Source organism: Pieris rapae, chromosome 10, assembly GCF_905147795.1.
Source record: "Pieris rapae chromosome 10, ilPieRapa1.1, whole genome shotgun sequence".
NCBI lineage: Eukaryota > Metazoa > Arthropoda > Insecta > Lepidoptera > Pieridae > Pieris > Pieris rapae.
Window position 1 is genome coordinate 1549931 of NC_059518.1, and position 72089 is coordinate 1622019.

At 32.3% G+C, this 72089-nt stretch overlaps 1 protein-coding gene across 1 annotated transcript; it reads left to right on the forward strand.

The window, feature by feature from the left end:
- The first annotated feature begins 6079 nt into the window (after positions 1–6079).
- On the forward strand, positions 6080–58083 carry LOC110999069. The gene is made up of 9 exons (XM_022267956.2): positions 6080–6214; positions 28232–28427; positions 34935–35143; positions 39187–39322; positions 48176–48309; positions 49939–50208; positions 54604–54727; positions 55839–55899; positions 57877–58083. The coding sequence occupies exons 2-9, from the start codon at positions 28385–28387 to the stop codon at positions 57887–57889; spliced, it is 990 nt and encodes a 329-aa protein (XP_022123648.2). The 5' UTR covers positions 6080–6214; positions 28232–28384; the 3' UTR covers positions 57890–58083.
- The last annotated feature ends 14006 nt before the right edge of the window (positions 58084–72089 follow it).

A 72089-nucleotide genomic window follows, 5' to 3' on the forward strand; every position in this document is an offset into this window, starting at 1 on the left:
AATTAAAACTTAATACACAGAAAATCAAAAACATATCCCTACTATACATAGCAAATTCTGACGTAGATACTTTAAAAAAAACACTCCGATTAAACAGTAACATTGTGAAACTTTTTTTGAAGTGAAACTTCTTTTGGCGCATGACGGTAAATTAAGATTTAGTTAAAAAAAATGAAACGTCAAAATAATAATATTAGCGTCACAAAGATGTGCTGCGGTTTTGTCGAAGAAAAGGGAGAAAACAATTGAGACCGATTTAGAGAGAGAGTGAGAAAGATGATATTCCATTTTTAAAATTAAAATTTCGTAAAGAGAATGAAATATTAGTACAAAATTACATCTATATATATAAAAGAAAGTCGTGTTAGTTACACCACTTATAACTCAAGAACGAAAGAACAGATTTGAGTGAAAATTGGTATGGAGGTAGCTTAGAGCCAGGAGACGGACATAGGATACTTTTTATCCCGTTCGACAGCGTTCCTGTGGGACTTGACATGAAACGTCAGTCACTATAAAAAGTGGTATAACAAATAAGAATCAGACTTGGAATAATAAAACGCAAATGATAGCTATGTAATTGACGTATAATGACAGCTATGTAATGACGTATATATGACAATTTGATATTTGTAAGAAATCAATATTCAAAATATTTCTATTAAATAAATACGTTTAATTATTTTTACAATTTACAATTTAATTATAATGATAGAGCTATTGCCCATTCGTATAAACAGTGAAGAGAACTATAAAACTCGGTATTGTCGTATGTATACAGTTCATCCAAAGAATGATGAATGTTTCTATTTGTTGTTGTTGTCGAATGACGCATTTAATCGAGTATTGGAACGGGAACGTGAATATGATCACCAGGAATTAGATTTAGTAGTTCAAACGAATGTACCCCTGTTGAAATACCAACAAAAGGAAGTTTATGATACTTTAATGAAGGCAAACGATGATGAAAATGGTGGTTTATATTTCCTAGATGCCCTTGGTGGAACTGGCAAGACATTCCTCATGTCATTAGTTTTAGCAACTGTTCGGGCGAGATCCAACATAGCGGTTGCAGTTGCTTCTTCTGAAATAGCAGCCACATTGTTAGAAAGATGCCGTACGGCTCATTCAGAATTAAAATTACCGTTAAATCTTCAAACTATTGGAGAACCAACGTGTAATATTGCAAAACACTCAGCAATGGCCAAAGTTTTAGCGGCATCGAAAATCATCATCTGGGACGAATGCACAATGGCGCATAAACGTGCATTGGAAGCACTTAACCGAACATTAAAAGATTTACGCAATGAATCGAGATGTTTTGGAGGAGCAATGATTTTACTGTCTGGCGATTTCCGCCAAATACTGCCAGTAATTCCAAGATCTACGGCTGTCGACGAAATAAACGCTTGCCTCAAATCGTCAAATCTATGGCGCTATGTGACGAAACTGCAGCTGACAACAAACATGAGAGTTACATTGCTTACTGATAAAAAAGAAGAAAAAGAATAAAGATGTAGATGACCTGAACTACATAATGGTATGCGTTTGGTGGTTAGAAAATTGAAAAACAATGTAATTTACGCTACGATAATGATAGGAAAATTCAAAGGTGAGGAAGTTCTTATTCCGAGGATCCCGATGATCCCAACCGATATGCCGTTTGAATTTAAAAGACTTCAATTTCCGATACGTCTTGCATTTGCCATGACCATCAACAAATCACAAGGCCAATCCTTAAAAGTTTGTGGTTTAAATCTAGAACATTCATGTTTTTCCCATGGTCAATTATACGTGGCATGTTCACGGGTCGGAAGACCATCAGCGTTGTTTGTTTTTGCGCCTGATAATAAAACAAAAAATGAAAAAATGTGTATCACAAGGTACTTAAGTGAAGAGCAACCTATGTACTAAAATACAGAAATAATAATGAATGATTAATGTAGGTATTTAATTTTTTTGTATTTTTTCCAATAAAAAAACCCAAACTGCTTATTTATTGCCATTAAGGCGGAACAAAGTTCGCCGGGTCAGCTAGTTATTCATACAAATACATATATTATTACAAAATATTTTATTGAAATCTCAAATAAACAATTGTAAATTAAAATACCATGTGTTTTTATAATCTGAGAAATAAATTTAAAAAAAGTAAACATGTCAGAGGTGAAATGTCTGTAGCAAATAAATTTTTAAGTCTTGTTAACATTAATAATTGTTATGAATTTAACTGTCAATTTTTTTCCTGTAAACCCATATGTATATATATCAAATAGTTCTTGTAATCAACGTTTGAAATTGCCAAATGTGTGCTGATATGAAAACAGGAAAACCTGTAAATACTGGCGCAGGGGTAACCATGTGCAGCAGCCCATTCCAATTACAGACAGGAAGTCATTATTTCCGGAGTGCAGAGCTTCCTACACCATTCGGCGCTGCTTCGCTGACCTCTGAAATTCATAAAAGGGACCACTTATAATGCAAACCCGGCCCCGTATCAGCCTTTGTAATTGAAGGGCGTATTCGTGTTTGAAATTGCTTATTATTGAAAACTACGGGTTTGTCTCCGCCCTTATCAATTTCTCGTAAAGAATTTCCTAATTTTATTTGTTGTCTCGAATGAACGAATGAACCAATTTGCTTGTTCATTAATTTTGTCTGGTGCTATTGATACATAAATATTGCATATAATTAATTGATTGCTAAATCAATTAAACACGCCATTTAATTTAATTTGCATTGTAATCGACACTTATATAGTACTTGTAAAATATTTGAGTTTTTTTGGCAAAAATGCGTCTGACTTGTAATGTTTATTCTGTCATATATTTTTTAGTTATCTAAATAGCGAACAACTTTGGCGATATATTAAATTGTGAATTTTAAAAAAGGAACACAATTTTTACGAAACTCCTTATATTTTATGATTTAGGTTTGAAAAAGGGAAATGGAAAAATATGGAGGAGGCTTTCACCCTAAAAGGGCTATACAAAAACTAGGCTAATAAAAAAATCCAACTTATTTATTTTAACTTATACTAACTTAACTAACACTAATATAAAAAATGTGACCTAACCAATTGTTCTATGGATTAATAAAGCTTTAATAACAACAATAATTTAGGTTTTTATTTGGTTGCCATACATAATGCTAAATTATAAACAAAAATAATACATGTTACATACAAGGCAAGTAATGAAACAAATTATTCGCTAATATGCGTTATTAATTAATAAATTCATTGTCATAATAATTAGCAATTACGCACCTTACATCATAATACAATTGTACAATGAAATATTAATTATGACCATTCTCTGCCATATCATTAAATAACAATGGCTATTTGACCACCAGGAGATACATATGCCTAGTTTTTATAATGACACCAACAATAGAGCAACCGCTCGCGCCTGTATTCTGTATTGTTTCTCTTTACAGAATTCGATGCTCATTAAAACTGGGTATTCGAAACTGAAATGCATATATTTTCTGCCCGAGTATCCAGTATTTTGCCTGCAGCGTTAATAAAACTCAAAGTTCAGTGAGGTATAGGTACAGTGATTATTTTATTAACGAGATTTTTGTGCATGTAAATGAAAAACTTTATATTTGGAATAAATTGATTATTTTGTTGTTGCAAGCAATAAAAATACTCCAGTAGTGGCTTTGGCGGATGAATCTCATCCCTGAAGTGATAGGTTCGGTCCCCGGCTGCACCAATAGACTGTTTATCTGTGCATCTAACACTTGCTCTTACGGTGAAGGAAAACAAGTCGATGACGTGTCAGACACAGAAGGCTGATCACATTGCCTATATCATTGCCAAATAATCTTGAAACAGAAACAGAAAATCTGAGGCCCAGAACTACAAAGGCTGTAGCGCCACTAATTTATTTAAAAACGTCATTTGAGAACTGACTATATTTAATTAATTGGTCTGTTGGGATAGGGTTTGGTCCATAGGGATTCGGGGATCAAAAATTGCCAGGCGATGACTCATCAATTCAGTAGGCCTTGAAACAGGAGTAGTTATTATTATTTTTCATATCACACTTATATACGGTAGAAAATTAGACAAGCCACCAGCTTTTTCTTAACTTATTTTTAGTTTATATAATTAACTGACTGTTTGTTTAGAAATTAGTTTACCACCCGCTAAAGCGAGCAATCGTCTGATTGTAATTTTCATTGATTTTTCTAGAAAATTGTAGATTAACGATAATCTTTTGTATGGTCCCACCGTTCCACTCTTCTATGGAAAACCCTTCAAACTAACCGCTAGTATCAACGCCTAGTGCTCACATTTTCTTATCATACAAAACTTAAGAGCGTTTTAAACCGTGTAGCATTTAATGCACTTCATCTCAAACATAGTGCTAAACAACGAATTCTCTTTGTACTTTTACACGTAGCTCGTTAAATATTTTAACTCCAGTGAACAGCTTTTAGTAAAACCACGGGTAATATTCTCAGCAGTTGTATCATTATCTCTGTATAAAAAATTAAATATCTTTTAAATTATAATATTCGAAAAGTTTTCTATTATTCCTGAAATGTGATAACGGAGTAATGGCGTTAAAGATTAAGCCTTATATTGCTATAGAAACAATTACAACTTAAAACACAAAAATAATTTATAAATGTATCGGAAAATCTAAATTGGTAAATTTTTATTTTGTTCTTTAGTTGTTTTAAAATGTTTGTGAGACGTGTTTCTTTTCTACCAATTTTTTTTAAAACCGGAAGCCGGAAGACCGACGGACGGCAAGTTAAAATGTTGTAATATATTATAGTATAGGTGTATTAGTAAGTGTAAACCTCTGTATAACGACTTAATGATTTAGTGACTTAATGTCCTATAACCCCTAGATGGGGCAAACGCCCACTGTGCCTTGACCCTCGTATTGAACCTTGTTCCAAGTCTTACCTTATCTGCAAGTGTACGCTAGGTCTGGCGGCCATGCTTCCACTATCATTGCGGATTCCAATCAAGCTGTCTAATGTAGTGGTAATTAAAAAGGCGTCAAGTATAAGTCGTCATTATCCGCTTTTAATTCTAAACAGCTGTTGCTAACAAATATCTGTGTATAATATTTTGTAAGAAAAATTAATATTCTTAGATTTGCAACTCGAGAGTTAATTACTCACTTTAAATACTAAAACAAAATTGTAGTGTAATTTATGAAAGACGTAAGTCGCATTTCAATTAAGCATTCATTTATTAATTTAAAATGATGATTTAGTTAAAAATATAAAACTGCAAATGTTAATTGGAAGGAAAAAAGTAATTATACAAGTAGTATGTATTTGTTGAATTGCAGGTCATTGCAATGAGCTACGTCTATAATTAATATAAAAATTAATGAAAAGACATTACTTAATAAGGGTAAACTCCACACAAAATGAATGAAGATTATCAAAGAGCCCAGGAAACGTTGATGAGGGCGAGACGCGAGTTCAGCGTGCAGCTATGCTCAGATTATCTTTTTCATCTTCCTGGCATTTCGTTACCTTTAATGAAATCCACTCAAAGGAAAGAAAGAATTTAATTTAAGACGAATCAGAAATTCAGCTGCCGCTCGCTAGTTATAAATCATTTGAATGCTAATAAATTCCACTATAAGCCCAGGTGCGAACAGAATTTTTTCAGGCTCCGTCATTGTTTTAATAAAATGTGTAAATTACAATATAATGTTTACGTTATTATGAACTCTTTTAATCAAGTTTTAAGGTTTAAATTATTTCGCATTAAATTTTTGGCGATTTGTATTTAAGGTTTGCCTTAGTTTATATTATTAAGCTAACTAAGGGCAATGATAAGATGATTAAATATATAACATTACATAATTTCTACTTATAAAAACTCAAATATATCAATTGAACTTCGGAGTCTATGTTAAGGTAATATTAGACTTGATTACTCTAAACTAAGATAATAGTGGCTTTATATTAAGTTAATGTTACAAGATGTACAATACTAGAGCGTAAAGGAAATCCGAAGAGTAAAGTGGTATGCATCGTGCCTGTATGGTTGCAGCGCAGCCTCTGTATCGAGGGCCTTAGTTCATCGCGACATCTCGACGCGACTGCCCGCGTAGCACACTGCGTAGCGGTTGCGTAGATGCCGCGTAGCATCTGCTTAAGAAATTTTGCTAGTTACAAGAAATCAGTGAAGTGTTTTTGTATCTGATCGGATGCGACCTTATATTTGGTAAGTTAGATTTTTCGTTAGAAAAATAAAACGACGCATTTATTAACAAAGTTTACGAATGCATAAATGACATACATCTCGTGAATATTTTTAAGTATCTCTATTCATAAATGTATTCTTTAATATGCAAATAAATGCAAGTTATGAAATACTTTACAAATTCGCTTAATTAATAGGTCAGTTGTGGTTACTATTTCCTTGTCCTATCATGCAATAAAAATGTATTTATAAAAAAATAAATTAATTTCAATTTAATATCAATTAATTACAGGGTCATTTTTATAAAAAAATAAATACTTACTGAAAAAGGAAGTTATAAAAATAGTCTTGTTCGCATAAATCTACGAACTTGCTTCTAATTTAATAATAAATATAATTTTTATAATTACAATTAATCAACAATTATTGACCGAAATTGATAATAAAAATAATTAAAAATTTGAAAAAAAAAGTAGTATTCCTGTGGCAGGGTACCTTTAATGCTGGCATTATCCGCGCGATACTTATTAGTTGAGCAAGAAAAGGTCTGGGGTGACAGGTACTATCTATCAGGCGCCAACTAAATCTTCAATTAGCACCATTTCACCTGAACCCCACTGCCCCAGAGTCTTTATTCCAAAGGAAACAAATTTTGGAGCAAAGACTCTTACATTTGAGCCGTTTATTATTTTCCGGCAGCCGCACCAGATTTTTTTCTTATTCCAGAGAGGTGAGACGGTGTTATATCCACTTAAGTAGCACCCTATACCAAAGCCCACCCCATCTTCCACGGAATCCTGTCCGGCCCATTAGCATCGTACTTGCAAACTTAATTCTATGCAAGGATTGCTGTGAAGCGATTAATCTGAGGATTAGTTCAAAGAAAGTAGGACAAGACGTGTCATTTGTCCTTGATATTTGTTTTTTTAAGGTTTAATAGTTGGACTAAAACATATCAGAAAAAACAAAGTACTGTAATGTAGGCTAAAATATTTATCGTTAAGTTTTTTTTAATAAATGCTGTGAGCACTGAATGAAGCTACTTAACTACTTAGTATTTATTTCTTGTAATCATTTTTCTTTATTTAAAAATACACTATAAGAAAACACGTTATGTATCAGCCTACCCGAACAGTTTTTCTTTATAGTAATCAAATACAGAATATCTTAGTCAAATAATGAGTGTAGTGTAATAAGGCTCCTAAATATTCTTTTGTCATACTTTTTAAGTCCAAAAGCTCATCATAACAAGATCAGTCACTTCTTTTGAAAGAAGTTATAAGTTTGCAACTTGAAGTATTTTTCTATAAAAGAAATGATAGCTTGATCAAAGCGCTTTGTGTTTGACATACGCTATATCGAAACATTTTTTCATTCATTCATCTATATATATTTGCTGTGTAGGCAAATTTGAAAATGACATTTGTAGGGTCCGTTATTCAAGTAAGAAGTGGTTTCAAAAATTACTTTTTAAGTCTCGTCAAATTAATGCTATATATATAAATCTGACATTAAAAAGTTTTGTCAGCAATACGTTGGGAGAATCAGTTATTTATGATAAATTGTTAATATTACTAACTCTATTTGATGTGCAATTTAATTACTATATTAAATTGTATAATTTTCTTCAAGTTCTCCAGAACGCTATTTAATTAAAATAAATGAGGAAACAAAATCGTCGAAAAAATACATCCCATAATATTGACACAAGTCGCCTGACATCTTAGCATCTTGTTAAATTCGAATATGGAACACGTTGGCGTAGCAAATTATATTCGTTGTGATATTTAAAAAAATAGAAATACTTTCTTAAGGAGTGTTTTAGATTTTAAAGATAAAATTATATATTAGTCTCTTTTTAAATTGGTATTCTAAATTTAATGTATTATTCTGTATTGATAAAGTAAAGTAAAACACGAAACGATTGTACGTTATTCGGTCCACATAATCCAATCCAATATGCGTTGAGAAGCAACACTATTTTATAACGGCTATTCGACCAATCACAATCGAAGACAACGTTTCGTCTTGCGTCCGTAATTTTACATGCTCACTTCGATTACTCATGAAAGAAAGATGTGCACTAGGCCCCGTGCTATCCATGGTAGGTCTGATCGGTGTACGTGGAGAGACCTTTGTATGAAAATGAGAGTTCAAATCTTCTTCTTAAAATTTTAATTTACACCGGTTTTTAATAATTAAAATAATTTATAAAAAAATAATTAAAGAGCTATTTGATTTGTGTTTTAAACATAGACATGTTTATTTTAATATTATTTGTACGGATTTATTTACTTTATTTGGTTTATATTAATTATGAAATATGAGTGTAAAAATGTAGACATTCTATATGTCGCCAAAAATGGATTGTCTTTGTAGGGTTTGGTTATTGGGATGCAGGTAGGAGATTGATCGACTATCATGGTTTGATCTCAGATTTTTTTAAATTGTAGACTAATTATTGGGTTAATAATTCAATAGCATTGTCTACATGGAATAACAAATTATGTGGTATGATAATTTTACTACAGATACACAATGACAGTTTCGATTTGACCATAAGGTTTAGAAGCAATGTGAAGTAAATAAAGCATTACCAATAAAAATGTCACATCCTGTAACAGTATTAAAATCTTCACATTTCTATCTTTACTCTAATAAGATAAGGCTGACTTATTTCGGTGTCTGTCATTTCAAGACAAATATTCTAGCCTTCTTTCAATCCAAGGAATAGTTAAATAAAACCTAGGACTGCAAGATGTATCACTTGTAAACTACTGAGCCGCGGCACTTGACATATAATTATTACCCACCATAATGTACTGCTTTGTAAATATATGAAAAAGAGAAATTCATTTCGTCTAAAAGAAAAAGATTTCATATTTGTTTTCGCAAATAACAACAGTGTGTTTATATTAAGCTCATTGATTTTCCTTTTACTTTGTGGAAATACATACGAAATTACTTTCCTCAATTTTTGTGTATTAATATTACGCACAATGAAAGAGTGCATGAGTGAAATTACTAGTATATTTCAATTTACTGTAATATTCCGTAACATTCGATTAATTTCTGCTTGTATGGTACAAAAGCCTTTTTATTTTTTAAATATATAAAAGAAGGGGGGCAAACGGGCCTGCTAGTCGCAGCCTATAGACACCCATTTTTAGTGAGTGCCTTTGATGGAGGAGTACACTCGAATTTTGAACAGTTGGAGATCGTATCTCTCAGGGAAGACCCTACTGGGAGTCGATTCCACAGTTCACTAGACAAGAAAAAACCTTGTGAAACGGGCTGTTATTTTGTGCCTTACATATCGCTAATATTCATTGATTTAAATACTCAATAAAGTGACTTGTCACGCTGTTTTAATTAATGGCCTCATTGCAGTATAAACACAATTAGACAATGTTTTTAGTGGCTGCTATCACGCATACTTCCTAACACGAAAATAAAATTAACATAATAAAAAATATAAATCAAGGAAACTAAAGTTAAACCTCTGTCACCTCGGCATTGTCAAATAGAGCATATTCGTTACAGATGATCATCTGTAACAAAATCAAAAATGATCATCCTTTTCTATACAAGCATTAAACAATTCGCGGATCTGAAAATATACCTAACCCATTGTTAATTCTCCTAGCAATTACAAAGCTTATTTTAAAGTCAAACTAAACTTTATGCAAACCGTGAAACACTGCGGGTTAAGAAAGTTCTTCTGAAATATTACAAATGACTTTAATTAGTCACGGTAGTTAAAATGATTGAAGAAAAACCTAAGGAAAAATCATTTAATCGTGCATAATAACTTGGAAAGCAGCACTGCTTCCAATATTAAGATGGAGATTTTTCATCAGATGTTAAACGAGCCGTGGACTCTCACATTGTCATAGGGCTCGAGTGCCGTTTTTTTAAAAATTGATACGATCCAATTGAGTTCTAAATCTAACGAATTGGTTAGTACTTCAATGGGTAGCTGGTTCCACATATTGGTGGTACGTACTAAAAACTGCCTTAAAAATTTTAGTTGTGGAACGACGCAGGTCGAGGTGATACGGATGGAATTTGGTGATGAAACTCAGGTATTAATCCGTACAACTCCTCTGGACAGTAACAGATTCCAGTATTTACATGAGAATGAAATACAAATATCTTTCTTCCTTTGTCAACGAATATATTGTCATACAAATATAATATCAAGGAACAATAATCAAACTAATCGACGATCACATTAAACATAAGATTTATTCGTCATGCTTTAGTTAATATTTTGATAAATATGTAATGTGGTATATACTACTTTAGTTTGTTAATTGCACGTGTTTGAAGTGGCTTCATTCATAGAACATTGGGCAAAGATTGTATGAAACATGTATTCTACATTCATTTTATGTTGGCTCACTTGAAGAACACAAGTTCATGTTTTTAATTAGCTTGAATCTTTTCATTATAAAAAAAGGTTTAGGCTGCTACTATCTATATTTCTATCTCTTTTCAACCTACACCACACCGAACACCAAAGAGAAGGCTGATATGATATGAAGTTTATTCAAATTCAAAATCATTTATTAATTTAGGTAACACTATCTACACTTACGAACGTCTATAAATAAATACATATTGAATGCTTCTTATTTTACAATTACTGCCAGTTCTCAAAACAGACGAGAAGAACTGGCAATAAACTCTCCAATACTTTTTTAAGTTTTTGTTTTACAAAGTGCTTATATCGAGCTGCAACCATTACACCATGTACCAGATGACACCTTTGAGGACATAATAGTTAAATTATAATAATAAAAAACAAAGCTTTGTCCTCTAGGAGCAGGAAGCATGGTGAAATAGGAACACGAACTTACATTCTCGTGAGAACAACACTCAGATACAAAGTCGAAATAACTAACATCGCCACATACACGTACTCAAGTCCGACCAGTCACCACAAGGATCACCCGTTCACGAGTATGACGCATGAACAGCTATCCACATAGACCTTAACCTATCAAATAGTTTTGGAAATCATTAAGTTAACAAAACTTAATAAATGTATGTAAAATGTATAAATGTATGTATAAGTATCAAGTGAAATATACTTTTAAACCCGTTACATAAAATTTATTTATTTATAAAAACACTTCTGCCTGAATATGTGACCCTAAATTGACGCGACTGAATTGAAAACATACCTTGCCATGTAGCAACTTTATTAAGTACATCACAAACGCGAATTCTCGGCGTACTCTTAGCTCGTTGTTGCCTGCAAAACCAGGAATAAATAATAGTGGATAAAAAGGATACACACCGTTATACCTAAAATGTAATTTACACTCAGTATCAGCAATGATATGCTAACTCTTGGTGAACTAAGCTCATAATCAGTTAAACCATTGTGCAAATAGGTCACTTACAGTTACAGGTACGCTATAAGCAATAAAATTGAGGGTTGGCGCTAATGTGACGCTTGATATCCCATCGTTACCATTATTGGATATTGCGCTAATTACCATTTCATCAATATTCAAGTATTAATAGTGTATTCGACGCTTGCGGCGATCAATATAACTGTTTTCACGTTAGCATTTAATAGATTCGATTGTACATGATGTCACACGAGTTTGTCCGTTTAAAATTCTGTTTTATTAACATCTAGAAGGTTTGAGAATTGACTCATTGATTTTAGGTATTTTATGTTACGGACAACGAACAACGCAACTTAGAAAGCTGGTAAACGAAGCTGCCAGCCAGATGTAATTCTATGAAACGGTCGGCGACTGCGCAGGTATCAGAAGGGATGGTCGGCCCCCTTTACCAGCGTGTAGTTTTAAGGCTTAGCTTTAAGTTATTATTTGTATACATTTTAGATAGATTTACGCAGCCGTGCTGGACGGACGTTAGTCATGAGCTTGCTTCGCTTTATAATTGTGTTTGACCATCACTAACGTTCGACCAATATACGGAGCAATTACTAATCTTTCGATGCACTTTAAATGTGGTGCTCGAGGCAGATGCTTAGGATTCCCCGGGACAGCTAAGGAAATTCAGAAAACTAACTCTACTGGCAGAGTGGAGGGCGCCAGATGTTGAGGTCGATCTCTTACTCACTCACGACTTACCATCATCCAGGCGCTGAACCGAAGACAGGGGGCGTGGAGGAAATTTTGTAGTGCCACTAATAGGACCTTCAGAAATGATGAGTTTGGTAAATAAAAAGAGTGGCGAAGAGTTTATTGCCAGTTCTTCTCGTCCGTTCTACGCTCATGATTTGAGTAATGTAGGTTTCCAAAATCTGTTTTCATCATCCACTAACGAAATGATACTTTATGTTAGCGTATTTATTTATCGATAAATGCTACTTCTGAAAAAGTTACAGCAGTGCATGTTAAACAATTTAATACTAACACAATATTTATAAACAATCGCTTGTATCGAGTAACCTTTAAAAGTTATACAGTATTTTGAACTGAATTTTTAAAGTGTAGAATGTGGAAATATATTTTGGAGAGTTCAGATCAAATTGATTTAAATAAAGTACTATTTGCAACATATGCGTAGTTTAAAAGATGTTTCAATTTTTTATCTAACAAACTAAAGTTGATTGACGACTATTAGAAGTGTTTATAATGTTTTGACCTTTAACGTGTTTCTTGGAGAATTCAATCGTCCATTTGTAAGTCTAAGACGCCGGTTTACTTACGATGTTTTTCTCAAGCAATCATTTATAGCACGCATGTTTATTCATACAATTCTAAGGCTTAAACCTGACATTAGAATTGAAAATCGCACGCAGTTTAACGGTTTCATGAAAAAAATGTAAGGTTATAATATATTTAAAGCCTCAATCACTTAGGGTGAGATTCCAAGACACAGCACAGACACACATTTTTATTCTTAGGGTCTTTCAGAAATGAGACTATTTCTGATACATGTAATATGTCAAAAACACCTCGACGTCTAACGTTCCCCAAGTAAGCGGTTTTAAGGCAGTTTTTGCCGCTATGTGAAGCTAGGTGCCCACTGAAGTATATCTGAACCAATTCGACTGAGAGATCTTCAAGAAAAGAGTGTACCATTACTTTGCTAGCAATGGACTTGCGAGTCTTCCACCGTTGAGTGTGTGCATGGGCACTAAAATTTTCTTTAATATATTGATGCTCTTTTCTCGGATCCGAGTGGAGCGCGGCCATAGTAGCTCACTCAAATCCTGTTCATTTTTTATAGCATTGCCATTCTTAGCTCTCAAATTCGAGTACTCGACATGCCGACCACTCGTACCCGAAAAATGAGTTTTTTAATAAAAATATTAATATACATATTTTCACATATCAACATCAAAATTCGCCAAAAAATGTTTTAGTTTCCGGCTAGTGCTCTGTATCTATTGAATGTGTTAACATCAAATATTGCTCGTATCAGTTTACGTTTGATCTACAAAAAATCTTATAGGCTTTTGCAAAATTAATATACCCAATATATAGACCCTTGAAAAATCATCCTAGGCAGTAATTGTCTGCAAATAATACAGTATTGTCACTCGTACGTAAATTAAACATAATTCTTAATCAGTATTATATATATAATAATAAATATATTATATCTACACAAAGGACTTGCTTTTCGAACAATACGGTAGGTAGGTTGCAATAAGGTGCCACAAATGATTTTAATGATTGTGATTGTTTTAATCATGGTAATCTATATAATCATGAATATAGATATAGATATTATTAGATTCAATATAGTTATTTTTCTGTATTTAAAAAACTATATTGAATCTTATTAAGTATTTCCTATTGGATTGTTTATGTATCATCTCATGTATAGTGTGGAATTATTTAATCAATTACCGTCTAAAATTCGCAATATTTGCGCGTTAACAAACTCAAAAAGGCATTAAAGATGCATGTTAGAATGAACATAGTAGACTAAAATTGGGACGGCTAACGTGCATCTCGCTCGTATATACGAGCTATACTTAATTAATTCATAAGTTTTTCAAAGTAATTAAAATCCATCTTTGTAATGAGCAATAAAGTTCTTTAAACATTATCCCTATAAAGTATGACTCTAATTTGAAATACTCTTTGCATCTTACCAACATGTAAAAACACATTTTTTTATGAAATAAATAAAAATCAAGAAAGTAATAACATAAAATATACGATTACCCAAGTATGGAAAATTATATGAAGCACTTATGTGGTAATATATTCTTAATATTCATGAGAAATGATTATTACGCAGGTGTAAGCACGTGAGAATCCCTCGAGCCGAGTGATACATATCATTTGTTTATGTTAAGTGATCAATTGTTTTATTCTTCTATGCAATCTCTAAAAATAATTTGTTTTTTTCTTTCATTTTTGATACATTTGCACCTGTATTGATGAGTTTTTGGTTCAATGTGAATGTATACATATACTAAAACATATAGAATTTCTGGTTTGTATTGATTGGTCGTGTAATATTTTAATCCATAAAACATTTAAAGAAAATACTTTTTTACGGGAGTGAAGCTATGTATTATTATAAACTTATTTAAGATATTTTTTTTTGACATTCATCAACTTTTGTCTTTAGTCACCGTAACCACGCACGGTGTAACACGCGAAACGGCGGAAATATTTAAAATTATGTTAAATAATTATAAGTTTACATAGCTTCAATCCGGTAAAAAAGTGTTTTCTTTAAATGCGTAAAAGCTATGTTAATAAAAGACACAAGACAAAGACATACAGCATAAACATTTATTATTAAAAAAAAAACTAAATTCTTACTCTTTATTACTACTGTAGGTTATAGTTGTGAAGTCTGATATATTTCAAATAATTTCATTTTTACAATTCGTTTTCATTCAAAAATCTATTCATGTATCTATATAAAACAAACCCGACTTAGTGTCACTATTTCTACGATACTTCGGTATGGTGATAGTTTTTAGTCTGTCTACACAATTATTGTTGAAGTAAATATTAAAGCACAAAAATCAAATTATCTTCAACATTTTAATATTCCCAACGTCTTAAACTTTATAAGTATTTACTTCATAGACATTTTATATTAATTAAGTAAAGAGCTAATCTTAAAATTCTTCAATTATACACGAAGCTCGCGTTTAAATACTTTACTCATAAATTGATAATAATTAAATAATTCTGCACTTAAACATACATAATAAACTAACAGAATAAAAAGCGTTTTGTGTTTTTTGTAACGCTATTTGCAATTCAAACGAATGTGTGTGTGGTTAGGTGAGTGAATTTACTTTTATATAAATCTAAATAATAAACATGATATGTAAATAATGCATTAAAACTTCCCTACACTCTTTTTTATACTTTCTTCCCCGGCTCATAGTTATAGCCCTCTCATATCCGGGGTACAAACTAGAACATTCCATTGTGCTGCGGGCGGGAGTTTGCGTGTATGAGAATATTTTTGTATTATCCTAAATAGTGGAATCTATTAACGGCTACCTCCTGAAATAAGTAGAATTCAACCAGCTAATTAGCGATCGTCAATACGGTTTTTTTTGTGGACAGCTGGAGACATTATCGTTAAGTGTGGTTTTTGTTCGACGAGTCTGGACATGGACTACGGGCTTCAAGAATAATTATGCGACTGAATCTCTCCAGCTTTCTGGGCGATAGCAGCACGTTTCAACCTTAAACCCGTGGGGCTCCATGAGGATTTCTACCTCCGACCTCGTTTCTTCTGCATATTAACAACGCAACTTAGCAACATCTTTGCTTTTCGGAAACTCTTTACCACGCCGTGAAATTATTTCTCTGGACTCGAGTATTATGTCGAAACTCTGCCACATCCAACATAGGATACCGGGCGTAGGAACATATCGAATAACGTTTAGTTTTGCGGTCATTTGGATGGGATGACACGTACAACGGACCAAATGTCCGGCTTAGTGCGAAAACTCACGTCAACTTTTTTTTTAAATATTAATATTTATTTTTTAATTAATGAACCTATTTACTAATTGTAGACCTATAACTGCGATAGGTTTGTAGTAGATTGTGGCTCACGGGCCCTGGGATAAATGCCTAGCTAAAGTTTTTCTAATAACTGAATACGCCACGCATTACAAGTACGGAAATGTAGTTTAAAAGGTATGCGTTCGATTAAACTGAAAAACACTTCATAAAAGCTTATAAAAGCTCAATTGATGGTAAGCCTCGGTAAATTAGCTCAATAAATCCCCCTATATATTAACAATAAATATGTACCTACTCTGTCGTTAACGAGTGAATACACATTTAGATTAATCGACTCGCTAAACGTTATTAATATTCATTGAGTTTACTAACCCACTTCTCTAAATTGGAAGTTCTTTTGACGCAATCGGGTTACAAGGGTGAAAACTATTTTTCCATAATTGACAGCACGATGCAGTTGGCATCGATAATCGCGCGTCAGATATTTTTTTGCTACTATAACTACAAAGAATTCACCTATATAAATGTTATTAATAAAAATAAATCAATGGCGCTGCAACTGTTTTCATAATCATATCGCACTCCCCTAACAATACTGAATAAAGTCAAAAAATCCCAAAATCGACTTATTTATTTAGTACAATGGGCATACTACAATTAATAGTCCATTGGTGAACAGTCGGGAATCGATCCCGTCGTAGGTTTGATGAGATGGGATGAATTCGCATGCTAAAGCCTCTATGCTACAACTGCTCATATAAATAATTATAATGTAATACCCAATTGATTTCAATTAATTGTGATATAATTTACTATCTATAGTTTATGAACCTTGCTCTCAGTCTACATTACGATATGTTTTTTTTTAATTATTATCTTTATTTAATAAATTACCGTCTAAAATTCGCAATATTAAGGGCATGTTTCATTCACAATGTATGGATAAAGTCTTAAATAGCTATGCAACACATAAATTATTCGAAAGATAAAAGTTTCAAATAAGATACTTCGAATTTCATGCCGTATAGCGCTATCTGACAGTCGTGTAACGCAAAAATACTATTTATCCTACAAATAAGTAATAAATAGCTTATTTGGAACTTATCCGGACATTGTGAAACAGGCCCTTATTTTACTATCTGCGTATGTAACTTTAATGACGTTATGGTTTATGACATTTTCCTTTGAATAATTGTAATGTAGAGGAAGGGTTAAAACTTGCTGAGTTTCTTGCCCGTTCTTCTCAGAACAAGGCCTTCTGGTAGTTTTGCGAATAGATGGCGTAGTCTTGCTTTTTAGCGAATTTTGTTAACAATCTTGACATTCATAAGCATGCCCTAAGACGCATCTAAACTGAATAAAAGAATTATGATTTGATTTGAGAAAAGATTTTTTATACAGAAATATCCATCTTAAATTTTTGTTTTGATTGTAATTTGTTCATAAGGCAATTTGAATAAATTTATTTTAATATCGGTTTTGGCAGCGGCGTTTTTTTATTAGATTACTAGCTGCCCCCGCGAACTTCGTTTCTCCTCCGCCTTCCTTTTAGTATATACCAACATGGAACATTTTGCTATGCTACTCCAGAGACTGATTGGTTTTCCGGAATTAAAACTTTATAGGTTTTCTGTGATTTAAAAAAAAAATTGTTTAAAAAAAATTATTCTTATTCTTGTCTATGTCTTATCACTTAGGGAATCAAAATATAATTAATATATAGTAGCCGATTCTCATACCTAGTAAATATTCATAATAAATTTCATAAGAACCTGTCGAGCCTTTTTGGAGGAGTATTATAACTAACGTTGTGACAAGAGAATTTTATATATAGAGAGATAATATTTGTTTCCGCTAAAGAATAATCTAATTTATTTTTCATTTGCAGTAATTACAGTAAGTAAATAAAGGTACTGAGAGACCCGTTTTTATCCCTGAGGCTAGTGTGGGCTTTAACGAGCTCTGCTAGTTCCTGTTACTTTAACAACGTTCTCAATTATAAAACTACAAGCTGTAAGATGGATGCTCCTTATATAACCTAGATACTTGCCTCTCTATTCCTATAAAACATATACATAGAGAATAACATCTATATATTTTTACAGGAATTTGTTAAAAAACTTCGTAATGTATAAAAAAATATATATTCATAATCCTATAGCTAACATTTATTATACATAATAATTAACGTCCGTTTTATCAGTAAATTCAACTTTTAATCGTGTTTTATTTTTATCATCCTTTATTTGTAGTACCGATTTGAAACATAGTGAGTATTTATTGCCATCAAAACAATTAATTAAACAGAAACATTTAAAAAAAATTCATTAAAAAATGCTTAGTAAAACCTTGTGTTCAGCATCCACTGTGGTTTTTGCATCAATCTATCACAGTAGGTACAAGTGGTGGACCGTCGATGACAAGTCAAATCTCTATATATATATAAAGTTCTCGTATCACAATGTTAGTTCCTATACTTCTCTGAAACAGCTCGATCGATTCTTATGAAACTTATTATGCATATTCAGTAGGTCTGAGAAACGGCTACGAACCCCTAAGCGATAAGAGGTGTTCAGCGCAATACATTTTTTTATATTTTTCAGACAATTTTTTTAGTTTTTATTTTTTTATGATACGGCATCCAAAAATACAAACAACCCTTAATTTTTACCCCTCTACAATTAACCCCTAAATTTTGTTTGTTAATTAAAAGCCTATTACATGAACTCTGAGGTTCATATAGAGAAAATTAACAGAACAAACTTAAAAGTTTTCATTCCGGGAAACCAAACAGTCGCTGGGGTAGCATAGCAGAATGTGCCATGTTGGTATGTACTAAAAAGTAGGCTAGGCATTAAGTAGTAACAGAGTTCGCGGGAGCAGCTACTTATACATAAAAAATAATAAATTGTACCACAACTGGCGTTTCAAATATAGTAACTAAGAAAATACACTGAAACAACAGTCGCAAATGTTGCTCCACTTTTACGGAACTTTTTTACTATTATTTCCATTCCAAGATAATGTACGAAATAATTTAAACGTATTGCAAAATTGAATTTGGTATTCGATTCTCGCTGTGAATCGCACTTTAGTGGAAAGTAAAAGAATTGAACTACATTTTGTGCACTAAATTTATTTCAACAATTTAACTTCGCGCACTGAATCTAGATTAATGTTCTGAAGTTTCGTAAGAGTTAATATAAGGATGTAATGTCAAAATGAAATTTCGATAAGCTCAATTATATAATTAATAACTTTGGATTGGTGTTTTAATTCTAGTACCTAAAAATAAATTTAGACAATACAATAACATCGCGTATTCGCAAAAGCCCTCTAAATGAAATCAATAGAAATTGTTTTGCTTGACTTCCGAATATTAGACTTACAGAATCATACCACTCTCATATTTATGGTCTTCTACGTGAGGTAGATACCCGTTTTTGTTTTTAATACAGTCCAAATTACAGTTGTTTTATTTATATATTTATTGCATTGTAGGAAGATTAACAGTACTTTAACAGAATGTAAATTATGATTACAATAAAATAAAAACAATATTAATTTCAAATATCCACCTATAGATAAACCTTAGATAAATAAACACAAATCTGAGTTATTTAAAAATTAAAAGTTTTCTTTATTATCTTTTGCATTTCACAGCTCATTTGTAGTTGGTTTAGAGACCGTTATTTGTTGTTTATAGATAGAAAAACTCATTAACAAGAATATCTTTGAATTTATCAGTACGCAAGCTCCTATTGGTTATGAAGCATTTATTGTTATATTTCCTTATGGGCAATAAGCAAGTTTTAATTCCTGACGCTAATTGCTTATCGCATTGCATAATCTAAGGGAATGACACAAATGTCTTTGTATAATTTCCTTCATCAAACTTAATTTTTTAAGCGTAAAACCCGTTAAATTCGCGTATCGTGAGAGTGATCATCAATAACTGTAATCTCGAAACAATTAGTCACACGTTTCTTACTTTTGTTACGATGAAAAATGTGAAGAATTTTACTCGCTAACATAAAAATCTTTAATGTTCTACGATATTTAACTTAATATTATATTTTTTTAAATTATCACATGTAACTTAATAGCTGACTTAAAATATGGTGACATTTTTGTCTTTTTGCAGAAATAAAGTCTTTAAACCTAAACCTTACTTTTAAAATCTAAGTAAGACAAGAAAACACAATTAAATAACTAGTATTAGTAGTACTATTTATGACTATATTTAAGTTAAGTAGTTAAATCAGAGAGTTTATCGAATCTCTAGACAGTTACTTACGGATCGAAATTCGATCAAGTCGCCAGCATTTTGATTTATATAAAACAGCTTCGAAAACATTTAACTATATATCTGAGCGAAAGCCAGCGTGTTGATTAATAATGTCAAACAAGATGGCGGTCACAACAACTGCTTTAGTCTTTCTTTTGGCAAACATTGGTTTGTTGTGTGTGGTTTTTTTGTTTAAAATTGTGGTCTTTGGTGAAATTGTAAACATGTTGTCGACTCCGCCATGATTATTTCAGTGCGATCGCGAAGAACTGAGAGCTTGGAAATTCCATGTTCTGTTTTATTGTAAATGGTTAGGTTAAGTTAGTCTTGTTGCCAAAGAATGTTTAGGAAACTCGCCTAACGTTTCGTTCAGTCTTTTGTCTGACGGAACGTTAGCGACTTTATTGATTATCGATCTTTAATTAACTGTCTAGACATTCAATTAACTCTTTTATTTAACTACTTTACTACGACATATACGAAAATCATCATTCGAAAATAAAAGAAGCTGACTGATAACAATATTAAAGCTAATTTTCATCCTTTATACGCGGGTAATGCCAGCAAGTAATAAATAAAGACAAGTGGCAGTAAAACTACGTAGTGTAAAACGGAAAACTTTCGTTATAACGAATGATTGTTAGAAACAACAGTGTATAACAAAGTTACAAACGAGATAATTACGTTTTCTGCTGTACATTACCTGTATTAAGTAAAACTTTAATTAATAAAAGATTAAGCAGGCTAGCATTAAAGATAATGAAGTTTCAAATGATATTTTTATTTTTACATACACATTAATTTTGATTTCTTTTAAGATTTGTCTTGTACAATTCTAGTGTTATTTAACTGTATATTAGCTATTTTTAAAGGGTTGGTCCCTGCATCAATGTATCGTTAACGCTGATAACATTTCCTTTCTGTATTCATTGAGGGAAGAAAGCACTAGGTACTATCTACCAGGCGTCAACTTTAATCTTTAATGAAAGCCCATGCATTTAAACACCCCGACCCAAGAATCTCTACTTCAGTAGCAACAAAATTGACATTGGAGGAAAGACTCTTATATTTGAGTCATTTATTACTTTCTCTGCGGCCTAGCTTTTTTGCCTATCCGTTGGGGATGAGACGAGGTAAATGTGTAGCATCCCATACCAAATCACGTCTCATCGAAGGAATCAACAACATCCCATCCCTCCCACTGCTTTTTCTATAATCGTAAACATCAATCCATCATGTCAAGCCTTCTTTCAAATAAAACATAATTATATTATTACTACTACTATTTCACTCTGTGTCAATTATCAATGAGAAATATAAAATACCTTCAAATGTATATAAATTACCTCTTTACCTAGAGCTTCAGATTTCTGAATCATGATCTTTTTTATCATTATGATATAATGATAATCTAATAGGTTATCTGCCTCCTGTGCCTGAGTCATGCTGTCGACTTTTTGGGTTTAAGACATGTCGGTTTCTTCACGATGTTTTCCTTCATCGTTCCAGCGAATGATAAATGCGATCATAGACAGAAACTCCATTGGTACACAGTTGGATATCGAACCTGCGACCTCAGGGATGAGCCACTAGGCCAACACTGCTCTGAAAGATAATAAATTCATCGAAAATAATTTATTTCATATTTTTTTGCATTTACCTAGTTAACTTTTTTATAGCTAGGGAAGGAGGCTTATCTAGTGTTTAACTGCCGCCCATGGGCACTCTCAATGCGCCCTCTGGGCTCTCTGGGCTCCCTGGGCTCGCGAGCTCGTTGTAAGGCTTACAAGAATTGATACGCTCTTTTCTTGATGCTTTGATCATAACGTAATTATAAATAATATAACCTTAATTTAAACCAAATATTTTTTATTGCTACTCACAAATTAAAATGTATGATTTAAAGTGAGGTTATTAAGAGAATCTAATTTCAAATGACTACTTCCCAAAGGATTGGAACATTATTTCAGTCTGTTTCGACGTATTTCTAGAAAAATAAAAGATCATTAAAACAGTCGGGAAGTGTATTAGCGTTGCCTCTCGGGACTCTCTTTGTAGATTGAGAATCGTTATTGCATTTTTCTATGTAACATTAATAGAAGATTATAATGGTAATAATACCTAAACAATTAAGCTCTCTATATAAGTATATATTTTTTTTATTGAACAGTGATACCTCCGCCCATGGACACTCAATGCCAGAAGGCTCGCGAGTGCATTGCCGGCCTTGTGAGAATTGGTACGCCTCTTTTTTTGAAAGATCCTAAGTCAAATCAGTTCGGAAATACTTCAGTGGGCAGCTGGTTGCACAAAGTGGTGGTGCGTGGCTAGAACTGCCTTGAAAATGCTCAGTTGTGGAACGGCGGATGTCGAGGTAATACGGGTGGAATTTCGTATTTTGCCTTGACGTCCGATGATGAATCTTAGCTGCAGGTATAAACAGTTGGTTTACAATATAACGAGTTATTCTTATTTTCTGTCGTCTCCTGTGCACAGGCAACTCGCAGTCACAATACCCTGCCATTCCCTAATGTTGCGAAGCCATGATACAAATTTACCCAAAACGCAAAAAACCTAATATATCTCGATTTCCGTTCCACAAAAAAACTTGCTACGAAATATGGTGAATGTCTCTTATTTTATATGAACAAATACTAACACACCTATAGATTTTGTTACAGATATGGTTCTTTCATATCTTCATAGTTTAGTAGTTGAACACGTAGCCTATTCGTAATGATTAATCTATGGACAAACGTTTCAAATCAAGTAGTTCATCTACCGCTGGCGTTCAACCTTTAAAGCTAAGTTAAGTCAAAGTCAAAACCACTTTTATTCATATAGTTATCGTCAGAAAAGAAGTTAAATTAATTCTAAATTTACATTTATAAGTTCGCAATTCAAGTGCGTAGAGCGGGCATGAAGAACTGTCAAGAAACTTTCCGCCACTCTTTTTAATCACTAAGTTTAGAGTCGTACATATAGTTCGATCTGTAGCAAATAAATCCCAAGGATTAGAATCATTTAAATATTCATCAGATTCATTAAATTAGTTCTATTTCACGTATTACATTGGTGAAAGTCACCATTTGTTCTAAAATCGTTTATATTTAGGCCTCACATTTCTATTCGGTCAAACACATGCCGCGTTATCTCTTTCTATTAAGATATCAGTGTATTCATATACAACTTTTTTTATGTATATTGTTGCGAATGCCTGCTTATTTTTAAAATACTCATGTAGATATTTGTTTTACAAATAAAGCTGCATCGTCAAAAAGGACTTTTTTATTCTGTTTAGAGCTTCTCATTAGCCGTTTGAAGCTTTTAGCACGAGTTGATTTAAAATATTACATTTAAATTTAAAAACATAATGTTCATTTAAATTTAAAAATATTATACTGTAAATCAAAGGGATCTTAATCAAAAGCACTTTTATAAAACTCCTTTTTAAAAGTGTTTGAAAGTTCCATCGCCTTTAAGTAGATTGCAAAGGCACAAAGGAATCGCTTAAATCTCATAAAAGATTGAAATACTGATTATTTATTTAAATCCAGCATTTAACTGGAATTGGAAAAACACGACGGACGGATAGATTAGGCAAAGGGCATTTTGGGGCGCGAAAACCATTCGATATTCAAAGTTAAGGTTGGGTTCTCAATACACACCTAAAAAACTATATATCAACTAGCGGATCCGACAGACGTTGTCCTGTCTACTCGTCTTTAATTTCAAAATTTCAATTTTTAATAAGCCATTTTAATGAAAATTATTATTCAAATGTATTCGTAACTAATAAATTGAAAATTAATTAAAAAAAACATTGTCCAGCGGACAAAATTGTGAATCTAAACCATTCCCAGATCCCCTTGAACACACACAAAAAATTTCGTCTAAATCGGTCCAGTCGTTTAGGAGGAGTTCAGTCACATACACACGCACACAAGAAATATATATATTAAGATATGCGTAATAAAACTGCATGTGTATTTTAAGTTCATCATATCATAGCTAAATGCTTACAAATTTACATTTACCGGCGTTTTAAGGGCATTTTAAGGGCGTAGAAGGGACGGGAAAAACTGGCAATAAACTCTTCGCCATTTTTTTCTAGACCTTAACCGGGGGTCGATTGCACAATTCGCTAGTTCGTAAAAAATGCCTTGTGAAGCGGATTGAATATGACTTTCAGTGCGAATGTAATCTGGAAGTATATATATATACTGGATTTACTACTAAAACTAGTTTCACCCCATTATATTGAACCATGGTACATAATTTACATTAAGTTATACTACTATTATAGTTCGCAATATAGCCTCACAAAAAATCCTATAAAAATACTTAAAAATCTTTGTCAATTGTCATCAAAGCAAAAAAAATCAGTAGATATCTCCGAACGTTTCATTGAGGCTTAATGTTAACTTATCTACACTAAGCCAGTCTCCGAAAGTGTCGCTTTCGCTGAAACATTGCTGGGGTGCTATTCAATTGGTGAATGTATTTTATTCGGATCCAATCGATCTCTAGACAACAAAACGCACGGCGTGAATAGAACCTCCCGAGACGATAAATCACTCGAAGGCTGTATTTCTTAATGAAAGTACTTTCGTTTTTCAACTTTGGGAACAAGTTCATAGGTCCTTTGATATTTTAAATTATTGTAAATTATATATATTCAAGAAGTGGACTTCATAGCATTCTACCAGGAGTTCCGATGTGCACCAGCACCAATTATTAAACGGTACTTCTTCTTTAGTCAGGTTCTTCATTTATGCAGGACGTTTTATTGGCACAACTTCCTTCACTACCCCAGTCTTCAGCAAGTCTCTCCACCTGTGTGATAGTATGACCTGTAAGGTAATTGATCGGACCAGCAAATAGGATATTAGCCTCAAGGCCTGGGGCCCTGCATTTTGCCAGTGACAATCAGTTTTTCTAAATATTCTGGATCTCTGCGTGTCATCAGACAATAAAGTGTCGATAGATGATGTTTTTATTTGTAACTGTAGTCTTGCCCATGGACAACTACAAATCCTACCACCAATCTGGTAGGATTGCTAGCAGCTGCAGAGGCTTGCTTACCTAGACTGTCTAAGGAACCCTAAGCCTGCAGTATAAATTTCAGATTATTTTTTTTTAAATTCAGATATTTGTATTGAACCGGATTTAGCTCTATAATGGAAAATCGGATATACAAGTATCGTTTTTTATAACTTTTTTATTAAATAAAACATTTTAATAAAAATGTAGAAAAAGGGGTTTCTACATAAGCTTGAATCAAAAGTACATATTTCAATATATTTAATAACCGTTTCCTATATAAATCCTCTATTATTACACTTAGTTAAATGATTAAAGCGGCGGTGAAACTGGTCTCGCTTTAAATAATACTAGGGCACTATAAATCTAAGAAGCTTAAGACAAACTTAACGTATCATTTAACACATACACCGTGTATAGGAAAAGGAATATTCTGTGGTAGTGTGGCGCCAACCTCTAAGCCGGATCGAAATGTATATTTCTTTGTAAATTTCAAACACATGCTTAGTTTGCATTCCGGGTGAGGAATTATAAATATTATACACTAGCTGACCTGGCGAACTTTGTTCCGCCTTAATGGCAATAAATAAGCAGTTTGGGTTTTTTTATTGGAAAAAATACAAAAAAATTAAATACCTACATTAATCATTCATTATTATTTCTGTATTTTAGTACATAGGTTGCTCTTCACTTAAGTACCTTGTGATACACGTTTTTTCATTTTTTGTTTTATTATCAGGCGCAAAAACAAACAACGCTGATGGTCTTCCGACCCGTGAACATGCCACGTATAATTGACCATGGGAAAAACATGAATGTTCTAGATTTAAACCACAAACTTTTAAGGATTGGCCTTGTGATTTGTTGATGGTCATGGCAAATGCAAGACGTATCGGAAATTGAAGTCTTTTAAATTCAAACGGCATATCGGTTGGGATCATCGGGATCCTCGGAATAAGAACTTCCTCACCTTTGAATTTTCCTATCATTATCGTAGCGTAAATTACATTGTTCTTCAATTTTCTAACCACCAAACGCATACCATTATGTAGTTCAGGTCATCTACATCTTTATTCTTTTTCTTCTTTTTTATCAGTAAGCAATGTAACTCTCATGTTTGTTGTCAGCTGCAGTTTCGTCACATAGCGCCATAGATTTGACGATTTGAGGCAAGCGTTTATTTCGTCGACAGCCGTAGATCTTGGAATTACTGGCAGTATTTGGCGGAAATCGCCAGACAGTAAAATCATTGCTCCTCCAAAACATCTCGATTCATTGCGTAAATCTTTTAATGTTCGGTTAAGTGCTTCCAATGCACGTTTATGCGCCATTGTGCATTCGTCCCAGATGATGATTTTCGATGCCGCTAAAACTTTGGCCATTGCTGAGTGTTTTGCAATATTACACGTTGGTTCTCCAATAGTTTGAAGATTTAACGGTAATTTTAATTCTGAATGAGCCGTACGGCATCCTTCTTACAATGTGGCTGCTATTTCAGAAGAAGCAACTGCAACCGCTATGTTGGATCTCGCCCGAACAGTTGCTAAAACTAATGACATGAGGAATGTCTTGCCAGTTCCACCAAGGGCATCTAGGAAATATAAACCACCATTTTCATCATCGTTTGCCTTCATTAAAGTATCATAAACTTCCTTTTGTTGGTATTTCAACAGGGGTACATTCGTTTGAACTACTAAATCTAATTCCTGGTGATCATATTCACGTTCCCGTTCCAATACTCGATTAAATGCGTCATTCGAAAACAACAACAAATAGAAACATTCATCATTCTTTGGATGAACTGTATACATACGACAATACCGAGTTTTATAGTTCTCTTCACTGTTTATACGAATGGGCAATAGCACTATCATTATAATTAAATTGTAAATTGTAAAAATAATTAAACGTATTTATTTAATAGAAATATTTTGAATATTGATTTCTTACAAATATCAAATTGTCATATATACGTCATTACATAGCTGTCATTATACGTCAATTACATAGCTATCATTTGCGTTTTATTATTCCAAGTCTGATTCTTATTTGTTATACCACTTTTTATAGTGACTGACGTTTCATGTCAAGTCCCACGGGAACGCTGTCGAACGGGATAAAAAGTATCCTATGTCCGTCTCCTGGCTCTAAGCTACCTCCATACCAATTTTCACTCAAATCTGTTCTTTCGTTCTTGAGTTATAAGTGGTGTAACTAACACGACTTTCTTTTATATATATAGATGATATTGTATAAATTCAAACATGTTTTTTTATAGAACAGGGGGCAAACGGCAGGAAGCTCTCCTGATGTTAAGTGATACCGCCGCCCATGGACAGTCTCATTGCAAGAGGGATCGCGAGTGCGTTGCCGGCCTTTTAAGAATTGGGACGAAGATTGTGTTACACTACTGTTTCAAAATCTCCGCAGTGTTGCGAATCAAATATTCTCCTACTTTTTGTGTTCTACTAACATTTTTTTTATAGAACAGGCGCAAATGAGGATGACTCTCATCTAATGCTAAGTGATACCGCTGCCCATGGATACTCTGAATACTAAGGTTTTATCAGAATTGGTTCTCTTTTTCTTGAATAACCCAACATAGCTTTTGAGAACTTATACAGTAGTCAAAAGACTGGCTTAGTCAAACACATAATATTTAACTGCGGTATATGACTTTCCAATAGACCAGTATTTCAATGTTGAGAAACACTTAATATTATGTATTACATGTATGAACATATTGTATTGTTACAGATTGATATGCAAGATCACGAATACAATAGCTGAATACCTATGTCATTGAAGAATATTTGAATGACGGGTTTGAACATTATGGAGATAAGAAGGGCCTGCGGGAGCCGACACGCGCCCGCCACTTGACGTGTCGAATTGTCGAACGTAAACATAATGGCTTCGCAATTTACAGCCATTTTACTATGGCTCGTTGGAAGTAAGTATTTATTCTTTTTTTTTATAGAACAGGGGGCAAACGGGCAGGAGGCTCACCTGATGTTAAGTGATACGGCCGCCCATGGACACTCTCAATGCCAGAGGGCTCGCGAGTGCGTTACTGGATATATATATATATATATATATATGGATATATTCAAATTAGTCTTACAGTTTTTTTATAAGGCACTTTTGGTCCTATGAACGTTGTTGATTTGAAATATATATCGTAATGCGAGAATGAAATCGTATACCGCAAGTTTGTATTCCTCCTTTTTTTAATACTTGAATAAATTTAAGAATATCTGATCACTATAATTCTTCTAAAAATTAAGAACATTAATGAATGGCTTCATTCCTGAAGTCGAACTTTCGTTATATGTACGCAATAATTGCTCAAACAGTGAAGGAAAACATCTTAAGGAAACCGGCTTTTCTTAGACCCAAAAAGACGACGGCGTGAGTCAGGCAGAAGACTGATCACCTATTTGATTGACAAATGATAAAACAGATACAGATACAGAGCCCCAAAAATTATATATTTTTCATAATTTGAACATTTGATTTGGCTATAAAAATATATTTGATCGTCAAAAACCTCCCAAGAGTGCGAGAGTAAGTCAATTTCAATCTACGTCTAATAAAATATTTTACGAAAGCAATCCTGAACTAATTAAACTAACATTGAACTAAATTAAACAAGTGAATAAATTGTGAGCCTAATTTATGAATCTTTTAGGAATTATATTTCGAACTTTCTATAATATCTCACCAGTGCCAAGTGGTTTCACTCTAAGGTCATGCATTCGAATGAGGACTGGCCACAGAAACTTAAAAAAAAAAACATTTTTCTTTTGATGTGCGGATTTAACACTCGCTTGTATGAGAATATTATGAGGAAACTGGTGCTATTAAGAAAACAATAAATTCTGAAACAGACTCATATATGAAACTGAAAAATGAGCTAAAAGCAATTCTTATTCATACAATCAATGTTCTGAGATACTAGAGAAAGAATGTATGTATTTAAAATACAGATCTTATAAAATCTGAGGATGTTACCGATTATTATCGATGAGAGTGTTAGGAGGAGACAGAATAAGAAATTTCAATCGTATCACCTCGGCGTCCGTTGTTCCACAACTGAGCGATTTTTAAGCAGTTTTTGCCGTGCGTGCATATGTGGAACCAGCTGCCCGCTGATGTATTTCCGAACCAATTTGACAGAGGGTTTTTCAAGAGCGTGCCGAATCTCAAAAGGCCAGCAACACACTTGCGTGCCCTCTATCAAAGTGTCTATGGTGGTACCATTTAACATCATGTGAGCAGCCTGTCCGTTTGTTACATAATTTTTTTTTATAAGACTCGCTCACAAATGTTTATCCATTTTCCTGACACCATTAATATGGTGAAAACTCTTGAAGGAAGAAATCTTAATTCATCTCAAAAACAAAATGGCGTCGTCTTAATAATTGCTCAATTTGAAGACAGCAGCTAAAGAAATATGCAACAGCAATATTTTATTATAAAAAATACAAATAAATAACTTAGAAAATTATCTTTAGCAATTTATTATTTCAGCTTTGGTTGCAGGTTATTTTTTGCCGTGAAGGCTGTCGTCAAAGCCACATATGTTATAGGTGACAGTTTTATAAATTCCTTGCTTATACACAGAACAGCTGATGTTTTTGGCTAGCATTAGATTAAATAATATTTGCCTACAATTTTTTCACGTAAACACTTTTTTTGTTACACAAGCCATGTATTACATAGCTTGCTTCTTTTTATATCATATTTTTTTAAATATATCATATGGCAAACGTTCTTTCGCAATATTCATACAATACAGCAGCTAATGGACACCCATGTTAGCTATTGCGTTGCTGGCCTTTAAGAGTATATTACTAGTTATTTATTAGCCCAGATCTGTTGACTACTTGTTGTTTTGTGATGCCCCCGCGAACATCATTTCTCCTTAATGTGATTTTACTTGTTTAGTACATGAAACATTATGCTATGCTACCCTAAAGACTGTTCGGTTTTCCGCAATGAAAACTATTTACCGTCATCTAAATTCGTCATCAAAATCTAAATTAACAAATAAAAAATGAGGGTTAATCGTAGAGGGAGGAAAATTCAGAGTTGTATGTATTTTTGTACCAAAAAAAGGATTTGACAGATTATATATTAGATTAATTTTAAGTGTGTGTATATTTTTTATACTTTAGATTTTTTTTATAACCTTGACACTTCCCGTCTATCTCTTGCATTAACAGTTAGTATATTCGTATCATGTACTTTAGCTCAAAGTTGATGAATTATTAAAATCACTCGAGATACAATTGAATTTCGAACCCAATCCCTTAAGTAAAGCTGATTATCGAAATTCTCGGAGCGCTACGAAATCTCGAAACGTCTGTAAAGTGCCAATCTCAAGTCATTCAAACCTGGGTAACTTTTTGGGAAGCACGCATGTTACGGGAAACATCAAATGTATCCACGACTGAGTATGATAAAGATCCATTTCTAACTCTAAAAGTTACTTAAAATAATTTTCCAACACTTTAGACTTTATTTACACAACTCAGTGACCAATCTCATGTCTTGGTCATATACTCGTACAAATTCAGAAAGACGAAATCGTTTTCTCTGTTTTAAAAATAATTTAATTATTACATTGTCAAATAAATGTTCTTTATTTATCGTATTTAATTATTTATTTATGCCCCTCAGAACTACTCACTCACTATAAAAGTTATACAAACTAACCTGTGTGGTATAAAAACAAGTGCAGAGGGCGTGCACAAACATTAAGGGTTTACTATAATAATGTATTTAATTAAAAAGTTTACAAACATACAACACAAAACTAAAAAATAAAGAGAAAGTATCCTAAGATGGTGATCGCAGAAAAACATCAACATTGTTACGGCCCTGCAGCGGATTGCACATTCTAGCCATTCTGTGTACCATCTTTACTTAGTATATAAAGGTCGCGTCCTTCGGTCTGCCTCTTAAACTATGGATTTTAAAATATACCACAGACAGGAACAATTAGGTTCTCGAAGTCTCAAGTTTACACTAAGTGCTATCCAGAAGGCAATTCAAATCAACACATACTATTCAAACTTTGTAATCAAAATACGACGTTGCGTTCTGTTGTCGATAAAGATTATCGGTTAGAACGAAATCGTATGAGAAAAAGCAATACATAAATAAAAATTAACTTATGTTCACGATGTCAACATTGCTTTGAGGTTGATTTTATTCTCTTCTTTCCTTTAACTTATAATGTACCGTATCTATTGTTAAATATGAACCTTGACTCAAAGCCTTATATTACTAAAGCTCAAGACGCTAAGTTATTTAGCTTGTCTCAGGCGAGTAAAGCTCAGTGTAATTGATAATTCAGTTTATATCTTGGTCACATGATAGTAGCTTATTAAATATATTGAACTGAATTATAACTGCTGCGTTCCCGAGTGTTGAAATATATAACAATAATATAATAAAAGCTTTTTACATAACTTTTAGAAACCAGAAAGTTTTGAACTTATTATGACAGTGGAAGGTACCAGATAATTAAAGGTCCTCACAGTTTATACCATCACTGAAGTTAGGACCACTAACACAACCTTCACAAATAAAGAGTGCGACTGAAAGAAAGCTGTTTATTAATAAAATATACATTATGCTGGAACTCTCTGGACACACTTCCAACATATGAAGATAACGTCTGTGAATGATTTGATAACCATAAATACTTCTCTTCTTCATTCCATTATGATTATTATTGCTTTTGGATTAGATATGATTCTTCTGCTCATGTCATTACTTGTGGCGTCATCCATGCATCGTATTGTCTCTCTGATATTTATCGAAACATTACGTGCATGCACGTGTTGGTGCGTTTTAATGTACCAACATATACATTACAGTCGTGTTCTTCCGCTATTTTCATTACTATTTAATAATGATGGGCTTAGGGCAAGTTTTAGCTTTACCAAAACACTTGTTCTCTGGTCAGTAGACAATCAAAATGCGAAACTTCAGTGAATTATTAGCCTCCTGACATTTATGGCCAGCTAAGAGAAATGTGTTTGGAAATTAAGTAACCAGATTACGACGGCGGTTCTCTTGATGAAACGGAAGCTTGGGGACATAAAACTATTTTCGGGTTGGATTTATTGCGAAAGGGTCAGGCACGCAAACAAATTGAACGAAAAAGTTTGTAACATTAGCAGAATGATATGTTATTTAGTTTTTATGGTCACGCCTAATGGTAGTCGATTTTAAGTTATTGCAGTTTCGTGATAATAGTAAATTTTTCCATACTCTTACACTCACCTTGGGTTCGAATGTTCAAGGTTTAATTACAGAGGAAAACATTTAGAAGTACAGTTTTGATAAAAGCACCATCGTTGTGGTTTTTTTTTGTAATGCAACTCTACGAGTACTATCCTCATCGCTGGTTGTCAGTCCCCAGTACTAGCTCCTTCCGAGATGTTCAAGCATCTTGGCATCGTAGAGATGTGGGGTCTCTCTGCAACTTCTACCGTATTTTCCATGGAAAGTCTTCAGAGGAGATGTTTGTATCCAGGACTTAAATCCTATTAAAATAAAATATATTATCCTAAAAACTTTTCTAGGCGATTGTTTTACTTAATAGCTTAAGTGACCATTAATATTTAATCTGCGAGTCTAAGTACGGCTGTAAGGATGAATTACATCTTTATGATAAGACTTTTTGAGATAGGATTATCTAATATTATTTTTTGTATATAACACCGTAATTGATTTGCATTTTGCGACCATGAATATTCATAATAAAGTCTAAAAAAATATCCTAAATATACCTTCATGAATAAATAATTATTATGAGCGAGAATCTCGAGTGTATTTTACCGGAATATAAGTGTAATTTTAATATTAAATGTAATATGCTGTCGGCAACAGTAAATTGAATTACTTTACAATGTAATGAGTTCTTGTTGGGACTCCTGTATTGGGTTGATCTTCAATTCGATCACGTACTCACTTGATTTATGTATTCCAACCACCGTTACACGTCTTCAGGCTAAGATTTGATTACTTACGTCAACTGCAAATTTTAAGATCGTATTTGACTTAGGACTATTATAATAATTGGGATTTTTACGGATCCAAGCATATATAAAATAATACATAATTAACGGGCGATGTTTATACAGTGTGATAAGGGATAAGGGAAGCGCTGGACAGAAACCGAAAGAAGGTGGTCCGCTCTAGATGCTTCGTTGCTGCCGACTACAGAGAGAGAAACGGGCGATGTTTAAGGAAAAATGTTATTACGTGTGTTGGTATGACTGGATTGAAATGATGTCAGTACGCACGGTTTCCATATTAAAAATAACAGTTGAAATTGCTACGAACCCTATATTTATGTATAGAAATAAAGAAAAACATCCCGTAGTAATTACGATTAGTAGTTTGGATATCACCATGATGAACCGATCAAGATCAAGAGAGTACTGCAATTTTTATAGTTTAATTTAAGTTTAAACAAACTTTATAATTTAATTGAAGTTTACGAATTACGCGTGCATTATATATTTAGATTAATACAGAGAATTAAAATCAACCGACTTTCATTTGACTTTGGTTTTGTTCATGCAACTGAGTTTTATCATATAAAGTAAAGGCAGAATACGAAATTCCACCCGTGTCACCTCGTTGACGTTCCACAAATGACGGCATTTTAAGGCACTTTTTGCCGCACACTACTACTATGTGGAACCAGCGGTCTACTAAACCAATTTGACTTATTCCTTCAAGAAAGCATACCGATTTTTAAACACCAGCCGCGCACTTGCGTCAATGTGAATATTTGTCACATCAGATGAGAAGTTAGCTAAAAAAATTGAGTATATGAACCAATTTATGATAATATGACTGACAAAAAGATCGCAGACAATGTTTTTATGGTTTTATATGTGTTAGTTCAGTCATGCAATAAATGGAATCACACCAAAATTGGCACGTATAGTCACTGTCGACTTTTACCGAGTCTATATACATTCTCATTGTTAATAAATTGGCTTTGCTTTGGAATACGAGAAATAAAATTCTATATTATACAAATTGAATGGACCATGATTTAAAATTACTTATGTCCCGTGTGTATCGTCATGTCACTTTCAGGAGTCATCTAGTGGCGGCAAATTTTCTTGATAATTATTAATAATTTTGATTCACTCACGGTATTGAAGATGAATTTTAAAATAAACAACTCTGCGAGCATTTCTGCTTAATTTGTATTGTGTTTGTAATATGAAGCGATTCCCTCTGACGCGGATAGTCCTATCCTATTTACTATATTATTTTAGTTTAGTTTTACTTCCATAAATCCATTATTGGTTCCCCGTGATCAAAACCTGATTACTAACGATAAATATTGTTACCACTAAGATTGCTGAAAATAGCGTATCGAACCATTCAAGAAGATTTATTTTAATAATTATTTCCACAGGCGTGCTTGGGTTGAGAGACATACAACTCAGTGTCCCAGAAGCAGTAGGCGTGGGTTCCAGTGCCATCCTAGGATGTCGTTGGGCACTGGACACTGGAGAAGCCCTTTACACAGTCAAATGGTATCATGGTGCGCAAGAGTTCTTCCGCTTCGTGCCTAAAGAGCTTCCAAATACCAGGGTATTTTCACAAACTGGAATCAGTGTTGATGTGAGTGTATTTTTCTGTTACCACTAGAACCATTCTATATATATATTGTATGAGCGGATTTAAAACATATTTAATTTTAAGAACGATCCTTAAGCATTCTTAAATTATAATTGGGAATATGAAAGCACATAGTCAAATTCAAATATGTATAGTACCTATTTAAATACGGCGTTTTTGCCTTGGCTTATTTAAACAGGCTACATAGCCATACATAGGTGAGGCAATCCAACTTGATACAGGAATAAGACGCCTTTAGTAGTACTTTAGAAAACCTTTTGAGTTAATAAACCTAGTTAAGTGAATATAAGTGCAATTGTGCCACATACAAACAATAAACAGTAGTGTCAAAAGATTATAGAACACTAAGACTATTCATGAACAAGTAGTGTATTTAGTACTTTTGTAGAGAATTAAGTCAACATAAAATTTATGTATTTATACGTTCTTAAACAAATTGTGTGCCTACAATATGACATTTTGAATTTTACACACTTACACATTATTTATATTAGAACAAACACAAAAAATATAATCTAGAAATCAAAAAATTAATAACTAAAAAAATAACAATTATAACCTAAACTAAATGAAAACTTAACCTCATTAAGAGCATGATAAACAAGATTACCTTAACTTGGCAGACATTGTAAAACACATCAATATTTTCATCGATGTAATCAAGTTGTAAGAGTGAGATAGCCCACTGGACCATTCAAAATAGCAGATAAGTAGCCGTGGCCGGACGTATATTACTTATTAGCCATAATTATTTTTTTGGCTAAATGGTTCATGTAAAGTCGAACTCTCTTTTGTGAAATTATTGTAGGAAAAAAAGAATGAAACGCTGAGTTAAGAATTTTCTCTTTCGGTGTTTCATAAGTTCTTAACCCACTTGACTGAAAGAGTGTTAAAGATCAACGATCTTTATAATTACTTACTGACGGTTTTTTGATAAAAGCTTGCCACACTGATGCACTGGTAAAAGAACCACAATATACAATTGTTAATGTGAATGAAAAATGACATACACGAAGAGATAATACAAATATGTATTAAATAAAACAAAACAAGCTCCTGTATATTACATTAAATCTCTATTGTACAGACATTACCTGTCCACATCATTTCCCTAACTTTCGTTCTAACTGACGTAAGATCTAGAATTGTCGTGATTCATGTGCACTTTTCATTTTTCATCCTTCTTTAGATTAGTTCTTTTTTCTTGTATTAGTTTAGTGTTACTTATGGATTACCCTTTTCTTTTTTCAACAATGATTGCCTGGAAGAGATCGCTCGGAAGCGATGAGGCCACCAGTTGCCTTTTTTTTCATTCAGTTTTGTCAATTTTATTACATTATTGCAACGAAGTATAGTAGTAATTAATAAATAAAAAAATACGCAAACCAATATAAATTACAAAAACTAAACGAAAATCGATTTTAATGCGTGGAGCATTAGATATTTAGATCCAGATCTTGAGTTTGAAAACTCTCTCTCCCACGTAGCTAATAATCTTTAGATAATGGATGTATTTTATTCTGTTAACGAAATATATTCTGATCCAAATGCCTAACAGACCAATATGGTATATATCATTTTTATTTCAGTAATAATGCTGAATCCTTTAGCAATAATTCTGTGTAATGTTATCTCTGAATAGCCAACATAAATATATGTAGGTTAATATTATATCTACTATACGAAGAAATCACTTAAGAATCTGCGAAACATCAGGCACGCTACTGTTATGGTTATAACGGTTGGCAAGATGCCAGCATCGCTAAATATTGTGCCAAAATAATACATTAAAATACAACTGCTTTGAAAAGATCACGCGGTGTCTATAAACCTCTTCCAAACATTCTTTTTGTTAATAAAATTCAACCAACTTTAAACCACTATAGTGTAATGTCGACATTACAGGAGAACGAAGAGCTGGCAGCTACCTCGCACAAAGAATTAGTCTAGCTATTCAAAGGGGAAACTCTGCCAGTATCTTCGGAACCTTGCCTAAAGGGACTCCTTTTAATAATATATGTTAATTATTAAATTTTAAGGTAGCACAAAATACTTAACACGAAATTTGTCTTATCTAAACTGTCTATTTTTAAAGTTATACTTCTTTTGGCGCGATGGAGAAAAATGATGAGAGTGAATTTTTACGATGCGCGCGCACACCAACACCTAAATTCGACATCGTAAAGTTAGGTCTAGGTGGCATGGAAATCGATAACTATGTTCAAGTAGTATATTCTAGTATTTTTATATTTAAAACACGGGTTTCGTAACAGTTCAATTAAACAGTGTAAATAAATAAATATTATTTTGGTGTTTTTAAATCAATTTCATATACGACCGTGATGGTATTTAGTAATAATTTATTTATTTAAATAAAATCTTTTCGTTAAATTTTAATATTTATCGCTAATCACTGCTGCATTTTAGTTAAGTTTTTCCATACACTAAAGAAGTATAACTTCTAACGCGTATACATGTACACGCACTCTTTTTTTTATTGAAGCAACCCGGTAAAGAAATGTAGTCCATAGTAAACCAACTGACATTTAAAGCTATCCCATAGATGGGTGAGAGAGGGTGTTACATTTCAAACCCGTTAAATATGATGATTCAACGTTGAAAGTCAAAAGATTCTATAGAATCTTGAAATCGGGTCAACCGTTGAAGGTATGATTTAGTTCCCTCCGTAAGATGGATCGAGGCTTTTAGCTCAATTTCGACTCCAGCTGCGCACAGTTAAGTGCTAGTTCCTAACATGATTTCGTACGTAAATAATGAAATTAATATGCCTATAAATATTTAAGTGTACCTTTAGCACAAACGTTTCCTTGCTAACGTTAAAGAGCTACTAGAACAAGGGATCAAAAATTGGGTGCCAAGTACCACGATGTATTTAAAAAACTGTTAAACTAAATCAAACTATTCAATGTAATTATTTCAGGCGGAATGATATTTTTAAAGTGTAACGCCTTTATATTGTGGAAGAGTATTTAGAACAAAAGTCTTGACAATTATAAATAGCATGACTGTTATTATACTGACATTATCATGATAAATATGACATTTGCCTGCATATTTTTATAATAAATCAAACTGAATGTATACCACTGTCTATGTAAATTAATGATTTATAACTATTAGAAGAAAGCCCTTGAATTGCAAACTGGTATTAAATGTAAATTTAGAATCAATTTAGCATCTTTACTGAATTGGCGTTTATAAGTGTACTTTGGTTACCTATATGAATAAAGTTATTTGAAGTTTTATCATATTTCCAAAAACGTATAACGCGTAGAGAGATTGGTTAACGCTAAAACAATAGTCGTTGTAATCTCCAATAAGAAATTAATAATTAAAATAGATATTGGATTTTTTTACAACTTGCTGCTTAAACTTCATTTGAATCCAATGTCTAATACTAGAAAAAACGTTTCAATCTTCCAATAAAATGATACTTTAATATAAGTACCATACGTCATATATTTTTTTATCTAAACGGCTTTTCTGTGAAATGGAATGAAATTCCAACATCATTACACTGATAAGTTGTATTTAATTATAAAATTAATTACATAGAATAAATTCTACAAGCCATTTTGTAAATTTGAATTAAGAACATGGTATAGGATCCTATCACGTCGGGGTCACCATTTATGGGATGTTCTATATTTTTATAAATCACAACCCATTTTTATCTTTGTTAAATTGATATATTTCTTCACAAACAACGGTAATTAATTTATATTCTTATAGAAAGGCTCATAGGAAAAATACATGCTCACTCATCTTAAAAGTCTGTTCTGAGTGACGTCTGTTTTCTTCTTTTCTTAGTGTCCTGTAATTATATTGCCACATACATCAAAATCGTATAGAAAATACTACACCATATAGTATGTACATTTTAGTGCGTATCTACGATACGCTACAACGGGTTTCCAGCATGTGTAGGAATTGATGAACTAATTTTAACATTTTCAGTAAATACAACAGTATATGAGTTGTTATACTTTCAGTATTTGTTGTAGATATCAAGATCCGGAGCCCAGCAGGTTGTGTTACGAGGGGCCACGAGAGGCCTAAGTGGGCGTTACCGATGCGAGGTCTCCGCTGACGCACCGTTTTTTCATACCGTGTACAAAAGTGCATATATGCGAGTCGTAGGTGAGTTAATTTATTGTTACGTTGAATAAATAATCTTAAGGTGAAAATTAAATTTTTGGTTATGCACATCAATGTACCGCAATAACTTATTAGTGTCAGCTCCAGCTAATTATCGCTATAAATATTACGTAATCTTGTTGATATGAATAAATGATGGCGATTTTAATGACAAAATTAATGAATATTTTATGTGTAAAATAACAAAATATGTAGTATTTTAATAAATTTGTTTCTAAATAACCCTGGTTAAGCCCGGATTTGATTCTTGCGTCGTAAATACTTTATTGGTATTTTGGTCATTACAATAAAGTATTTACGGTTTATCTATATAAATATAAATAAAACGCTAAATATGTCGCTACTTATTTACTTAGTACTCTAAAAAAGTTTTTATAAAGACAAAAATTGTATAATATTGTAATAAATTTTTCATTATAGTATAATGAAAAAAAAAATTAAAAATTCAGTTTTTATTCTGGAAAATCGAACAGTCTCTGGATAAGCATAGCAAAATGTTCCTTGTGTTCGTATGTAGCTACTACAAAGGTAGGCTCAGTTAAAAAATCATATAACGAAACGTAATTATAAATAGCTTAACTGTTATTATACTGACAACGACATATTTTTATAATAAATCAAACTGAATGTATATAACTTTCTATGTAAGAAATTCTTCGTTGGAGAAGCTACTTTTTAATAAAGAGAGAGCAGAAATTGTATACGCTATTTAATACTACACTTCTGTATACTAGTGGAACGAGTTTCCATGGCCGTAGCGTATATTTCGTATACTGATAGCCCGTAATCCAGGCAGTATTTTGAGATCTCAAACCAACATCCACTATGAGCCACTGTAAATACTTTACAAATTTAAATTCAGATATCGTTCTATTGTTAAAACTAGTTCTTTATTTAAAATAGAAGAAGTATATTTATGTATGTATTTCCTAAATATGTTACAATCGAGAAAATACGGTTAGACTTAAGGATTTTTGCTGTCAAAATTTCGCAACTTTATATATGAGATATGAATATGAATTATCCTTGATGGACATTTTAATGTACCATAGATCCTATAGAGAATATAAGGCGGGTGTATTGTAATAAGCATCAGTTATATTTAGGTAATCCAGATTGTGATCTCGCCAGAACATCTACTATGAGCCACTGTAAATACTTTATGCTCAAATATCGTTCTATTTTTAAATCTATTTGTTTTTTTTAATTATAATTATGTATTACAATCGAGAAAGTAAAGTTAAACGATTTTTATAAAAATTTCCCAACTACTAATTATGAGATTTGAATATTAATTCTGTTTGACGGACAATGTTTTATGCCATAGATACAAAAAAAACACATAAGTATAACCACCATTTTCATAACATAATTTTAATAAGTTTCGAATTACGTATCTTGTGTAACAATTCCCACAGGACAGATTTTCTTCGATACAAAACTGTGGATTACGCTTCTTTATTCCATTGGATATTTTAAATCTTTCTCATCGAAATTATTGACCGGGTCATATTCGTCAACCTAGCCCTGTTCTTGGTTGAGCATATTCATATAAACATGAATATGCTCAACCATATTTCTCAACAAATTTTTTTCGTTTTTTCCTTTAGCCTAGGAGAGATAATTGACAAACATTGATTAAGTCACAAGTGCTTTATGATGTGTAATTCGCGCAAAACAGCGATGATAGTCAAAAAATATTCTATTGCAAAATGACTTTCTTTTTTTAGAGGGACTGTTTTTTTTATAGAACGGGGCAAACGGACACTCTCTGCCAGAGGGCTCGCGCGTGCGTTGCCGGCCTTTTAAAGGCTGTGAGCCTAGACTTACACTCAGAGTTCTGTGCTATTCAAAAGTGTAGTGAACCAGCACGCCCTTACAATCATATTGACTAGACTTCCTACTAATAATTCAATAAAGAAATTGTACATTTTGCCGTTCACAAAATGTATTATTTGATTCCCGTCGCAAATTTAAATATTTATTCAATCTTTGACGCTCATACTGTGGGTGGGTTGATTGGCAAAATAAATGTTTACTGAAAATTCAATATGGACGCAATTACTAAGAATATTGTGTCAATGGATATGTAAATGAACTAATATTCAATTATACATTTTATATGTTAATATTTGCAGACAAACTAATATTATTATTATATATACATTATTTTCTAATTATTTGAGAATACGATGTACACTACTAACCTACTTAATGGATGGAGGAATAATCTAGATCTTTAAACAATTGAAGGTAAAACTCCACCGGGAGTCGATTCCACAGATCTTTAGTTCGTAAAAGAAAGTGTCTTGTGAAAGCAGACCGTGAAAGACTTTAATTTTTTATTTCATTACCTAATATTTTTGCTATTTTAATTGTTACGTGTTCTCAGATTTTAAGACAGGGAAATCCAATTAAAATTAACATCATCTTATACATATCTGATTTAAGAGAGAATATAATCCTGCTATTAAATACGATATGATGGCGAATAGCGCTACTCGAAAACGTTCATTATGAGCTATCGGGTACTTAAGTTATATTTAGTAGAGATTTTATAGGTTCAACAAAATCAGAGCATAATTAGCCCAGTCCCTTTCATCTATAAATTTTGTAATCCTACCAAAAAACTGTGAGGTCTTGGCCTCATCAACCTGCTTTTCTATACATTCCCTGACACACAACCCATTTTAAGTCATTACGGTTTCCTCACAATGAATTCTTTCACCGTTGGAGTACATAATCAGTAACATCTGTGTTTAATGCACACACAGAAACAAGTATTTTGGCACACATCTGGCATTCAAACAAAACCTATGGATTGAGAGTCATACGCTAGAGTCTACAACACTGTTACTGCAAATTAACATATCTAGTAATATAGCTATTTGATACTAAAAAAAATATATATATATATATGTACAGCTTGCCAACTATGAAATATGTGTTTAAATTTATATGTATTAAATATCAGGATTATCTGTATAATATATAGTATGTAGTGTATGTACGCAAGCTGCACTAGTAAACTAAAGATATGAGTTTTCAACCTAACATTCAACCTATATAGATATACAAATGTTCGATCACGTGTTATAGCGCCACATTTTATCTAATCCAAACAAAGGTTTGCCCTAAATCATTTAAATAAGATTATTTAAATCATAATCGCTGTCAATATCATAGTTTACAAATGAGAAACACATCTAAAAATCTTAGTTAAGATTTGATGTCGAACTCTAGGAAACTAAATCAATAACTGGCATTTAGTTGTTCCAGCAATCGGCCGTATAAATATTAACAATCGACTTTGTGCTATCTAAAACCGTAAATTAGAACTATTGTTGGGTAATAAATGGGTGTATAGAACACAGGATATTTGATTAAGGTTTATCTTGTTTAATTTATGGTTATTGCTTTAGTTTTAGGTGAGAATTTAAAGTGTTTATAGTGATTGTTCTTGTACTTTTAAGTCGTCAATTTGAGTTCCTTTTATTTGATAAAAATAGGAGGTATATTAATCTGTCAGATGTGCGGTAATTCGAACCACATACTGATTAATGTTTTAAGATGTGCGGTAATACGAACACCCTGAATAAAGTTAAGATAGTTACAGTTTTTCAACTGTAAATCTGCAAAATAATTCAGCTTTTTTAGTTATTTAACTTACCCAAATGTTTATGTAGGATTCCTTATAGTATTAATTTATTGTTGAAAAAATAAGTTTTTACCGATTATATATACTAATACAAACATTGTGTTTGTACCAAGTACGTATATAAGAAATGTATAAATTCAAGCAAAAATGAAATAAATTAAAATATTTACTAAATAGAAAAATGTTTACCCTTTTGCCAAGCCACTCATCAAAGAAGTTGCCATCTTTTCAGTCAAGTTTGTTAACCTCTTTGAAAGTATTTTTCGTAGAATCTTAATAGATTAAGGCATCGTCGCAAGTCCCTATACTGGAAGATTATGCTACTTACGTAAGTAAGGTGCTTTAAAAGTAGGTTATCTAGGACTAGCTTGAAGGTAATCGATACTGCACAATTTTCGATACTTTAATATTAGAGAAAGAGGTTAGTATTACGAAAGGTGTGAAATTCTTTCTATCAGGTACGTTTACTTTTTGCATCGCATGTTCTCTTACATTTGACAACTGTTATATAGTAAGGTATAAATAAATAATACAGCTTTCAGAAAATAACTAAGGTAACAGTTGTTACAATACAAATAAATTAACTAAAGTAGTAATGGCTGGGGCACATGACAAGAGGGACTGAGAAGTGGAGCAAAAAAAGTATTAAACTAGTACCCAAGGTATAGCTTAAAAAAAGAGGGAGTCAACTTTGACGGTGGATAAACCAAAAAAAAAGAAACAGCAGTTGGTACAAGACCAAGAGTGGCACAGTGCCGAGGAATGCCGGGATTTGGAGGAGGCTTTTGCCAAAAAGGAAACACAGACACTCTAAGAGAAGATTGAAATAAAATCTTTTTTAAATGTAATTGTATCTGAATTAAAGGCTGTCATTATTATATATTGTATAGTAGGCATTCTGTACAAATATTTATCGAATGCCTGATAGATGTCAAAGAAGCTAGAAACTTCGGACTCGAATTTCCTGTTATAACAAAATAATCGGTCAAATTACGCAGTTTTATGTTATCTGTAATTTTTCAACACAACGTCTATATATTTGGCATACAGACAATACTAGTTTTCAAAGTAATTTAGAGTAAGTTTCTTACGAATCGGGAGTAAATTGCTTTGCTATGATGACATAAATTAAAAATTATGGTACGGCCAAAAATATTATGAATATTTCTATTCAAAAGTATTTCGAAGTAATATCACAAACACTGTATGTAAAAAAACTCATAAAAAAATATACGACACACGCGTATAAGATACGAAAATAAGAATATAAATATAACGAACAAAAGGTCGTATTATGTTATTGTTAGTATCGCGACTTTATTAGGCATGATTTTTGTATTAGCTTTTCAAACTTGGAAAGCACGGTGTTTGGCCTTATAGCTTGAGTATGCGAACCCATCTTAGGGGTTTGAACATCGGTTGTGCGCCAAAAGGCTTTTCTAATTGTGTATTTAACATTTGTTTGTACTGAAACATCGAGAGAAAAATCATACCTAAGATGCAAAAATCGTTGGTCAGACCAGAAGGATACTACCACTGTATAATAAGAAAAATCACGAAAGAAATACAGAAATCTTCGGCCAATATATAATAAATATAGCAAATATTGTAACGCCACTATTTTATTACAAACATGGCTTGGCTGATGAGATGACTCTGGACCAGACTGCTCACGGTGTGCCAATTTAATTTAAATTCGGTTAAGTAGTTTAGGAGTCCATCGCGGACAAACATCGTGACAGGAGATTTATATATATTAAGATTAAATAACTTCAGTATTAACGTACAACTTAAATACAAGTAACATTATAATATTTCTATATTAAAGAGGACAGATTTGTATTTTGTACTTTAAACATTCTGGTTATCCCTGAATAAGAAAAGGTATAAATTACCTAATTTTCGTACAAACATTGAGTATCTAATAATATTCCTAATAACATGTAGTTGCCAACCTTTCCTCAATTTGAAGTTTTTCAAAGTTCACTTCGTTCAAACGGTAATAGATGAAGGCGTCGAAGCCGCAATCAACCATGAAAGATAAAGATTGATAGCATCTTATGTTGCAATTTTAAAATAAAGCTACATTATTTCACATATAACATTAATTCATACCAGTGTAATAAATACAATACAATTAGCATGCAATTGTCTTTAGATTATTAAAATTAAAAATGTGTGCCATTTGACAATCCGGTTTCTTCACGATGTTTTCCTTCACAGTTCGAGCGAATGTTAAATACCCTCATAGAAAGGAAGTATATTTTTTCGCAGCTGGGAATCGAACCTACGATCTCGGGGATACGAGTCACACGCTGAAGTCACAAGGCCAAATACTATATTTATATTTCGGGGAATAAATTTCATAAATAAAACAACAAATGACAGTATTATTCTTTATTTCTCAACAGCGATTTACAATTTGCATTAGCAATTAATAACACTTGAATAGACAGTCCTTAATATAATTTCAGTACACGGTGTCAAGTCTACGGCAAACTTTGGCACACTGCTTCAATTTATTACATTTTCCAAGTACGCTTCGGGCAATTACTGTACGCCCTCGCTGTTTCTAATTACTCGATGTGATTGATTAACACTATTAAACAATGATTTTACTAGTTGATAAAATATCTGCATATTCTGTGTAGCTTTGACTACATCTATGGAAAAACTACAATCATATTGTAATAACTTTAATTTAATACACTTATATATACATACATACATACTAGCTGTCCCCGCGAGATTTGTTTCTCTTGAATGCCTAGCCTACCTTTTAGTACATACCAACATTGAACATTTTGCTAGCATAGCAAAGAAAAAATAAGAATAGAAGATTTCTCTATATTTACCACAGAGTTCAAATTATATGTTCTTAACCAACAGAAAAAAAAAGTATTTGATTATAAGGGTTGTATGTATTAAAAAAACATAAAAATAAACAATTTTGTATAAAAATTAAAAATAAATGTTTTGGTGTAGACATCAATTATCACTTAGGAGTATGAAAGATAGTGGCCGATTCTCAGACTTACTAAATATGCATAAAAAATTTCATAAGAATCGGTTGTACCTTTTCGGAGGATTACAGGAACGAACATTGTGACACGAGAATTTTATATAATATAGAGGTATATATATAGAGTATATAACACAGAAAATATACTGCAATGTCCAGGAGCATAGATAATCCGCATATAATTTAATAAAAATGCTGTAACAATAAAAATAAATAAAGCATTTTTTTCCCGATATATCATACTGTCTAGATACTTTTTTCCAGCTCCAGTTTTTACTAAAACACAAAATAAGGTTTTAGTTATTGCAACCTGATAATACGTCGGCACTACAACTGTTTATTAATAATATTTCGTCATTAGATAGTACTGATTGTTATATAGTTATTGGCCAGGAATCAAATACAATTACACTACATAGACAAAACTACTACATTAAAAAAAAATCACACACATTACTCGCAATTATCACAGAACTGTTGATTAAGTTACTGTTATATGCCAAAGCTTTTAAAATACACATCTTGGAGACTTTAATTTCGAAACAATAACGTCGTATTGAAATACTTAAACCGTTTCGAATTAAACACGAGAACTCAGCGTTCCATTAACTAGAATTGGCAAAAAGCGTTAGGAATGTAAACACTTTAAACTTTCCGCGGGAGCTTTAAGTAAAATGGAGGTGTAAATAATTAGACGCCGAGTGATGCAATATAGCACAGCTTACGATGATTTATAAAGTTTTGTTTTAAGTAATGTTGGATACTAGCTTCTGCGGCTTCATAGGTCGTAGGTTTGAATCCCGCCTTTTGTATGCATAATTATTTCATATCGTGAGTGTCTTACAAAAACGTCGACGGCATGTTTCAGGCACAGAAGGCTCTGCCCTTTTGGAAAACCTTGAACACGAAACAGATGCAAAAACCTAATAAATAATCCCAAGGCATTATTTATTTGTTTTTTTTTTTTAAGAATTTGCTTTTCTCTTTACTGTAACACGATGTGGCATGATACGGCGGAGACAAGGGCAAAGCCAATACTTAATAAAGGACTCAATATATTTGATATATAAAAAAGCTCTCACTTTAGGTATAGATAATGTTTAAACTAAGTGACAGACTTTAAAAAAGTTATATTTGTGAAATAATAATAATTGGTTATAGCTTGATTAAAGGTGAAAAATCATTCGACACGTTTTTAGATTGAAGTGCCTAGAAAGTTTTGATTGGAATACTGAACGCATTGATCAATTGAAATTCGTTTTTCAAAAAACCAATTACATTGTTTAACGACATGTCAATGCTGTAACATGTTAAGTTTTGTTTGATGATAATATTCTTTAACCCAAATTTTTAATGCAACAACTTATAAAGTTACAAACAACTTGGCTATCTGGTTATCGCCTTCATTCAATTAAATTGTTTTTATACATTTTTCTAGTTAATACAAAATGAAAAAAATAAAAAAAGTGTACTTTTAATGCTGGTGGCATTTCCTCACCACCAAAACACCATTTCTGACATCACCGGTACTATCTATCAGGCTATCTATTTAAATCTTTAATTAGCCCCTGTGCAATTGAACCAGAGCCCAAAAGTTTGTTACTCCAAAACAAAATCAAAGTATCAATTTATCAATTATTATTAATATTAGTATTACTATGTAGATAAAAAATATTTTAAATATCACATATGTGTGTGTGTGTTGGAAATAAATATGAATGTATGTTTACAATTTTTCATAACTCTTTAACTTGCAATCAATTAAATTAAAGAAATAAATTAATTTAATTCTTAAAAGGTCGGCAACGCACTCGCGAGCCCTCTGGCATTGAGAGTGTCCATGGGCGGTGGTATCACTTAACATCAGGTGAGCCTCCTGCCCGTTTGCCCCCCTGAAAAAAGTCAGCTAGATGAGCAGATGTGTTGAGAGCTGTTAGATAACTTGGATAATATTGTTGCAAAACTTTAGCAAAAATATTTTTATTTATTTCGGAGCGAGCTGACAATTCCATTTTCAAAGTCACAGTCTGCTGTCTCTACTCCACCCCCTCAAATTCCAACAATTCGTGCTGGAATAGAGTCTTAAATAAGAATGCAGTTTTATTATACGACAATATCCAACTAATTTAACGAGTAAAAACGTTCAATTCCACAGAGTTACCGGACTCGCAGCCAATAGTTCGAGCACAAAAGAGTTGGTACTCCGTTGGGGATATGTTACGTGCGAATTGCACGTCTCCTGCGGCTGACCCACCCGCTAACCTCACCTGGCTTCTAAATGGTTATGAGGTAACTAACGCTTATAACATTTTTATACCCTTTATAGCACTTTAGTCTATTGGAAGCTTAACAGTATAATACAATTTTTTTACAATTTGTGGATTATATTTATTTTGTGTTAAATGTTATTTTTAAGATTAAAGAATTTCCTTAATAAATATAGTATTTATACGTATACAAAACAAATTATTGTCTGTCAGCGCTAGCCATGTATTCTTCTTGGAAATATATTAAATTCAATAATGTTGTATGGCCTGAAAATTAAATAAACTGTAGGTGCAAATAAGGATTCACTATAATATTTTTAGTGTTGAAAATTAAAAGATACAAACGAAGAAAACATTGGGAGAAATTGTCATGTTAACATAAGCTAAGTTATAGTTAAAGGGATATTTCCACGGTTTACGGAAACTTTATATTTAAATTCTGTAATTAACAGGGTTATTAAATGTCTTAATCAGTCAAACTGTGACAAAACATTCTTTAAGTATTCAACGTTTATTGTACGAATATGACTGGTACGTAATTAATGTTCTGAAACAGTGATTGACAGGAAACGATTCTCTGATCTGAGCTCCGGGCGAACGTAGTTCAACAAACAAAACACGGCTACACTGATAATTAAAATACGAACTCATTAATGGCGATAATTTGTATGGAATTGACAGCTAATTATTGTTTATAATATTGATTTGTACTTCCAGTGCTCTTGCGCGGAATTAATAAGTCTTCATTTGCCATAAAATCTGTATATATTTAATATAAATTCAAGTTAAATCAATGGCGTAAGAACATCTAGAGAGTTCAAAGGTGTTTTAGTTAAGAGATGCTCTGCTTTTATAATTACATATAACTTTAATGACAATGTTCTGTGGTATTACGAGTAGAACTCATTCAAATATAATTTATTTGAAATATAAATATCTATGAACGATACTCATTTCATTTATTACTAACGAAATACACAAAAAAAATAAAAAAAATCGAAAGGAAGAAGCAATAAGCTACTGTTAAGTGTGTAATGTGTGTGTGTGTGTTGCGGTCGTTACTAGCCCTGGCTCAGCATTAACGTAACCTAAATTTTATTTATAATAAATTTGTATTTATTTATTTAAAATTAATATTTTTAGATCAACTCTGCCATTTGAAATGTCATTCTAATGTGGCTCTTTTGCAATTAAAAAAAACAGTTTTGTACCAATGTTTTAAGTACCGTTGGCTATTTTTATTAATTTTTATGTGCCAGGCGACCAAAGCATAAGCAAACTTGTAACTTCGGAAGACTTTTTTACGTGTGTTATGTAAAATCCCATTACTGTGAAACGTATTTAAAGATATGGATAAATAAGTTATACAAGAAATCTGTATTGCTTTATTTACATGATCTTAATCCTTGGGATTAATGTTGCTCCAGTTTAAACAATTTATACAACTCAAAACATAGCAATTAATAGGAGTGGTGGAAAGTTTCTTGCCAGTTCTTTTTGCTCGCTTTACGCCGTTGACTTGCAAACTGGTTATAAATGTAAATTAAGAATTAATGTAACTTCTTTTGTGACGTTCATACGTGTACTTTTTTACGTATATGAATAGGTAAGTTATATATAAAAAGTTATTTTGACTTTGACTTTATTACAGGTGAAAGGGCTAGATATACCCCCACCTGATGCATACCGGAAGCAAGTTATAAGCGACGCTTCATTAGAAGATGCAAATAGAATTATCTTCAGCCCCTGGGATACAGGCGAGGAGTCGGTTACGGTTGACGTACGCATAGATAATATGTATGAAGGCACTACCCGTGCAACTAGATACGATAATAAGACAAATATTGAGGAAGAAAAGTCTAATAGGACATCGTCTTTCAGTCAACTTATAATCAGAGTGCAATCGTCACATTTTCAAAAGGTATTCAAATTTTATTAATTACGCTTGCTTTATTAATATGTACAAAAGAAAAATTATCATCTAGAACAACTTTTTTTAATAGAACAAGGGGCAAACGGGCAGGAGGCTCACCTGCAGTTAAGTGATACCATCGCCCATGGACACTCTCAATGCCAGAGGGCTCGCGGGTGCCTCGAGAGTGAATTGGTACGCTCTTTTCTTGAAGGACCCTAAGAACCTTCGAATTGGTTCGAAATACTTCAGGGGGCAGCTGGTTCCAAAAAGTGGTGGTGCACGGTAAAAACTGCCTTGAAAAACGCGCAGTTGTGTAACGGCGGACGTCGAGGTGTATCGGGGTGGAATTTCGTATTCTGCCTCGACGAAAACTTATTTTAATGTGTAGGTAGCTAACACATGAATTTGTTTGAATATTAACATTTTTCTGTGTAGTCGTAGTATATATCTCTAAGTAGTCTTTGCCCAAAATTTTGAATATTTCCTTACAACGTTCACCTAGTAATAATTTTGTGGTACAGCCGTGTTTTGAACGCTGGATAAGACAATATTAAATCGTGCGTAAAATGAAAAATAATGTAGGCATTAAACGTGCCTTTAGCTTAATTAACGTAAAAAAATACTTTGCAAAGATTTTAAAACAATGCCTTTAATAAACCTTACACTAAAGTTCAATGGAACAGAGAAGTGAAACAAAACAGTATACAAGCATTAATTACGCTGAGCGCTTGTTGAGTTTCAAATATGACACATAAAATGTAGGGAAACATAATTTTAATGAGGCTGGAATTTTTTATTTTTTTATGTTACAGAAGGCTCATCTAATGTAAGTGATACCCATGGTCACATTGCCAGAAAGCTCGCAAGTGTTGCCCACTTTTTACGAACTTCTTCATTTCTCGCGATAAGACTTTTTTGCTTCCTAATGGGGTTTCGACAAATTCTGGCTTTAAAGCCGTTCCGATTTTTCTGGTTTTCGACAGACGAAGTGTCGTTGTATCTGTTGATAGTACTTTATACGAACATACAGCTAATACCAAGCGTTTAAAGTGTCTGGAATATGACCGACGGCTCCATACCCATTTTGTGCAAGGCGATCACTGCAATCCTATTTGCTTTAGTACGAATATTATAATTTGACAATTGACACGAAGAAAATATCGGTCACATTCCAAAGAAGTTTTTGAAATAATATACGTATTCCAAATTCAAATATTTAAAATGTTAAGAAAATGCATTTACATTTGTAACGGAACTTATGGCCAGACTAGTTTAAATAATAATACAGTTGTTCGTAATTTGCGTTTTAGCTTTAAACTATTTAATACCCGACGGTACGGGAACCCAAACGACTTTTTCCATACAAAAAGTCCCCTTGGGAGTTGTGCATTGTCTACTGCAGGTTTCTCCACTGTGGGGAAGTTAGCTGGATCGGGTTAGCGTTACACGTCACACGTTACTTTTTTAACATATTCTCAAGTGTTTTATTGTGTTCAGAGCGTTAATAAAATTCAAAATCACAGGGCCTGTTAAAATAATATTAAATGTTTTAAGTAATCCCCGACAAGCTCCAACATCAGTTTAGCTGTGACCAGAATAAATAAAGTTAGGTCAAACGTGTATAAATTTAATATGTACCTATTACCCGTATAACATTTCTGCCGTAGTTAATACGCTTGAAACTCCTACAGTTCTACATAATAGTTCGTCTTAGCTTTTTAAGAAAAGAAAAACGGTTGTCTGTAAAGTCGGTTAACTGACAATAGTTATAGTTATACGTATATATACAACTATAACTATATACGTGATATATATATATATATATACGTGATATATATATATATCACGTGACAACGTCATAAGAAAATACAAATGTGGTTGCACTTTTCTAAAGAAAATTTTGTTTTAATTTGTTTGATAGATAATTTGTATAGGTATAGAGAAGGAGGTATATGGAAATCACAATTGAATTGATCAAGTTACATTTATTTGTACGCATAAATACAATTATGTCAATTTTTAAACGAACGAACGCTGTCGAACGCGGAGGCCGATTGCACCTCTTTGTCGCTCGTTTCGCACCCTCGCTTGCACGCCTTAAATGGAACGCCTCAGAGCGAAGTAACGCCGCATGTGTCATGTTTTTTCGTGCGTGCAGCCATCTAATTACAAGACAATTACAAGAATTACAAGACGTTACGTCAAAACTGCATCATAATCGTCGTTTAGAACGATGCCACAAACAAACACACAGACAAGTGCTTTAATTCAAAACATTAACAATCAAAATTGCTGCCACATTATATAAAAATAATAAAGTAGCCTTTTTATTCCGAAGCTCTGTGACTTAAGTATATCTCGATGTTTGGTATGCCTCTTGGCAAAGAGGAGTTACCCTTTCCACTGTACTATCCTTAGTGACTCTTCTCCAGGTGTAGCCTAGATAGTGATTTAAGAGTTCTCAAAGTCCTGGTATTGAGCGATGTTATCTATATAATGAAGGCGGTAGTCTGGTCCCGTTGTCACATTTTAGGCAGTTAAATCTGACGCCATAATTTGAATATTTTTTTTAAGTTCAACAACTAATAACATATATATATTCTTTTTCTTTTTGTTCCTGTTAAGTTTGTCTTTTTCCTTCTTATTGTATTTGCAATATGTATTTTTGTACTTCTTGCCTACGTTATATAATTTAATACATGTTTTTTTTTCCTTTACCAGTGGTTGCTGGAAGAAATCGCTGGAAAGCGATAAGGCCGCCAGTTGCTTTTCATTAAATTATGTTCATTTTTTTTCCTTTCATGTAATGCAACGAAGTGTTAGAAATAAATAAATAATAGTATAGAACTAACAATCTGACTCTCATTTATAAGTGTTGATTTTAAACTGCTAACAAGAACTTTGAAGTAACCGGACAATAACAAGCTAATGGGTCCCAGTTCCGTTTTCCCGTAAAGAGGCTTTGGGTGTTGCCACCTTTTTAATCTATAAACTTTAATACTGTAAAACACGGTCGACCTAAGTTCGAATAGAATTTGAAATTCAAAATGAATAATAAATAATTTACTCCGAATAATTGAGAAATATGAAAACATTAAATATAGATGAGTTTGACTATTCATAATTAGTTATTTAATGAATGGCAAGGTACTTGCGAGTCTAAGATTAATGTGAGTGTCCATGGGCGGACTAACATAACATCAGGTGCCTGCCTCCTGATTAAAAAAAATAATAATTAACCTCATGTTAACAAGAATGTAACTAAAAATTGTAATGTAAAGTCGGGAGACCCTTTTCTGTGAAGAGGTTATCAAAGAATCTAATTTCTTAATATAATTTTAACATTTCATATAGGAAATTGTAAAAATAAATCATAAAAACAATCCCCTTATCGCTTAGGGGTTTGAAAGTTAGATAGTAACCGATTCTCAGATTTACTGAATATGCATAGTCAATTTCATAAGAATCGGTCGAGCTGTTTCGGAGAATTATCGTAACTAACTTAAAATTCTTGTGGCACAATACAAGAATTTTATATACATATATAGATGATGATTAACAATGGCAATTCAATTGCGAACCCTCTGACAAGGTGAGCCTACGGCCCATTTGCCTCCTGAAAAAAAAGTCTTTGAACTTACCCTGTTCTTCTTTAAAGGAACAGTACCTTTATTTAATCAAATAGTATAGTTAAAAATTTATTCTAAATATCTTTAGTAGCTAAAATCCAGTGTCCAATGTCTCGGATAATTAACTAGACTGGCCCAATTTGGAATCCAAACCAATGACGTAATAGAGCTTGCGCTGTTTCACTTACACAGAATCTAATCTATAGACTTCATTTGGCAGAACCACATATACTCAGGAACACAGTACCCGAAAGATTAAATATAAATACTTTATTTTATATTATCTGCGTCTTTTAGTTAAACCTGTCATAATTTAATAAATGTAGTTTTTTTTTTCATGTATTTTGAATAGTATTATTCAATTATAGAGATAATAGAGACTCAAACATAAAAATATTTTTGATTTCTAACCAAAAAACAAACTAAAACATAAACTTTTTAATATAATAAACAAATCAGTAGCTGTGCGTAATCTATATTGATTTGTATACAACTAAAAATAACAACACCTTTATTTAAATTTTAAACTATGTTTTTTTACGATACAATAACCAAATTTGCAGTAGTTTTTATTATGTATGTAATTATTATTTATTTATATCTAATAATAATAATAATAATAAATTGTTTCGAAATATATTGCTAGTACTCAATAAACTTATATTGGTATACATACTCTTTATTCCACATTCAATTAAAATCCTTGTTATAAACTATTAGGACTCTATGGGTATTATAGCTCTGTAAATCTTATTTAATATTATCTGTGCAGGGTCGTTTAAACGTGACATGTGTGGCACGCATTCTGTCTGTATGGACCAACAGTGGAATACTCATTTTGGATGAGGAGCGACCACAGATTGCACCCGTAATGGGAAGCCGGGACTCCAATTCTGGTAAACTGTTATAGCTGCACTTGTTAATGTAATCTTTATTTCAGCGGGATTAGAGACATAGACTATATAATAGTTCTGAATCAGAATAAGGTTTATATTCTGTAGTATTGTTTGGTTAATTGGATGGCGGGAAAATTTTGTATTAATACTAATTATTGTAGCTTTCAAAAGCCCTTTTTAATTTAGATAATAATTTAAACTTAAACGTTCAATGAAATTTAGGTCCGTAATACCAACAATATTCTTACAATAGTGTTATTTTTACTTGTATGTGTTTTATATAAGTAGTTTCGTTGCAATTTAAGTTTCTGTATTATTTTATTTTATATTTATCTTTGAGTTATCTGGTATTAATAATTTTAGCAGTACGACCGCCCATTTATATTCTTTATCTCCATTTATTTTATTTTTCTCTGGAAACTTTTAATTGTGATGTAAATATAATGTTGTTATGTTGATATAGTAACATTGTTGATTTGTTATCCGTAAAAACCTCTAACCTCGTTAAAACCTGTACTGATTTAGGAATGAGTTAGTAATATTTTTCCAAACAGGTATTTAGTATTAAAAACTCCAATGATATTCCAATTAATTTGATAATACGTAATGTATAATATATTATACGGGAATAATCCAATCTAGAGGGTAATATAAAATTAATAAACCAATGAAATCAATTCTAATCCTCGAAAAATGATGACGTGGCGTTTTCGATCCATATAATTTGAAAGGATTTCGTTCAGCTACGCAAGCGAAACTGAAAAGGGATTTTAGAAATTAATTTATTTTTTTAAATATATTCTAATCGTTTTATACTCAATTTTATGATTTAAAATACAATACTATTTACAATTATGATATATTATATCATTTATACTATATTATTTTGTGATTTTGTGTGCTATAATAGAACTAATGTATAGAAATCAGTTTATTTACTGAAATTTTATACACAGCATTCGATTAATTTAAATTATGAAAAGCAAGTCATATTTTAGGAAAGAATATTTTTTCTTTGATTCTTTTCATATGCATCGCATATATTTTCAATCCTAATTGACTATATCTTTAGCCATAACATTTCTTAACGTAATTGTATGTAAATTTTCAGGTCAAACGGAGCTTATTTCGAGCGCATTTATACAAGCAATCTGTTTAATACTTTTATACCGGTATGTATATATATCGTTTGCTTAGTTATTGGGAGGTGTCACTTGTTTGTTGTTTTGTTTCTTTGTAAAACAATTGTTTACACAGGCAGCGTTTTGTGCTCCCGGTCTTCCCGGAAATGTCTGCAGTTCTGCACTATTGCGCGTGGAATTATGCCCCTGAACAAAACCAATGTTTAGTTTAATCAAAGAACGGGGACATTTAATTAACAACATTTATAGTTAACAAATTAAACTAAAGATAAATGTATTATAATATACATATGTATGTATTATCTTAGGTTTGTTAAGTACCTACTAAACAGTTAATCAAATCTTTAACAGATATAAATATATGAACATTAACATTGTTTAGTGAATTCAAAGAATTTTAAAACAATAAATTTTCAATATGAAATAAACAAAAGCTCAAGCGAAAGCTTCCCACAATAGTTTGAATGTTTCACAAAGGAAAACATTTCTAAGTAATAAAGTCCTGGCGTGGCCTGTATTGGGACTTTACCGATAACTCGCAGACAACACTTGCTGACAATGTTCGATATTAAGAGCAAATCAATATAAACTTTGTTTCAGGCGTTAATAATTCAATGGTACGCGAAACACAAGAACTAGTAATAACATTAAAAGAGAATTATAATTTTATAGGTATTTATAATTAACTGTTTTTTTTTGACATCATGACTATTAATATAACATTTGCAGGCTTTTATTTATAATTAGTTTTTTAATCTGAATGTAGCACTGTCGTTCCAAACAAACGATTTATTTCTTTAATTAATCAACCATAGATAAATCATTATGTACAGACAATAGAACTACCCTATTTTAGGTCATCCAGATGACAGTTGCGTTCAATTATTTCGAACAGAAACAGATGACTTGTCTAAAGTTACATTGATGACAGGCGTGCTTAGTTGACAGTCTGTTATTCTGATTATAAGATATATAATTTTTAAAGAATAAGATGTCATAACTGTTAACATTGCATTATGTTTCTTTCGGTGAGAAATATATGTATAAATATATAGATTTTCTGTTGAAAAGGAAATAACGTTTAAGACAGTTCAAGACCTTACTATCTGTGAAACGGGTGGTACGAAAATTTATTGTATAACCATTGAAAACCCTTTGAAAACAACTGTCATTTTAAATGTGTGCGTAAAACAAAAGAAAGATCTTCAAATGATGATTGATTGATGATTTAAACATATTACTAACCCATCTATGAATCTTTGACATTACCAATGTCAAATGTAAAATGTCACAAATTAAATTTAAAATTTCATATCGGAAATGTATGCTCAAACCGCTGTTTTTGACGTTATTAATTATATCAAAATTTCCCTTACTTTGACGTTTACCCGTGCATAATTAAATGCAGACAATTATTAATTCCATTTATATGAAATAGTATTTCTATTTTATTAACGATAAATATACTAACAACAGAGATGAGTGTTTTTTATAAATAACGTAATTGTTCTGATATAAACAAAATTAAGAGAAACTTATTTAAATATAAGCCTATAAAATGCAATATTATGGTTGCAATTTTTAAATATTTTACTATTTTTGTTCGAATACGTTATTCTGTCAGTTACTTTTTAGGTGCTTTATTTAGTGCAGAATACGCACTAAATATCGGCTCTGAAACAATGAAGCACTAAATCTAGTTTTAATTTCGACCTAAGGTACTTTCAACCAACATTGGTTGTCTTTTTTGGTTGTCACATTATAAATAATATTTTTATATAATAAAAATAATAATAAAGCCTCATTTATTCCATTAAACATTTATTCTTATTACAAATTATTTTTTTCATTTAAAATATTACACAAAAATAATTATACATATATCAAGGACATGTTATAGTTTATAGGCCTCCTTAAACTCTCCCTATCTTGAGATTTTTTCTCCCAATCTTGTGCAAGAAGACGAACGCTGTTATTTTTAAATATTAATAATATTTTTTTTTCCAGGTGGAATCGATGATGAAAACTCGTATTTTGTAATTCTCTGTCGGTGTTAGACTAAATTTTAATATTGTAGTCGATTAATATTTGTAAAAAAATGTGAAGTTAATGTGAATATATGTAGGTACTAGGTGCTGTTATATTAACTTATGTTTTAATTAAGTTGCAATTTCACTGTATATATTTAAAAGTGTAGATTGTCTATGAATAGAATTTTGCTTAACTTTATGTAATTGTTATTGTTATAAGTAAAATAAACTCTCTGTTTGTAACTGATTTTTATTTATTAACAATTAAATATGTAATGTCATATTATATATATGATATTTGTTACACCTATATTTATTTATTTATTTATTTATTGGGAAACCAAACAGAGACATCCTTAATAATTATATAACATAATTATATAACACCTATACAATTCTAACTAAAAACCACAGATGATAAAACGATATAACAAATTGTGTAACAAAATAGCAGATAAATAGGTCACCTGTTTATCATAAGGCTAATAATAAGAACAACCTTTTTCATTTATAAAAAGGTGTTAGTGGAATTCCTCTAAGGAGATGGCCAGGTTATATATAATATGGAAAAAAATCATTTAAATTCAAAATCAATTATCCATATAGAAACAAAATGTACACTTAAGGTCAAAAACAGAAATGTATATGAAATGCAAATTTTACATTTACTGCCGGTTCTCAAATCAAGGGCATAGAATAGAAGAGAAGAACTGGCAATAATGATCATGTTTAATCATAAAATCAGTCACACATTGACAAAGTAAATCCAAAATAAAACTTTACCTACTAGGTGACACAATGGCCCAGCTAATATCAAAGTGTGCAGCAATAACAAAATGGCCGATATCAAAGTTTAGACAAAAGTTAGTTTTATTAACTTTAGAAATTATGTTTCAAACTGCTCCGTTCTAAAATATTTGACTGCGCCAATTCCAGGATTATTCGGGTCACACGGAATAGCTTAGAACACCGCGATGCACGAAAATTAGGTATTCCACTTGAGGTATAACTATTACTGTTGAGACAATGAGTTAACGTGCGAGTTCTGTGGGGTTAATTTTAACATTCTATTATCTTTGCTCTATAGTAGTTTGTATAATTATTAAAATTTATTAAAGTAATCGTGCTATTTTGCGTCAGTTCATTGGTAGCGCATTGTTTAATAGTCTGTGGTACATCTAATTCTTATTTTGAACAAACGTGTGATGTAAGTAAGTATTAAGCCTGCAACGTATTTTCAAGCTTTCCGGCCTGGCGACGGTGTTACTGACCATCAGATGAGCCTCCTGTTTTTTAAATTAAAAAAAAAAGGAAAAATTATTCAATATTTTGTTTAGCTTATGTTAAGGAAATATACTTTTATGTACCTACTTGTACAGACTATAGTTTCACTCGGTTAGACATGGTTGCTAAGTAAATTATATAAGTTTAGATAAGTAATTTTTCGTCAACTCAAGACAAAATCCGTTTTTTACACCAAATCTTAATGTTACGATTTTTAATACTTGAATTGATAGAGTAATTTAATAATTTATACATACATAATATATATATATTAATAACATATATAATTATACATAATAATTTAATACATCTAAGGTGCAGTCCATAGAAATTCTGTGCTTTCTTTTGTTATCCAAATTATTTTTGTTTGGCATATTTAATGACGTGTTTATAAATATAATATAAATTTCTGTATCTTCAAGGATCAAACATAAGGATAATATAATTAAGTTAAATTACGGATATTTAGACGCTGTCAAATTACAAAAATCAAATGACATGGGTTCTCTTGACATACAAACAAAAAAGGGATCTACAAAGATTAACCTACGCTGTCGGCCTACATTTTGGGAAACGGGTCCGTATATGTTGCAAAAAATATAAATAACTGTACAAAATGTTTAAAAAAACAATCTAAATATTGGATTCCCTAAAATTTATTATGGTCATATGATGGCTGACACTTGTTTGGACAATAATTTGAATTAGACTCAAGCAATTTAATTTAAAATAAATATTTTGTGTGTCAAATGTTACATTTTTGTTATATCTGCCAAATAATGTCTATCATAGGAATGGCCTTAGTATTAGCCAACCAGTTTATTATATTTTGTAACAAACGCTACGACTAAATATCTTTCAGGCCGTTAGTTAAACGGCTAGGCTGTTAATTGAACGGCTAATTAAGCTAATTGGCTGCAACGTATGTATATGTTGTTTCTTCTTTGATTTTCATAAGTGTACCTAAATATATATGATTTTGAATTTTAATTTTGAAAAATTAGGAAATTTATATATATATATTTGTAAAAAATAAAGTCCCTAACCACAAAATTCAGGGATATTGAGAAACTTATAAATAATAATAATATAACGAATCCATAACTGAATATAACCGCAATATTCAATCAAGTAGCACTTATAATCGAATCCAGTTCAATTTACAATACCCTCGTAGTGATAAAACATGTAATGGAAATTTCTCGATCGAATGGGTCTTAATGGTTCCAGAGTACCCCGGTCTTTCGGGGTCCGATATCATTGATTTACAGCGCCATATTTTGGAACCCTTTTGAAAACACTTTAATAGATTTTTATCTGTATATTACATAAGATGGATTTTTAAATGTATTTTAAATATCCTCCTGATTTTACAAGACAAATTTTAGTATATTTAATATATTAATTGTTTGGATGGCTGTAAACATTATATAACTCATATAGGTATCATCACTCATTCACTCTCTCACACACTTACTCATGCACACAATCAGGTGTGATGATAACGGTTTAAGAAGTAAAAAATAAAAAGGAAATGAATTGGTTAAATTATTTTAAGTAATTAAGTTTGTTATGGAAGAGCTGGGAACCCTAACACAGGTATATTTACTTAAAAGGGTTCCCAAATCTTACACTATGAAAAGAAAGATGTACCAACTTAAAATGAATAAAGACTTATTATTATTACATATACTTATATGAGTGATTGCTTTAAATTTCACTTAGTAACGCTGTCAAATTATTTTTATACCTAAATAAGAGAGCAGTGTTGGCCTAGTGCCTAGTGGCTTCAGAGTACGACATTCATCCCTGAGTCATAGGTTCGAGCCTGGCTGTGCCCCAATGGACATTAATTCTATGTGCGCAGGAAACATTCGCTCGAAAAGTAAATGAAAACACGGTGAGTATTGTTATGCCGGCTGTACACACTTGGCGTGACACTCCGAGACATGCCGAGCGCGAGAGTGTCCAATAGAGCTTTCGTCTCGTCTCGCTTCCTCGCCATTGGTCTCGCCTCTCTCGGTCGCCTGTCTGTATTTCGCACACGAGTCAAACCGTCTGGCGAGTAAAACGAGAGCAACCTGTATACACTTGTTCAATCACTTGCTTTAAAATCAATTTTTGATAATATTAAAACTATAATAACTTATTATACAAAGACAAACAGCAGCAGTAGCTGTTTCTATTTTTCCGTCTGTCCATTTTTAACGGTATTTAAAATAGAATTAACGTGACGAGTGTGTCTGCGCTCTTCTCTCGGACCTCTCGGTCGAGACTCTCGGCAAAAGGCTCTCAGCGAGTGTGTACAGCCGGCATTAAACATCAACTTAAAAGTCGACGGCGTGTGTCAGGAGCCTAGTCACTAATAGATTAACAAATGATCATAAAACAGATGCCTAGACCTAAAAAGGTTGCAGCGGTACTCTCTATTTATTTTATTTTTTATATCGGAGTAAGGAATAAAAGTATATAAATTTTTATGGCTACTTCAGCGTAGAACCTGAAATCACAAGGGTTACAGTATACTCTTATTCTAATAGGATCGTTTGATGTTCATGAATATTTTTATTTTGTCTCGGGGCGTACGTGGCCAGATTTTTGGTGCTTTGTAGTTTAGTAGGAAAAAAAACTCAGTAATTGTTGGCATATATTCTGACTATAATCTCTATTATAGCTCGTAATATATGATGAAAATCTGAAGATGAAGATAGAAATAAAACTATAGTTGGTGCGTGTGTTTTTCTTACAACAATCACCTCACAAAGTAGTGTCCAAAGCACTCGCTACAGTCTCATTGACTTGACTGTCGTCCACAATGAGTCTCCATAGCTTTCAGTCTTCTCCTCGAATTTCAATTGATTAAGATCCCTTCGAAGTGTATGACCTATCTAATTCCACTTGCGTCTCTTGATCTGCTGACGGATCGGGGGACTCATTACAAAGTAAAATAATAACGAAATTTTTTCCAGCTCTTCTCGTCTTTATTTGACAATAAGATTAAACTTATTGCTTATTAATAAGAAACTTATTTTGTCACAATTAGATATTTCTTATAGAACAGAGAGAAATCTGGCATGAGGCTCATGCTTAAGTGATACCGACGCCCACGGATGCTCTCAATTCCAAAGCGGTCCAGAGTGCGTTGCCGTAGTTCTGAGAAATATACTCTAGGTAAATATACTCTGTTAACTGGTAAAAGACTTCAATATCAATTTATTGTGCATTGTATTCCTGGCAAAGTTTAAAACAATCCGTAGCCATTGAAACCCCATAAACATCCAAGAAATTTAATTCTTTTCCATCAAATTTAACTTGCATTGTAACTTGTTAATGTTTAGAAGGCAAAAAATCATTTTAAAAATGATCAAAAACAAAAGCATATGATTCTAAGTCAGTGGGGCATGTTGAATGCAATTTTTTGTTCTCTTTTAATAACTAATCCTGAAATAAACTGGTTTTTAATAGAGAAAAATATTACAAGCTTTCATAAAACGCGTTTGAATAGGTTTTTGTACACTCAGTTATGTACACTTATTTTTGTTCTATTTTATCATATTAAATAATAAAGATGTATATGGGATGACATAAATTAAAAACCTTGAAACAGTTGCTCTGGGGGTACGGCAGTAAAGAAGTTCATGAGTTACCAAGCCGGGATTTTATAAACATGGTATATTACTTTCATGCAAGGGTTATAACTAGTCAAAGTTAATTTTGTCGAACAGAACAGACAAAAAATTTATAATTTTTTTATATCACATCCAAATGTCATAAGTCCATAACATTAACATTTTCCAAAAATTTCTTCAGCGTGCTTCTTTCTACATGAACAAATATAATTTTCACTTGGGCAACCTATCATAAATAATCATAAATTAACAGAGTTAAACATTTACGAATGTTATATTAGAACTGTATTCTTCCACCTACATATAAAGATTTTTGGTTAGCGCACATTTTAGCATGTCAATGATTAGGAATCAAACGAGCCTAATTTGAATATTTGGTAGTGGAAATGAATGCGGTATGGGGTCTACCACAAAACCACGTGTCTCGCTCAAAGAGAATTGCAATAGACCGATATTGTGTTTCTATTGTTATAGCTAGTATATATTTAAACTCAGTCCCCATAAAGGCACTCAACTGTTTTACGAATTGTTTTAAACAGCTGTTTAAGCGGAACAAATGTTTCATGAATTTATAAATGTAAATCAGTCAAATTAAGTTTTAACACCCGAACCCAATAATTTATCCACAATCTCAGATAGTAAGCAATCTGAGATCAGACCGTCACAGTCGATCTATTCTCTTAATATTAATCCGTCGATTGGTTATTGGCTCACTTTCATCAATATTAGGATTAAAATGATGGTTAAAAATAGATTGAGATAGATTATTGGGCTTTGGCGTTAGCCGACGTAGTGCTTTTTTTCTTTACCTTCTATTTTCTAAGGCTTTCTTAAGATTATTGTCACAATTTTATTGTTGAATAGTTCTAAAACACATCTTCAAATCTAAATTATAAAATTCACGTATTGAAAAATCATCTCTATCATAAACAGCCAGGCTCTTATATATCCTCATTAATAATGTATGAATTGACAGATACATCGGTGAATTACAGTAACAAGATACAGACCAAACAATAGTGATTGGTTCGATAAAGCGTCTATAAACTCGGGTCTAAGCCCATCAACGACTGTTTATCTTAGTTCTATACCTAAGTATTCAACAGAGGATCTTCAGTCTATTCACTAGGGCCCTAATGCCCTGTTCAATTCCGCAGTCAGTAGCCATTGTCCAACGGGTACATGCGGCATTCAAACTATGAGAGGTCGGCTTACACTGGCCGCTTCACAATTTCCTTCGGTCACGTGGTCTCGAATGAAGTTTCAGTCTCGAATCTCAGACCGCCAATCGCAATTGTTTGTTACGATTGTTATGTGTTTTATTATAGTAGCTTGCTGCTCGGTTGATATATTATAATTAAGCATGCAAACGACATTCACGACACTCAAATTTGTGAGTGAATGCAAACGGGCAGAAGGCTTATCTGATGTTAAGTGATACCGCCGCCCATGGACACTCTCAATGCCAGAGGGCTCGCGAGTGCGTTGCCGGCCTTTGAAGAATTGGTACGCTCTTTTCCTGGATGACCCTTATTCGAATTGGTTCGGAAATACTTTAGTGGGCAGCTGGTTCCACAAAGTGGTGGTGCGCGGCAAAAACTGCCTAGAAAAACGCGCAGTTGCCGAAAGTGGACGTCGAGGTGATACGGGTGGAATTTCGTATTCTGCCTCGACGTCCGATGATGAAACTCAGCTTATGTTTATTAATATGATAGTATTTTCCGTAGTAGAAAAATCGATATATATGCATACTATATATTACATATTATTACGTCTAGTTAAAATGAATGCCTAAATACTTGTAATAAACTAGAACTCCGAAAAATAAACGCCGTAGATTCTTCGATGCGAAGTTAAACTTTATGGCAGCTGAGAGGAGTCAAAGTTATCAAACTTAATTAATAATTAGTGTTAAGTAATAACTGAACATGGCCATTTTGACATGTTTTACATCTTCGTATTAAAGCAAAATAACAATGCTTTAAAACGTTACAATTAAACGAACCAGGGCCATTTACAGCCACAGCACACACGCAATACATGCTTGAGACGAACCGAATGGGAAAAGTAAAAAATAATAATATACCGCTCAAAATATAATATGTCTATGTCTATGTCTAAATAATTATAATGCAAATCCTTAACTCATGTTTCTTAAGTATACGAACCCCTCAACACGGCACTGGCCTCCTTCAACCCCTTCTTATGTTCCCTTTCTAGGGCTTCATAATCATCACCATCATAATTAATATTATTCAGAGTAAAGAACAACTCAATCTTTTTTTTTAATGTTATAGTAGAAAGCTCACCTGATGTAAAGTGATACCGCCGCACTCACACTGCCAGGCTTGCAAGCGCGCTGCCGGCCTTTTAAGAATTGGTACGCTCTTTTGTTGAAGGACTCTAAATCGTATTGGTTCGCAAATAGTTCATTGGGCAACTGGATCGACATGGTGCGGCAGAAATTGCCATTAGCTCAGTTGTGGAAAGATGGACATCATAGTTGTATTTTGTATTCTGCCTTGACATACAACTCCTCTTTGAAGCATTAATATTTATAATAGTTTAATTGTTCAGATTTCACTTGAACATTGACCAACCTTCGTAATAAAAAAGAAAACTTAATGATTAAACAAAGCAACAATGGAAATTAACGGTGAACAGACTCGATCATATAATTTCCTGATTATTCTAGCAGTTATATATATAATTCTACTGTACGTGTGTATGTCACTGAACTCCTCTTAAACTGCTGGACCGAATTACATGACCTTTTTGTATGCGTTTGGATTGCGGATGATTTGAATTCGCAAATCAGCTGGCAGATGGTGCTGCAGTTGCTATCTAGGTTATTTACATTTGATATGTTATTCAGGACAACATATATCGGGCCCGCTAGTAATATAAAAATTATGGTAACAAAACAACACATAAATGCTGGTACATAAAGTTTTATGAATTAAAAATTCGTCACAATACATTTACAACTGAAAGCTTAAACAGTTCTGGCGAAGTTTAAAACAAAGACAATGCGCCCAACTTCATTAACCAGTGACTCTTTAGTCTTGTTGTTTTGCGTTGACGAACAAACGGACGTTGCAATTGTGAAAAATGAAACAGAAATTTGTGCCCAATTTAACCTGAAACGTCATGAAATAATTAAAAATGTAAACACGTTTATATATTATCATGTGCGTTGTAAATCCTTTTAAAATTAGGTTTTATGGACTCCTTATCTGGTTCTTTTTTGATCTGTAATTCTGAATGTACCAAGTTGGAGGATACACAAGCGGATAATGCTCTGTTGTTACCGCATCCCGCCTTAGCGATTGTTGGTAGCACCTTGGGGTTTTAGTAGGTATGCACAATAGTGAGTCCTACATAACCTACCTACGCTTACTTATGCAGTCACGCGTATTACGCCTCTTGTATTCTGATAAAAAAAAAGAAAAAAAATTGTTTTTTTTTCATATTTTTTTTTAATTTTTTTGAAGATCTGGGATCCCATCTTATACCTTGTAATGCATATTATGAATTAACACATTTTTTAACAAGTATCTGCAATCATTCTAAAAATTTTGTCATTTAGAAGCCAGTGCAGAAATGTTAATTAAAGAATTCGCTACAAAATTTCTCATGCAATAAAGTGGGGAGAAGGTTTGATAATTACGGAACACCGAAGTATATTTTCATTACCTATGTATTTAGAAAATGTTACAGTGGATAAGATCCGACGTAGGGAACTGCAAGTACTTTGTATGTGTCGACGTTGAAACAGAAATTGGATCACTCCAATTTATCTTCGGCTGTAAATTACTATGTGTACTTAGCTGACGCGCTAAGTTAGAAACCTGGACCTTATTCGCTGGGTATCTCTGTATTTAAAATCACGTTACCATTTCTGTATATATTTTTATTTAAAAAGGCACACACATATACATTTACAGAAAACACATGAAATACAAAAAAACATGCACGTGTATCATTGAAAAGCATGCACAGCATTTATAGGGAAACAATACAAAAAAAAACCTAAACATTAAACGTAAAAATAACAAAAATGTGCAATTTAAAAAAAATATTTATTTTATTAAACAGCCAATCATTAAACAATAATCAAATAATTTGATTATACAGAAAAGCCAAAACGGAATACATATTGAAACAGAAACATAAATCACAGTTTAACTAATACATTTCTTTTTTGTAATTTTTAGTTATTGGTCACGGATGCTAGGCCTAAACGTTTCAAAAGTAAAGCTGTCTTTCACTAAACTAATGAATAACATATACCTCTGTACCTATACTTTGCAACTGTCCTGAAATCTAATATAGGTAAACGCCGTATGCAAAATATTGTTGAATTAAATATAAGAGCTAAAAACTAGCGACATATATACCAAATATATAAAAGAAATGAACTTTAGAGGGTGCATTTATTCTGTCTGTGACGATCGCTTTCGACTCGAGTGCAATATTGGATGGTGTAAGATGGATGCCCACATTATTAACTTGGTAAGTTTATTGGATTTAAAACTTCTGAGTGATTAAATTCTATTCTAGTAAATTGGTTTAAACGGGAATATTTATTATATAATTAGGTTTATATTGTTTTTACTATTACGATTTATATCATCGCTTCGCTAAATTCTAGCTAGGAAAAGAGTCAATACAAAGAAATCATTATTGTTAATTTTTATAGAAATGTCACTTAAAATAAATCAGTGGTGCTACAACCTCTTTAGGTCTTGGCCTCCGATTTCTGAATCTGTTTCATGATCATTTTTTAAATGTAATAGGCAAGTAGGTGATCCGCCTCCAGTGGTGACACGTCGTCGACTTTTTGGGTCAAAGACATGTCGTTTTCCTCACGATGTTTTCCTTCACCGTTCGAGCAAATGTTAAATGCGCACATAGAAAGAAAGTCCATTGGTGCACAGCCGGGTATCGAACCTACGTCCTCAGGTATGAGATTTGCACGCTGAAGCCACTAGGCCAACACTGCCCTGAAATGTCAAATAATAAATGTTTATTTTACATACACAAAAGTGTATAAATCTTGTTCGTAAACCTCAGACTTTATGTTTACAGAGAGATTTAAAATAAAAACATAAGATATATTTCCCAGAAACGTTCTATGTTATTTGAAATTCTTTTACTGGGATAACTTTAGTTTAAGATAGCGAGTGCGATAACATTAATAAATTTGGCTCCAGTTGGCTTTACCTACGATTACATTATAGTAGAAAACTAGTTTTATAAATAGCCAGCAGGCAATTTGTATATGACAACAATTATAAATCTTAACTGATCTTATTATGGCATTATTAATAATTCGTATGTCTGTTTAATAGAGTCAATTGTGGGGTGTTTTATATTGAATAAATCTGAATATACAGTACCTAAAGATAACAGAAAACCTGTGAAAATAAGTGATTTATTTATATTATAACTATATACTTTTACTGGTCACCAATTATAGAAATCACTTTTACAAATAATCGATATCAGGAGAATTTTTAACGTAATTTGCAATAATATTCGTATGCGTCAAAATTAAATGAGTCGCTAGCACTATTTTTAATAATGTTCTATCTCTTTAAAATTGTTGTCTAAGATATTATAATTTTAGTTCAAATCATTTGTAAACTTACCTATTTTATATCTTTTAATCTTTAATTTGATTTGAAAGAAATACAATATAAGAGACAAACATGATAGTGCTATTTATAAGGATAAATCTAGATATATTCTCGATCCCAAATCGAGGTTTACCGTTACAAAGTCAAATGAAGTGAAATTTACATATAAAACCAAACATGGCCGATGGAAGTACTTCAAGCCTGCTACGCTTAGATTATGACTTTTGCGGTCTAGAACCGAGCTATATTGTTTTGATATAATAGTGGTTTAGCGATTCACGCCCTTGTGTGTTCAAATTCCGACTGTTTAGCAATGAATTTTCTATATTCATTACTTGGGTCCCATCAATAAGCTTGTACAATGACGTAATGCATGTTTTTAAACTTAAAATGTAGAACTGTGTTATTTAATACTATCAAAATAAAAAAAATAAAAGTAAAATCTATGTATATATTATTTACTGATAAAATAAATAAATATTTTTATTATTACAGTTACCAGTTAATTATTCTGTTGTTTTTTTATTAATTTATTGAATTTTACCACATTATACATTTATACTACATCTTCGGTATATGTTACAAGATCTTCTATCCAAAATACATAAATATTTCAGTACACTTAAATGTTACAAAAAATTAATACTAATAAAAGCATTTTTTACTAAGCAGAAAAAAATTTCGAGTGCATTAGGTACATAGGGACAAATCAAGGATTTCTTTAAAATTCATCAGCACACTACAGAATAATATTTTTAATTAGGTGTAGTTAAATATCGTATTGATCGTATCGAATTATTTTTTTCAACTCATACAGATTAAATATTTGTAATATAAAAGTAATTTCAAAAATCATTCCATTTTAACAAGTTGAATGTTGGCAATGACCCAGTGGACCTGTTGGCTGCCTGCTTCAATCCAGTAAGCTTAAACCAAGAAGGTCTCAAAGAAAAGGTAAAGGCCGTATATAATGCTAGTTGGTTTATATTTTTGTTGTTGTCTGCTGTTCTACCCTCATTAATTCGGCAGCACGATATTCTATAGCTTAAAGCTTTTCTTGGTAAATAGGCTTTAAAGTGAAAAAGAATATTTTTTGCTATACATAGACTATAACTCTGAAAATTCCCGTCCGAATGTTTTTTTTAGTAAAGAGATTTACCGTTAAGATAGCAAAAGTGCAATACTATATACTTTGATTTACAAAATAAATTATATTTCAAAAAAATGTTTGTTCCTCCCACACATAACGCTCATTTCATATGTAAGTACCTAATATTTAAGGCCTTCAGTCATCACGGATAACGTAAGGTTCTAAAGGTGAAATAATAAATCGTAATATTATCGTAGACTTGTCACAATACAAAGTTATATACAATAAACTTAGTTCTTGCAATGTGTGATTACTTCAAAATGACCCTGACTCAGTTGAATGTTATCGGTCAGGGACTGGCTTAAGCCGTATTTCATATAAATATAATTCTAAAATGAACGGTATAATTCTCTGTAACTTAATTAATAGCTTAGTGAGAATTATTCTGCGACATATTTTCCTCAAGGTAATAAGTAATTACAAAGCAGATAAATTATTCGCTTCTCATCGGCCATTCGACGCACTCCCACTTCCAACTGTGTCCTGAAGATAATTGCTTAATAAGAATAAAGAGATAATATTAAGTCGATATTTGGTGCTGATGTCTAAACAAGTACATATTATGTGCAAGTATATCTGATATTTGCTATTGCGTCAATCCTATAAGACAATTAGAATAAAAAGAAAAAAATACGTTTGTTACACATTACTAAAAGTATGTTTATAGTATTATGTTAATATTAATTATTTGATAGTATTAAAACTTACATAAGTGCTCATTACAATAAAATTTGTTATTTATGTTTTAACTTAAACCTTTTAATTTTTTTGCTTGAAAGCCCTGAGTCAAATTGATGTTGGGGCATCTTAAGAATTCAAATTCCAAATCAAATGATTCGTTAAGGTAACACAATGTACACTTATGAATGCTACTGATTTTACATTTATTGCAAGTTTTCAAATCAAGGGCGTAGAACGGACGAGAAGAACTGGCAATAAACTCTCCGTCACTCTTTTTATACAATAAATAGATTGTAATTAATGTTAGTCGCGCTCTTTTTGTGAATTACATAATATTTAATGTTTTCTATATTTGGTTATATCTTTTGTATATTTGTTTTTGGAATTTATTATTTATTTTAGCTATTAAATAATAATATAATATCGTTATACTATTTATAATAAGTTACAATAAATAAATATGTAATGTAATGTAATGTAATGTATCTACTTCTAACATTAAAAATTTATAATTATAGAATTATCCCAATTTGATTACCCTATTTGATGTGGCAACTAATAATGGTTGGATCGTCGTTTCTATATGTCTGTATATTTTGAAGTTTCAAAATAATTGAATTAAACTTTGGCTACATAACAACTAAGCTTCTTTGTAATGTTATTTTTCAAACACAATGCAACCACAACAATTGTTGAATGGAGATAAAACAACAAAGTTCTCGAAGTCTTTGTATCTGAGGTGAAGTCACTAACAAGGGTCCTGATTCAAAGGACCTCTGAGACTGAAGTTATAAATCATTGTCGATGTATAATGTTCACTATTGGATGATATTTAGAACATTTAATAATAATAATAGTCTGTTTAATATCCAATCATTATAAAAGTATACTAAACAGCTTAGATTTGTTATAGAGATTTTATAAACGCTTTTTTTTATGTAATAGGAGGCAATGTTTTTATGTAATATGTTAAGTGATACCGACGCCCATGGACACTCACATTGCCAGAAGGCTCGTGAGTACGTTGCCGGCCTTTTAAGAATTGATACGCCCTTTCTAGAGCTTCTTGCTCAGGGGGGACCCTAAGTCGAATTGGTACGGGCATACTTCAGTAGGCAGCTGGTTCCCTGGATAGTGGTGGTACGCGGCAAAGACTGCCTTAAGAACCGCTCAGCTGTGGAACGACGGACGTTTAGGTGATAAGGGTGGTAAATCCTAATATTATACAATATTATACTACATTTAGTACCGTTGATCGGAGCTTCACGGGTAAAGGCCTCTTTCATGTTTTTCCAAATATCTCTTTTTTTTTATAGAACAGGGGGCAAACGGGCAGGAGGCTCACCTGATGTTAAGTGATAAGCCCATGGACACTCTCAATGCCAGAGGGCTCGCGAATGCGTTTACGGCCTTTTAAGAATTGGTACATAACATGACATTCTATTTCCATTCGCTATTAACGCTTCTCTTTCTTCCATCAAACTTTTTTGAGGATTCCTCTTCTCCTTCTTCCCGTTGATCCTTTTCATATAGTTGTTTTTAAAGTCCACGTACATTCAAACATTTAATACAAACAAAACAGGCCAAAAAAGCGACCAAAACTTTTATAGATCAAAATATTTTGACGTGTTATTAATTGTCGTGTCATTTTTGCTCGTTTTAAAACTTTGGTGATTTAAGTAAATATAGTGCAATTCTGCCGGCAAACCCGTTTTTTTATTACATTTCTTATTAATGTACTAAATCGACTTATGCTTTCTGTTTCAATGTAATTCAGCTGTAGGATTACTAATAGAAATTTTAA

Excerpts from the sequence above, each read along its gene's own strand:
- LOC110999069 (XM_022267956.2), top strand. The coding sequence starts at position 28,385 with ATGGCTTCGCAATTTACAGCCATTTTACTATGGCTCGTTGGAA. Across the intron at positions 39,323-48,175 it reads TGCATATATGCGAGTCGTAG|AGTTACCGGACTCGCAGCCA; the intron begins GTGAGTTAATTT and ends TCAATTCCACAG. Across the intron at positions 54,728-55,838 it reads AAGCCGGGACTCCAATTCTG|GTCAAACGGAGCTTATTTCG; the intron begins GTAAACTGTTAT and ends GTAAATTTTCAG.